This window comes from Meleagris gallopavo, chromosome 1, assembly GCF_905368555.1.
Source record: "Meleagris gallopavo chromosome 1, MGAL_WU_HG_1.1, whole genome shotgun sequence".
NCBI lineage: Eukaryota > Metazoa > Chordata > Aves > Galliformes > Phasianidae > Meleagris > Meleagris gallopavo.
The window spans coordinates 47566154-47635415 of record NC_139404.1 but is presented as its reverse complement, the minus strand read 5'-3'; the positions used below and the strand labels follow the sequence as shown (position 1 = coordinate 47635415).

The 69262-nt window shown below is 44.1% G+C and overlaps 4 protein-coding genes across 14 annotated transcripts; 3 read left to right on the top strand and 1 right to left on the bottom strand.

Annotated features, from left to right (window-relative positions):
* The first annotated feature begins 12731 nt into the window (after positions 1–12731).
* On the top strand, positions 12732–25392 carry GSG1 (germ cell associated 1). Of its 8 annotated transcripts, none has more exons than XM_019614280.3 (9): positions 12732–12996; positions 13083–13198; positions 14821–14972; positions 15107–15170; positions 17923–18241; positions 20835–20882; positions 22950–23102; positions 23441–23552; positions 24165–25392. In XM_019614280.3, exons 2-9 carry the CDS (start codon positions 13157–13159, stop codon positions 24478–24480), a joined length of 1206 nt encoding a protein of 401 aa, XP_019469825.1. In that variant the 5' UTR covers positions 12732–12996; positions 13083–13156; the 3' UTR covers positions 24481–25392. The 8 variants fall into 8 exon arrangements, with proteins under 8 accessions (XP_019469825.1, XP_085080936.1, XP_085080969.1 ...); XM_085224810.1 differs by having other exon boundaries at positions 13083–13219; XM_085224843.1 differs by lacking the exon at positions 14821–14972 and having other exon boundaries at positions 12982–12996.
* On the bottom strand, positions 25331–46631 carry FAM234B (family with sequence similarity 234 member B). Of its 2 annotated transcripts, XM_003202213.5 has the most exons (13): positions 46504–46631; positions 40147–40539; positions 39142–39240; positions 37142–37330; positions 35896–36026; positions 35083–35230; positions 34580–34721; positions 34016–34159; positions 30275–30356; positions 29889–30044; positions 29157–29274; positions 27807–28033; positions 25331–27387 (listed from the first exon to the last, which is right to left on the bottom strand). In XM_003202213.5, exons 1-13 carry the CDS (start codon positions 46538–46540, stop codon positions 27382–27384), a joined length of 1872 nt encoding a protein of 623 aa, XP_003202261.1. In that variant the 5' UTR covers positions 46541–46631; the 3' UTR covers positions 25331–27381. The 2 variants fall into 2 exon arrangements, with proteins under 2 accessions (XP_003202261.1, XP_085080922.1); XM_085224796.1 differs by lacking the exon at positions 46504–46631 and having other exon boundaries at positions 40014–40288.
* Positions 46632–51739: 5108 nt separating this feature from the next.
* LOC146545294 (uncharacterized) lies at positions 51740–59240 on the top strand. Of its 3 annotated transcripts, XM_085224784.1 has the most exons (6): positions 51740–51892; positions 52230–52380; positions 54599–54696; positions 56776–56913; positions 57319–57448; positions 57971–59240. In XM_085224784.1, exons 4-6 carry the CDS (start codon positions 56811–56813, stop codon positions 58191–58193), a joined length of 456 nt encoding a protein of 151 aa, XP_085080910.1. In that variant the 5' UTR covers positions 51740–51892; positions 52230–52380; positions 54599–54696; positions 56776–56810; the 3' UTR covers positions 58194–59240. The 3 variants fall into 3 exon arrangements, with proteins under 3 accessions (XP_085080910.1, XP_085080901.1, XP_085080906.1); XM_085224775.1 differs by lacking the exon at positions 52230–52380 and having other exon boundaries at positions 51759–52192; XM_085224780.1 differs by lacking the exon at positions 52230–52380 and having other exon boundaries at positions 51759–52192; positions 54530–54696.
* Positions 59241–61659: 2419 nt separating this feature from the next.
* HEBP1 (heme binding protein 1) lies at positions 61660–68387 on the top strand. The gene is made up of 4 exons (XM_085224767.1): positions 61660–61891; positions 62440–62578; positions 64437–64617; positions 65850–68387. The coding sequence occupies exons 1-4, from the start codon at positions 61814–61816 to the stop codon at positions 66019–66021; spliced, it is 570 nt and encodes a 189-aa protein (XP_085080893.1). The 5' UTR covers positions 61660–61813; the 3' UTR covers positions 66022–68387.
* Positions 68388–69262: the final 875 nt, after the last annotated feature.

Sequence of the window (69262 nt, the reverse complement as noted above, 5' to 3'; positions counted from 1 at the left end):
GTGGGGAAACAATACACTTTCTGTGAAAATTACCATCTGTTTTTTTTTATGCTCTTTCCATGTCCATTTGCTGATATCAACTGTGGTTTTTTAATGAATAATTCAGAGACTACTGTGTTTAGGACAATACGTGTGTGTCAAACTATTTAAGCTGTGGTTCTGCTTTTCTTTCTCTGCTGCCCAGTTTCTGACTCCACCTTCCCTCCCTGCCCAGCCTACTCAATAGACAATGTTTTTCCATTTAATTTCATGAGACAAACGCGAGGCGTTCTCATCCCTTCCCCCATGCCTGGAGAAGAATAGCCCACATCTGGAGGCCATTCACAGCTGGAAGATCTCTTCTGACATTCCTTGCTTTGAAATCTAACCCATGTAACCTTCTGTCTAAATACTCTGTGCATGGCAGAAAGGGGCTTCGTGAAGGGAATCAGTGAAGCAGCCTGTGACCCCCTACATCCTTCTGCAAGTGTCAGACCTCAAGACTGCAGAAAATTTTCCCCACAGTGCAATTGTTATTTGGTTCAGGACTTCCTAGCTTTATGTTCTCCAAATGCCTGCTTTGAAAGCAGTTTGTAAAGTAACCCAAAGCTCAGAGGACTTTATTTTTCTGCAATGTTAAACATGCACAGCAACTGTTAAATGAACATGTCTGAAGTAATTTGTATGTTCCAAGATCCACAACCAGCTCTCCAGTTGGTGGCCTGTGGGCTGCATTTTGTCTGTAGAGCAGTTTGCCCAGCTTCCAACTGACTTTTCCACAACTGAAAAATAAGACATCAGGTTTTTCACATCACCCTACTCAGTTAGAGTAAATCCCTGTAATATCATCTGCCCCTGTTCACCAGGAGGGTAGATAATTTGTAATTACATTTTAAATGCCTTGGAATGGAGACTTACTTGTTATCTCTGCATGTGCTTAGCCCGTCTATACCTTCATCTTTGACTGCATTACTGAGTGCTTTACAGTGCTAGTAACCACACTCATTGTCATAAACGCCTTTGTCATGACTAAGAGGACAAAGATCAATGAGCTGCTGGCCTAGCGTATAAGGGCTGGCACAGGTATGTCTTTTGAAAAAAAAAAAAAAAAGAAAAGAAGAAGAAGAAGAAGAAGAAGGAGAAGGAGAAGGAAAGGGGTGTCCTGTTTGCTTCCCAATATTATTCTATCTGCTTTTATGCTCTGATAATGTCAGTTGCTCCCTGCATTCATTAACACAGCCCATTCCTGCGGATATTCATTCTTCTGGCTGTGTGACAGCCTCAGCTGATTCACCATACTGGGCCTTTGGGATCCAGATTACATCCAGCTACCTTAACTTCCATCCTCCCTGAGGCTTTGTTGTACTCTCATTGCACACCAGCTTTCCTGGAAGCATCCTTCTCAATGTTGCTTCTTGTGCTGTAGACCTGAGCAGACTAACAAGGCTATACTAATCTGGAAAATGTTCTTCGTTGTCTGGTGAACTTCTAAAATAAGTGAGCCTTAAGAGATACAAACGTAGGTGCATGCACTTGAGAGGTGGAGGAATATATTATAAAAGAGTTATACTGATTTTCCTGTTCTCAACTCTGAGACATTAAACGTATACCTGCACCTCCTTAAAAGTTAATTATTATAGTATATGATCTATGACGTCCTCTTTTACTTCACACTACTACAGGCAGTGTTCAGTTCACACGCCTTAGCTGAGAGGATAGCAATAAAGTGCTGAACAGGAGTGGCTGAAGTCATGGCACATTTCCTATGGATTTGTCTGACTCAATTTTTCAAGGCTGTCCCACATAAGTAATATAACTAATGTAATAGTCTACACGTATCTGGGCCAAACGTAGCCTATTGCTACCTGCATTTGACTCACATGTGACTATTTAGGACTGCAGAGGGAACAAGAGGTTCTAGGGAAAAAGAGGTGCTTTTTATCATGCTATAATTGTTCTTTGCATGTTACAGTCACCAAAACATCTGGAATAGGCATGTATTTGGGAGGATATCTCTGGCTGTGCCTTGAGCTTAAAGTGACTCTTAGGCTAAAAGAATAATTTTGTAGCACTGAGATAAAGTTACTCTGATAGAAGAGGCATACATGGTACTCAGTACTCTTACTGACTCCTTACTCAAACAGTTTGAGGAAAAAAGCAGTACTGTAACTAATTGTTAGTACTGTTACCAGTGCTAGGGCAACTCTCATAAAGTAGGATCCCAACATGGTAGGTGCTGCTCGGGAATGCCAGGCGCTGCTATACTTCAAGGTAAGTGTGGCACTGAAATGCCATAATGAGTACCACCGCAGAGATTTGGGTTCCTGTTTTGGAATGCAAAGCTCAGCCACTGTAGGAAGTCTTTTTCTTTTCATATACTCCTTTGTTTGGGTATTTTGGGAAATATTTCTAAACCTGAAATGTTGACCACTTCACTTTGGCTATTCTATTCCTTGTGACTACATGATTGACTTTGGAAGCAACCAGCCCAATCACACCTGGGTTGCAAGCTCTTGCTGTTGCAAGCAGCTGGAGATGATCACAGCTACTGCCAGAAATTGCAGTGGAATTGTGGTTTCCTATCACTTCTGATAATCTGATTCTTGCTCCTGGCATCACAAGCAGCATGCTTCCTTTTGACAGGAGATTGAAGCAGGGTAGAGCAGGGATGGAACAAGCAGTTTTGAAAAGCTGGGCTTCCACACATCGTGACGAAATTTCATCATGTGAGGATGGAGGCAAGCGGAATACACTACTTAAGGGAGAAGTTAAAAAAAAAAAAATAGTAACTGGAGTAATGGAAAGAGTTTGAGTGAAAGGAAATTTTTAGTTGAATATCAGGAAATCTTTGCTAGCAACTGCCTTTTGTTAGTGTGTGGAATAGCTTCCCAAGGGAAGCCCAGTAATGGAAGCCTAGCCTATCAATTCTGGTTTCCAGAAATGGCCAAGATGCAGAAGAACACACTGCTGGCCAGGAAACAAACTTGCTGTGGCCAGGGCAAAGACTATGGGTGTAACTCTCTACCATATAAAGCCAGTGTGAGTGTTGCTAGTGACCTCAGGGAACACAGACTTCCACACAGGAATCAACCCAGTACTGATTTTTCATCTCTCTTCTGTATCTGAAGGTATTTCTTTTCAATGCACTGGTGATGACAGAGTAACCAGGACATCTGAAACCATGCCCATACACTCAATTCTGTTTCTCATTTCCTTTCACCAACTGTTAAGAAATGGTGCAAGAGTCTCAGAGATGCACAAAACATTGGGAAGAGAGAGACAGAGCTCCTTCCCACCAGCAGAGTAGGGGAGAGCACATCCATCCTGTGCACTGTGCATGAAGCCTTTAAAGCTGTATTTCTTCAATGAGCGGAAGCACTCTGGCCTCTTATCTGACAGGGTCAGGGCTCAGGGAAGGAAGAGATGCCTTTCTGCAGGTTTGTTCTTCACCTGAGCTCTCTGCTCCCCCGGGAATCCTGTCAAGCAGTCCTTACAGCAGACGCAGATTTGCTCCCTCATGCTGATGACTGTCAGTGGAAGCCTCTGTCTGCTGTCAGTTGTGTCCCCAAGGTGACAACCTCCTGATGACTCTTTATAGTCATTTCTGGTGTTCCCCAGCTTTGCTGAGGTGTGTTACTGCTCAGGTGCACAGAGCAGCATGAGGAGGGTGGAGGCAAATTGTTCTGGTTTTAAAAGTAAACAGTTTAAGCAACAGTAACCTCTCCACCCAGGCAATCACAGCGAGCAAACATTCTGCATGTCAAAGGTGTTTCTGGAGATAAGAGCACAATAAGTCTCTTGCTTTCTTGACTTTATCTAATGCTCGGGACTTAATGCCACTTAGCTCCTTGCTGAAGGGAAAGGGTTGTCCCTCTAAGCAGCAGTGCCCCACTAGAGGTTACCTGTCAATTTTCCAAGGCTGACAATGATCTCCCAAGGTTGTAGGCATGGTGCTTTCCAAAGGGCGTGAATTTAACCCCTAAAACTTCACCTTTGGCTTAGAGAACACAGTATATGTTTGTTGGAGGAGGAAAAGGGTGACAGATATAGATGAAAACTCATTCTGATGGCTTGGAAATTCAGCTTAGTAGTTGCAAGCTGCACTTGTGCCTGCAAAGCAGGCTGAGGATTTTATATTTTCTCTCCTTCCCCCTCCTTATTTATTTATTTATTAATTATTCACACAAATACTGCTTGCTGTAGAACATCTCAGTTTCCTCCATTACTCAGCCAAGGGGAGCTCTACAGAAGATGCTCTGCTGAAGCTGCTACTGAAAATTTGACCTTGTGACCTTTCTGCCATCTATTGGCAGGCCACTGACATGTTGTGCTGGTTGCTTAGCAAGGTGGTGACAACTCTGTTGAAGGAGTGACAATTCTGTCATACCAGAGGCCTGGTGAGACTGAAACTAGTAATATTTGCTTTGCAACACTGCAATGCTTGCATCAGTGTATCCCCAAGTCATGAGGACAGATGTAGTAATAGAGTGACACTGCCTACGTGTCCCTCTAACTTCCACTGATGTATGCTCTGCTGTGGCTTTTTGGCTTGGTTCTCCCAGTGTTCCTGCAGATAGAAACCAAGCTGGGAGGAAGTGCTTATCTGTCTGGGGGTAGGAAGGCCCTACAGAGGGATCTGGACAGGTTGAATTGATGGGCTGAGGCCAACGGGATGAATTTCAACAAGACCAAATGCCGGGTCCTGCACTTTTGTCACAACAACCCCAGGCAATGCTACAGGGAGATGGTGGAGTCATCTCTCTGTTTAAGGAAAGGGTAAGTACAGTACTTAGGGACATGGTTTAATGGGCAATATTTGTGGTAGGTGGAAGATTAGACTAGATGACCGTAGACGTCTTTTCCAACCTTTGTGATTCTATCATTCTGTGATACTTGTAAAGATCAGAGGCAAAGTTGTCGAGTGGCATTTCTGTAGATCTGTACAGCTGAGCTGGGAACTGTCCCACATATTTTCATTTGTAGTAATTTGTAACAGTCCAGACCATGACAGGTGAGAGCCAGTGGGCTGTGATATAGAAACTTTCATGTGGATAGCAGTTAGAGATAGATGATTGAAAATACCTCTACTGTACTCATTTATTAGGAGAATTTCAGGTCACTGCTGAAAATATTTGCACATTGCACAAATAATAGCAGAAAAAGGAACAACAGCAAAGTCAACTTACATTGCACAGGAAGAGCTAGGTTTATACTAAAGTACAGCAAGTGGGACGTTTTCCTTCTTGTTTTTTTTTTTTTTTCAGTCCTCTGTCTAACCTGAGCAGCAGTAGTGTGAACATGGTATTCTGCCAACTCTTGTTTCCCTGAGAGTTCAGGGACTAGACTAACGTGTTGTCCTGTAGGACTCCTAACCCTGGAAATGAGGTATGCAAGTGAAGGCAGGAAGACTCTCTCTTGGTTCTGTGCTCAAAAAAGGGAAGGGAAGGTGAAAGGACCAGGAGTATAGACACAGCTAGTGAGACCACACTGCAGTAATGGAAGCCTGCCTTCTGTTTTCCTGCTTGTAGTTCTCAAAGGGTGGTGAAGACTGGAAAGGACTCAAAAATGGTTTATACAAGAGAACTGACTTAATCACAGTCTACAAATACTTCACTTGGGAGAGAGATTTCTAATAGTAAACAATGCTGACAGAAAGGTCTCATTGAAATCTAGGTTACACCTACACTAGTAAATAAATAGATCCAGGGCTAGTTCTCTGAACCTGAGGGCAAGTGGCACAACATCCCTCTGAATTAAAGTCTTTCTCCCCTAAAGTAGGCAGCCCAACCACTGCTGGGAATGGTGCCCCAGTTTGTGGTATCAGACTTTGCCTTGCTGTTTTTAGGAGACTACCAGCTGGCACAAGCCAAAACTTGCCAGGAAGTACACTGGCAGCTTAACTATGCAGAAAATTGTATGCTGGTGCTTGGTCTGAACTGCTCAGTTTACTAATGCAGAAGTCAGCTCAGTGGCTGGCAGAAAAAGGGTGTTCACTCCAATCTGCAAGGCTCATTAGCCAGGGAGACAGTTTAGAGAGGTAAGTTCCTCATCATTTGGGAGTTCTTCAGTGTAGCTTGGATGTCATTCAAGAATTTTCTGCTACAGGGATGTAGCAGAAGCCATGGCCTTTGTCTGAGCAGCAGAGAGCCTGAAGGCAAATGCTGTCACAGGGTCAGCTCAGGCGTCTGCAGCATCCCATAGGTGCATCTGTGTCCCTGAAGGGTGTCATAAGTACAGGGAAAGCCTTTATGAGAAAGTCTTCAGGATCAGAAGAAGGTTTATTGTTCACAGCCATTGCTGGTAGGAGCCCTGAGCTGTGTGGAAAGCACTTGATTAATTCTCTCCACCTTCAAGGTAGGAGATGCACACTGCGCTCCTTGCACTCCCTGCTGCTTTCTTCCATGGGAAGTTTCAGTACCTACACATAGCCTGAAAGCTGAGGGGAGTTCTGGGGGCCTAGAAAAAGAGAGAGAAGATTCTAAGGGGTGGAGGTAAACATCCCGAGCCATGATCATTTTCCAAGAAGAGATGGAATAAGCTGACTGAGATTCAGCGGGACTCATGTCACTTTCTCTGAATGTACATTTTGACTGTGCACTAGTGAACTGAGTGACTGAGTCAGGGCTCCTGGAAACCTGGGAGTGAGGAGGTGGAGAAGGAATAGTTCAGGGATCTTCCCATTACGAAATATAGTGGGGAAGGCCAGCTTGGAGGTGTGGTTCCTCTGACATTCCTGCCTCAGTTTGCCAACATACAGCCCCAAGACATCAGTTGGTGCTGTCTGGGACACATTGTGCCTCATCAGATTTGATCTGTGATCCTCAGATTTTTCTTTCACAACAACAAACAGACTTCAATAGATCTTCCATCCCGAAAGATTTCAAAGCTTCTAGAAGATTCAATTTGTGCTTTTGCTTTCAGCCTTCTGCAGAGGACTTGGGGGTCCTGAAGAACAAAAAGTTGGACATTGCATTGAACAAGCATTGTGCACTTGCAGCCCAGCAAATTGGCAGTATCCTGGGTTGCATCAAAAGAGGGGTGGCCAGCAGAAGAGAGGGGATGGTCCACCTCTACACTGCCTTTGTGAGGCATCACCTGGAGTAATGTGTCCAAGCCTGGGGTTTCCACTACAGGAGGGATGTGGAGCTATTGGAGCAGGTCCAGAGGAGGGCTATGAAGATGATCAAAGGGCTGGAACACTTCTCTGTGAAGAAAGGTTGAGAATTGGGCTTGTTCAGTCTGGAGAAAAGAAGACTCCGGAGAGACCTCATTGCAGCATTCCAGTACTTGAGGGGAATTTATGAATAGGAGGGGGACTGACTTTTTAAATGGTTTGATAGCAATAGAACAAGAAGGAATGACTTCAAACAAGAAGAGGGGAGATTTAGGTTAAATGTTAGGAGAAAATTCTTTAATTAGAGAGTGATGAGTCACAGACACAGAGAGCTGTGGGTGCTCCATTGCTGGAGCTGTTCAAGGGCAGGTTGGATGGATTCCTGGGCAGCCTGATCTGGTGGGCGCCAGCCCTGCCCACAGCAGGGGTTTGGAGCTTGATGATCTTTAAGGTCCCATCCAACCAAACCATGATTTTAAAAGAACTCTCCTCAGTCTTCAGTGCTGAGGTTAAGCCAGCTATAGAAGTGGCTATGAAGGATTGTTGGAAATTGCAGCCATTCTATAGTTTGATTTTCATTTAATAATTCTTAAGTGAATTTTAACCTTTGAAGAGTGGGAAAGAGTGGTTCTGATCTGGAAAAGCTGTGAACCATACATTTAGGCCTGTAATGGACTTGAGTAGATGAAAATACCAGCAAATTCCAGAATTTTATTTATTTATTTATTTATTTATTTATTTATTTATTTATTTTATTGAGAATGTTAGGAAAATGTCTGCCGTTTTCACCATTCTCCTAATCTCTAGTCCTCAGAGCAGCACGTCTGCACAGATAACAGCCCAGTGGGAACAGCATCTTTGAGATGTTTACCCTCCTGTTCACTGCAGCCAGTCTTTCTAGTTTCACAGCCTCTGCAAGGCTGCAGGCTTCTTTTTTGGTGTCATCCAAGAAACACACCCACCTCTCTCTCTCCAGCCTCATCTTCTGCTTCCCTCAGAGATTCTGCAGCTCTCAAGAAGGAATTTCAAGCAATGTCAATCACAAAAACTGTCATAGAAATTAGAGATGGGAAAATTTTGCTAGTTCACCCAATCCATCCCCTCACATTCTTGTCCAGCCCATTTCTGCAAAATTTTTGCCTAGAGAACATTTTCCATTGTGTTATCCAGTCTGCTGGTGTATGATTTAAGCAATGGGCATCCACTGCTTCCCATGTGAGACTGTTCCACAGACGACTACATTTCTCTGTTTGGAAGAGGTTTCTGAAGCTCTTTTTCCATTCTGCCTGACCTAATTTCTCTAAGCTCTTCCCTTAGTAGCACACTACCCAAATGTTCCCCTTCTTTTGTGCTTACCCTGTTCAAGTGTTGGCAAATAATTTGTATTTTGTGACACTCAATACTTAGCTTTAAATCTCAGCAATTATGATCCTGACTACCTGGAAAAAAATAATGGTGAAATTAATGTGTTAATTGGCATACAGAGCATGCAAGACATTGCTAGTAGCATTGCCTCTTTATTATAGTCACTTGACACATTTCACCATAAGGTTTGGCTCTGTTGTTTTTTTTTTTACTTTGCCAAACTTGAAGCCAGCATCTACCATCTCACATCTGTTTTGGCTATATTATTGTGTTCTTTTTGTTTCTAATTTCACTCCAAACCACTTAACTGTTTCTGATGACAAGGGGAAATACTTATTTAAAAAAAAAAAAAAAAGAAAGAAAGAAAACAAAGTTGACGTTTTCATTTAAAAAGAGCCCCTCTTAATACTGTCTTCCTTTAGAAGAAATCACACACCCTTTCTGTTAGGAAAGCATCCTTTTCCATCTTTCACAAAAATCCCCGCCCCATATCTGGCTGAATAACAAGCTGCTGAGTAATTGCAGCTTGAGCCTGCTCAGAATAAGCCCAGGAGAAGGACATTTGTTAATTATTATTATTATTTTTTTTTAACAGCAAGCCTGATGGAAACAACTGCACTTGACAAAGGCCCGGGTTGCTCTACACTTGGGCTGAGGGCTGTGGCTGCCTCGCCCCAGCCTGCCCCGGCCCAGGAGGCAGCAGCCATGCTCACAGTGCAGCAGGGCCTGTCAGGCAGCCCGGGGGGACTCAGGCACCTAGAAATCTAGCTGTGAGGAGGGAAGAGAAATACAGAAGGAAAGAGGGAGACGCCCAAGCTCTTTGTGTGCCATCGCCAAAGTACTTCTCGTTTCTGTTTCCACTGAGTGGGACACTCCCTTCCCCCCAGCTGTGTGGGGAAGCCTGGGTACCTGTGGCTGCAGCAGAGCCCAGACATCCACACCACAGCTGGGGAAGCATATGCAAGCGAGTGCTGGACACCAAGCCCTCCTTCTTCTCAGAGGCCTTTGAATAGCACCATCAGCTGCCTCAGGCCTGCCATGGTGTGGGGCTCGTGCCCCAAACTTGTAGCACCCTTGCCCTGTGTCCAGGCCTGGTTCCCACCGCAGTGCATAGGCAGCATGGGACCATGGAGAGACAGAGAGGGATATGACATCCTCATTAAGTCTGGGAAAAAAGAGATGCCCTCAGGCTTGAATCTTTGATAATTACTACGATGTCCAGTGAGATAAAATGTGGAATTGCAATATTTAGCGCTGTCTATTTCAAAGCAACCTCTGTAACATAACCTCTGCTCAGCTCTCTAAAGAAGGGTGGTTTTATGATTCCCTTTAGACCAGTGTCTCAGACCTCAGCTCCTCCGACTCATGCTCCCTGCCAGCTCTGCTCTGTTGGGGAAGCTGGCCTGAGGAACTCCCTTATGCCTCCTGGCCACCCAGGTGGCCGTGCCTCCTGCCATGCTGCCACCTGATTCATGAATCTTTCCTTTCCCAGTTCTCTCTCCTTTTTTTTTTTCTTTTCTTTCTTTTTTTTTTTTTTTCTCTGAATGCCAAGGAAAGGAGTTTTTAATAGCTGAAGAACAAAAACACCTCCCACACCTTACCTCAAAAAAGCTAACTCTCTGTCTTACTCATTTTGATTTCCAAACCTCTTCTGCTAGCTCGGAGTCTGCTTTTGAAGCTTCAGTTCCTCAATTACTAGCATGTGAGTATAACTTCAGTAAACCATAGAGCTTCAATGACCTCCAGGGGATAATCCGTGTGAGTAAATAATTCAGATGTGCAATGGAATCCTTAAGCATTTAGCAGAGATAGAATAGTTTTCTGATGGATATTTTGAGTAGGTTGAAATGAAGATAAAACAAGGGAATAGAATGATTTAAATCCAGGATGTAGTACAAGGACCTCTCCCAAAGTATTTTATTATGTTGGCCCATGACATCAGAGGTGGATATTGGTGGTGTGACAGTAGAGGTTGAACCTTCCTGCCAATATTCTTTTTTTTTTTTTCTTGTGAGATAGGTGGCAGCAGAGGGGCATTCTGACAAAATGGAATTTGACACGGAAGTGCTTTTGAACCATGTTTGAATTCCTCCATGCAGAAAAAGTTGCACCCATTGACATTCATCAATCTGTTGAATGTTGATGGAGATCAAACAGTGGATATGATCACAGTGAGATGGTAGGTGATTCATTTCAGCAGTGGCAACGCCAATGTGAAGGACAAGCAATATTCCAGATGTCCATGCAGAGCTGTCACATCATGGAAAGAAGAACATCTTGATCAGTTCATCTGTGCAAACTGAATGGTAACTATGTTGAAAAATAGTATTTTGTAGCTGATAATGTGCTCTATCAAATAGCGCTATTGTGTTCTTTGTATCTGTTGTAATTTCCATAGAAATAAATAGGAGACATTACTTTCAGAGCAACCTTACAAAAAACCTCAAGAGTAGGCTTGAAGGTCTTCATGGTGTCTAGGTCATCCTGGTGCAGGTGAATTGACTGGGTATTCTTGGAGGTTTCCTCTAGTTCTCCGTATTCTGATTCACCATACTGCAATAAAGATTTAACAAAGCTGGAAAACATTGTCTTGATATATTTATTTCCATACGTGGAATCCAAGTGCAAAAACTATGGGGTTTTTCCATTTCTATTTCTTTTTTTTTTTTTTTTTTTGTTTGACAATAAGATCACCTGCATATGCAACATACTCTCTGAACACACTAATTTTAGATCTTTTGCTTTTGTCATTATCAATACAGTGTCTCTTTCCCACCAGCTTTATGTTGATTCCAACATCAACAAGAATCAGCTGTGCTGTAGAAGTGTGTCCGTGGGAATGACTGTGAAGGCCCAACTTCATGGTGTAGGAAAACAAGCTATTTTTGAACTATCAGTCTAGCTGTTGCAAAGTGGAATTCAGCACAGCTTAATTTACCCCGTTTCTGGACTGAGGTTTATATCCTGCATTGCATTCCATTTTGCTGAAGCAAAATTGTTAGCAACACCCAACTAAAACAAGCACCAAATGTTTACTCCCCATCACTGCCACTGCTTTGACTGCAGTGTAAACGCACCTCTAATGACTTGGCCAATAAGAGGGGAAAATCATGTGTCAGAGCCAAGCACAGAAACAGGAATTTCAGCTGCCAGCCAGCTCATTAGATCACACTGTGTGCCTCTAATGAAATGCATTGATTTGTGACTCCTACAATAGCATTTTTAGGAAATCATTTCACAGGCTCTTTATTTGTGTCTTGGAACAGACTGATGAGGTGGGAAAACTGAAGCAGACATGCACTGATTACAAATCTAGAACAAAGTTTTAAGAATGAGGCTAACTAACCATTGGAACAACTTTTCTGAGGATGTGATGGGTTTTCCATCATATCCTATTGCATAGTCAATACTACTTAGCTGTATAAAATATGTGCTATAGCTCCAGCAGGAGCTCTGTTTTTATCTAGAAATGATTGAATTCTTTGCTTTCTGTTATACAAAAGATCAGACTGTGGTGTTGTACCAGTCCCTCTTGATGACAAAAAACTATGAACCTGTGACAGCCGTTGAGTCTAGGTGTTTCTGATTCTTTGCAGGAGCAGACTGAGATCCCATAACGGGTAGATTTAAAACTGGCAAAAAAAAAAAAAAAAAGTCATAAAAGGGATTACCAAATTGTAAAGACGTACTCTGCAGAAGTGGACACTGATTCTGACACTGACATAAAGTACTATGATGAAATAGAAAGTTCAGAAAGCCAATGAAACTACAAACTTGCAGCATTTCAAAACATCTGGTAAGATCTCACAGAATGTCTTGACAGTCAAAAAGAAAGAAAGAAGTGAGGCGAGTCCATGCTCATCTTGTGCAGGTTTTAGCATTCTTTGAAGAGCATCCCTCCTTCGGATAGTCTTATATTGCATATCTAGAAATGGAGGCATTTGGAATCTTTAAGTGAATCCTCTGTGTAAATACATTTGATTTTTTTGATTTGCTTTCTATGCGTTTTTGAATGTTTCAAACAATAAAGGTTAAACAGAAAACAACTAACTAAGACTTGCTTGGGGAAAAAAAATGTAAAGTTCTGTTAAAACTAATGGCAAGCTTCTATGTTCATTTTTGTGCTTGTTCCAGTTCAATCTTCATGCCTGTTATACCACAGACGTGCTGTCTAGCAACGTAAGCTGTTCATGTTTAAAAACAGAATTCACCTTTAAATGTGCTTTGACTAAAAAAATGCCTGGTGAGGTCATTCGCAGAGCAAGAGTTAATGCATCATACAAACAGCTAAATAAAGGTTACAATCTGAGTGGAATTATTCGGAGCTCAGGCAGAAATCTGGCATTTGCAGTCTGTCACTGGCTTTAGGAAGTCTGGCTCGCTCGGTGTCACTGCCGCCCAGACACATCCTGCTGGCTGTGTGGCAGTGAGGGAGGGGACAGCAGCGTTGGACGTCTTCCTGCAAAAACAGCACAAACAGGAGCAGGGGGTGAATGGTACACGGAAGTGTCATGTGTGAAGAATGTGAGGAATGCCGGGTGAGTATGAGCGTGCTTTTGTCCAGGTTCCACAGAGTGACTTTATGGGTGTAAATAGCCATTCTTTCTCCTCTCTTTCTCCTCAGGATGGCTGAAGAACTGATGTCTGGAGAGTATATGGTCTCTGGTACACCTGGGATGCAGAGCTGAGTAGAGGGCTATGAAGAGCTGTGTGCCTCTTGGGATCTGCCAGCTAAGTATTGTAATTATTGGGCCCTATCTGGTAAGGGTTTCTTGCCCTTCTTTATCACCAACAACCCTGGGGAGTTAAGAGTGTCACTTTTGGGCAGGATACACCCTAAGTGTGTACGATACAGCTGGGATGAAAATGCACCTCTTCTAAATCCCCAGGCTTTTGTAGATTTGGCAATCTCTACAGAGGTGTTCTGCTGAGATTGTGTCATGTGTTTTGTTCCCTTGTTTTGTTTCTGTAAACCAAATGCTTGGCTGATTGAACAGGAAACCAACTGCTGTGGGTATTCACATCAACGGGCAAACTTGAAACGAGTCACCAGGGACTGGCTACTACTGAGTTCAAAAAGAAAGAGACATCTCAAACCTGTAGCAAAGCCAAACTATGGTGGGAAACACCAGATGCAAAGAGGAGAAAACTGGAAGGCATAGCAGGGGGAGAGACAGATAGAATGATGTTTTCCTGTCTGTAATTCATTAGATTTAGGCAAAGCTGGAATGGAGATTTTAAAAGAAAGAATATTTTGCTAAGGGAATTTTGTCTAATGTCAGGAAACATGCTCTTGTGTTGATGTTCTATGAGCTGTGCACAATAATCTGGGCATGGAAATACTCTGAAAAAGTTAGTAGGTTACTTGACAAAATGCTGAGAAATGTATTAAAAAGAATAACTTTGTGCAGGACAGAAGGGGGAGCAAATGACCAGTTGGGCTTCTGCATCCATTTCACTTCTTTCCCCATTGATTTCAAAAGTCTCTCAGGCTCATACAATTGAAAGACAAGGATCCACTGCCCAACATCCCCAAGGGAAGGAAAGAGAATGTGTTCATACCAATGAGGGGGAAAAGAAGGAGGAAAAAGAAGGGAAAAAAAAAAAAAAAAAAAAAAGCCTGCAAAAACAGAAGGGATAGAAGTCCAAACTTGGATTTTGCTTCTCCCAGGCTCACACAGGAATAGCAGACTCCTGAAAAGAAGACTAGAGAAAGATTGCCATCTTCTGGAAGGATAAATATCTGCCATTATTCAGGATACTAAATCTGGCATATTTTTAAAGCCGTAGCATATATCTGATAAATTTATTTTTAAACCTGAGCCCATGTCCATAAATCTAAATTCAGTCACATTTCATTAATATATATTCCATGATCCTAGCTTTAGGAACTGACATAGCATCCTGGATTTTAATGAGAACTTGTGCTTAAAATTAGAACCTTATGAACGTTAGGGATTATTCGTAGTGAAATTTGATTTATTCTTGGGCTTGAGAACCACTTGGGCTTTTTGTTCTGTTTTGTCTTGTTTAAACTGAGCATTAAGAAGCCAAACTTAAGGTCTTCAGATGCAGAGACAAAACAATGAAAAAATACTACTGCTCTTCTTTTCAGCATCAGCTCCTTCAGCAAATTAAGAACATCTGTGTCAAACAGAGCCTTGCTTTTAATCAAAAAGCCCCAGACAGCTTGTGAAGCACGGAAACATTCAGCATTGCCTTCAGTTAGCCCATCTTAGTGATGATTATCTATATTAGAGGAGCTTAAGCAGTGGCTGGGATGAAAATAACTGTGCAGCCATCAACTGTAATGCTGAAGGCATGGAGGGTCAGCACTCTGTAACAGCACTGCCTCTATGCAGGCTCCTGAACCCCTGGGCTGTGCAGTCCCCAGAGCTATTGGTACACCTGCGTCTCATGATGGAAGCACAGCGTGGGAGAAGCACCTCTCTCACACCCTTATTCCACGTGGAGCTGCTCTGAGCCCTCTAGCGACTGCTCCTTCTCATGAGAGGTGATGCCACTGTTGCTGTTCTGTTGCTAAACAAGCTGTAACTAAGCCCTCAAGTATCATAGGGCCTCTAAGCTTTCAAGGCAGGAGCTCAGAGGGGACTTTGGGTGAGTGTGAATCTTTCTGTTTCTTTCTAGCTTTCCAAATTCATCTGATGTGAAGCTGCTGGGAGCTGGAATTCCTGGTGAACTTCATGCCTTGGTAAAGCTGCAAATACGAGGGACACCACCCTTTGAGTACTGCACTTGTTAGACTCACCACTGTTTCGCAGGGCCTGTCTGTCACTCAGCACTTGTTCTGCTAAGGGACTCCTTTTTTTCATTACAACTCCCATTGCCTGTGGGGAGAGCTGGAGCAAGATGTATTTAGAGTCTGAAATGCACAGTACTCAGAGCAAATTCAGTCACATACGCTATCCTAGCCCCACTTTTTATTTCTCCCCTTTCTGTGATTGGAATCTGGCCAGGAAGACATCCCAAAGATGGGAACTTTGGGTCCTTGTCATCTGCTGAGGTTGTGTGCACAGGAGGGGACTAATTGATGCCCAGAATGTTGGTAGTTCCTAAGCTAAGATCATTGTCCCCTGCAGCACCAATCAGAGAGCTGCCATCTCATTCCATTCAAGTTTCCAAACAGCCACTGCCCAGAGATAGCTTGGAATCCTTCTGTGCTTCACAGAAACTTTTTACTCTGTGAATGCTGCACTTAATCCCAGTCCGCAGCACCAAGCATTTCCCATATAATCTCCCAGAACAGCTGTGCTGTGATTGCATTGTAGATTACAAAATGACCATTTCCCACAAACCAGCTGCTGGCTGGAGGGATAGCGTTTAATAATCATGGGGAGGGAGTGGGCAAGGGAAGAGAGGAGGAGACGAAGGAGAAAGGAGGGTTGAAGCAGTTTGGTTTCTTGGGAAATTTAGAGACAAGTAAAACCGAAGACAAATTGTGAGTTCTATTTCTGTATTACTCCTCCAAATTAACAGGACTTCAAGGACTTGCTAGTAAGGTAAATGCAAATTTCTTTCCTTTTGGGGGTTATCTAGGTACTGTGGTCAGTTACTGTCAGTGTATGGCTTTTATGGAGGGAAACGTTTCTGAAAATGTTCTCATGAAGATGTTGTTCAGATCTGCTTCTTATCTCCTACAGTCTTGGCATCACTGGTTGAGTTCCTGCTTCTGAATTGCTTCATTTATCTTTTTTTTTTTTTCCTTGTCACTGGTTCTGAAATAATATGGCCTTTGACCAACTGTAACAAATCAGCTGGAGAGAATTTTTGTCCTACTACTGAGAATTTAAATTAGGAAAAAAAATGTTTAGGTGTTTTGTTTATTTGTTTGTTGTTTTGGCTTGTTTTTTTTTTTTTTGGTCAACATTGTGAGTGGAAAGATTATTTTCAATAAAAGTGTGAACAAACTGAAACCTGGTGAAGGAAAGTATAACCAAGAATGAGTGAACAACTGACAAACCACTCTGAAGGTTGGTGGTATCCAATATGCCTCCAGATCATTGAATTCTTTAGTTACCATGCCACTATGATGGTTCCATCTCTGGGGTTTCAATTGCTGAAATAAGTGCTCTGAAGGAAGCAAAAGAAGCCAGAACATAAGACGGTACAGGAATTTTTCATGAACTGAGTATTTTCTTGCCTTTGATGAAGATGTTCTGGATCAGGCACTGTTTTCTAAGTGATGAGATGCTAATCAAATCTTCTAAGCAGTGTTTCAGCAGCATTTCTGTTGGCCACATTTCTGAGCTTGCTGGTTAGCAGAAAAAAGTGCTGCTAACTAACTGCATCGCTTTCATCTGTATTCCTGTAAGACTGTCACAAACAACGTGATTGTTTATTTCTAATTTTTCATAGTATTGTCCACAATATGCTGGGCCTTTCACACACGTTCAGCGTTGAGTGAGTCAACAGAAGTTGTGTGAAGAGGCCAGCAGCAGGCAATGTCTGTACAAACCAAATCTATTTGTGGTCAAATATATTTTGAGAGTCATAAATAGGAAAGGGTGGGAGTATCTGGATGAAGTTGTGCCAAACATAGGGTGTGCCATGTGGGAAGAGGCATGCGTTGATTACATGAAAGTTGATATGTGGGTAGATGACATCTAATCAATCTGTGGAGTGATAAGATGGGTACTCAGAAGTCAGTGCAGGGTTTTGCAGGAACCTTAAAATCTTAAGCTTCTCTCTGAGAGAGAAAGACCACAGGACCCTGGTACACAAACTGTCTTCAGAATTACTTATTGTGATGAGCTAAAACTGAGAATAATATTTGTGACACCATTCATTCTTAAAAAAACAAAAAACAAAAAAACAGCCTTTTGGCACTCTGTATGAGAGCACAGACACTGTTATCCAACCATTCTACGAAATTTATGATGTGCAGAGCAGTGCTTGCTCAAGTGGGAGGTGCTGCTCTGAGTTTGAACTCAAGCTGCTGGGTGTGGGTAGCTGGGTGTCCTCCTGGGGCAGGCCACTGTTTTGAGTGTGATCTGAGAACATTTCCCTGTCTTTCCCCTCTCTGAAATCAGTATCCTATCTGCCTCCTTAGGTAAAGGAATTAACGGTGCTTGAAGAAGCGTTTTGGGGTACGTGGCAGAAAGAATTCTCATTTAGCTGAACAAAGTATTCGTCATGTTTCATGTAGTGGAAACACTTGGCATTTGGGGGAAATTGGTTCACTTAGTGCATTTAGTCCCAGTAGTTCCACAGGGTCGCCCTCTCTTCCCCAGTACACATCTCCAGCGTTTTTTGAAATGGTTGAAACTGAGCTATTTCTCCACTGCTCTGGCTTTTAGGAAAAGGGTCCTTCTTCGCTGGAATGTTGTGAGGAGCACAGACTGCTTCTCCTATGCATATCCCTTCCCCATGTGCTCCCCCTGGAAAAACTAGGGTTTATGACACTAGATGGCTGGTCTGACAGTCCCTCTGTTTCTGTGTTGTAGATGGAGCTGCTGAAGATGCTGCCGTGGCGCCGTGCTTTCCTGGCAGTTATCCTGAACCTGCTGGCACTCAGCCTCTCCACCACCGCCTTGCTCAGCAGCTACTGGTGCACCGGGACCCAGAAAGTGCCCAAGCCTTTGTGTGGGAAGAGCAAAGACTCTAAGTGCATCGGTGTCCCCATTACGCCTGATGCAGCTGCTAGCAATGCTTCAGCCCAGGAGGAGGTGCATTACAGCTGGGAGACCGGGGATGACCGCTTTTCCTTCAGATACTTCCACACGGGGATGTGGCTTTCCTGTGAAGAGAGCATGGAAGGGCCAGGTAGCGTCTTGCCCAGATGGCCACAACTTTTCCCCTTGCTTTTACTCCACAGGAGTTCAGAATTGAAAGGTGGAGGCTGACAGCACTTAAGAGAACAGCCTTCTTCGTTTTCCTTGATGGCACCAACCCTGTGCACTGTCTTTGTACTTCTGTCCTTCACAGAGATGTTTACAGATGGTAGCAAGGCAGAATGCCTGTCTCTGGCATACCCTTCTGTCTGGAATGGGGGCTGTGGAGTGCAGGTGATGGTGACGGTGACTTTGTGGTTGTACCATTCATCCTGATGGGCACTGGAGTGGCCCTCCTTTTCCTTCCCCTGAACTCCATTCCTACACATAGTTCACTTCATGCTCTACAGGGCACATCTGTGTATATCCCCTGCTAAATTGAAACAGGAGGATTTTAATTCGGTGTTGTCAACTTGTAGTTAACAACTGTGAGGATTACATTTGTTGACATTCTCCTTAAATCACCAAACTGAGGAGATGTATGAAATGAATAGGGATTGGGCTTTTATCAAACAAACAAAAAGCAATAAGGAGAGAAAGAGAAGTCTTGCATTACTGATGCAGAGAAAAGCTTGAGATTATGACCAGAGAGAAATCAAAGGTAGGAGGCAAATTGACTTGAGATTAGAGACACAGCATTTTAATTTTTAGTAATTTCTGTGATATTGTGACAGGTCTGACTTGTGATTTTTGACTATAAACTGGCACTCCAAACTGTGGAGAGCCAGAGGCTGGTCATGCAGCCTGTATTAGATCCCATGTCTTTTTTCACTCTGAATTTGCTCTTGCCCAGTCCTGCTGCAGTCCTTCTGCAGGAATTGGTGCCACATCAGTACAGGTGGATGCTTCGCAGTGCACAAATGCACTTTACAGCCTGGCACATATTGGGGATCAGAACTGACCCAGAAGATGGCCATCAGAGAGATGCATAACTAAAGATGCAATGATGAAGTCACTTTCCACTGAGCCACTGCCCTGCTCTTCAGGTCTACCCAACACAAATAGAATCATAGAGCTGTTTGAGTTGGAAGGAATCCTTAAAGGTCATCTTGTCTATCTCCCCTTCTCTAACTGACTGACCATTCTAGTACAGCATTGCTCATTTTCTTATCTGTTGCTTTAAGACTGTGAAAATCAATTAAATGAATGAATACATGCATAGATGCGTACATACATAAAGGTGAACAAAAGACAGAAGAGAGGTGGAAGCAGGAACATGCTTGAAAATCTCATGTCCTAATGAGGGGATTGCTTCATTATGAGCTTTTACATATATACTGTGGAAAGAGATGTGTTTATTTGGGGCTGATTTGGTCTGGAGTGTGTTTCCATGGTGCTTGTGGGAGTGGGAATACGTAATTTGACAGCTTTCTCTGAAAGAATTGTTTGGCCACCAGGCAGTCCTGGAATAACCCTGATGCCTGAAGGAATGCTGAGAGCGTGTTACATCTGGATTGCACCAGAGCATGGGGTAGTCATAGTCAGCCTCAGTCCCCTGCTTCCTATAAAGTGAGTACTATCTACCCACTGCTGAGGGTCTCTGAAGCAAGCGCAGAGAGAACAACAACTTAAAAAAAACAAAAACAAAAACAAGACTTTGATCAGCAACAGGAGTTTGAATTGAACTGAGCTGGAGAAAGGATTTCATTATTCAGGCTAATCTCAGGATCAGCTTTAGATGAACCATTACTGAATAACCTCATTAAAGTTCTAGGTGAAGTAGCAAGCGGCAAGTTAATGAAGACAGCAGATGGCACTAAACTGGGTAGCATCCTGAGAGCCACAGATGATAGAAGTAATACAGGGGATTGGGAGAGATTAGAACTGGGGATAGAAATTAAGAAAATGAGATTCTTACATGAAAAACTGCAGGCTTGTATTCTTGGGAGAAAATACCGTGCCAAATAGAGGACAGGACCCTCAAATGCAGTGGTGCAGTACACAGCTAAGAAAGACTTAAAGATAATAATGGTGGACCCTTCATTAATAGTTTGTATCTGGCCTCTATAAAAAGCCAAAGCAAAAACAAACATTTGTCTAAATAGTATGCCTAAACTGGGACGACAGAAGACTTACTTTCTGTGTGATTCTTTGTCTCAGAAGAGGATCTCATATCTCTAACATGAAATATATGGGAAGAGAATTTTTTTGCTTTCTTCTTGGGAAATCAATTCTGCAAACTGATTTGCCTGAGGTGAGTGGGAATACATGTCTTCAGAAGAGGTGGGTCTGTGGTCTGTTGTAAGCTACATTTCAATTGCCCTGAGCAACAGCCCTCAGAGACTGGTAATAAAGTGGTGAAGAAGTAGCAGCAGATTTATATATTCACCAAAGACTGACAACATTTAAAAATTGCTGATTTTTTTTCTAGACGGGCCACCCCTAGTTTTACCCAGAGATTGCCTTCTCCTACCATGCCCCATGAGAGTATGGAAGGATGGTCAGAAAGAGATCAAAAGTGAGAAGATCTGGCAGGTAGATACAAATGACCGTGGCCGTGCAATGAAGAGAGAGGGAGGGAGAAGTATTCTTTTACCTTATCCTACACTGTTTTACAAGCTGATATCCTTGTTTTTGTGTTTCAGAGGAGAAATGCCGTAGCTTTATTGAGCTTTCTCCACCTGCAGAGAGAGGTAAGAGCAAATCCCCATATCTCACCGTAACTACCCAGTGCACCACCTTGGGACAAGGGACCTGCAACGTTTCTCCTGCGTGAGGACAGTGAGGTGGGTCCCCAAATACTCAGGCCTTGTGGATGCTAAAAATAGAAAGATTTCCTCCCAGATGTTTGCCCAAACTACTATCATCTGTGAGGTCAGCAACAGAATCTCCAAGCCTCCTCCCACATGAAGTGGGGTTCATCTCTTTTAGTAAGTAATCAAGTTCAAGCTTGTCAACTCATGTAGTCAACAGGGAGGGGACAGACATCACCCAAGGGCATTCCTTCCCTTGCGCTGGATGTTCACTCAGTACTGCAGTTTTGGATGCCTCTGGGAGCCCAGTCACTTCCTAAGTAATCAGGACATCCAAAAGGCACACTTTGAGTGAAATTCTGCCTCATCAAATATCAAATCTGGGCAGGAGAGCTGACTGTTCCTATCACTGTCACATGGTTCAAATTATCCTGGGGATAATGTCAGTACACCTGGATGGGCTGGAACACACACTGGGCAACTACAGCAGCCAGAAAGGAAATGAGTCTTTTAGTGGAGCTCACCTTCTTTCTCTGTCTTGCTTCCTCTATCCTATGGCTAAGAATGATGACCTGTTTTTATAAAACCTTATGCATTCATAGATGAAGGGTACAGTACCAGTGTTGCACTGTGCACATTAACCTCTCATGCTTATTCTTTCTAAAAGAGCATTTACACAAATCAAATGACGCTGATGTTACAAGATCATTTTGAAATCACATGGATCTCCATTTTGTCATAAATAAATGACTTCCCCGCAAAAGGAATTGCTCTTGCATTTTCCACAATATGCTCCTTTCACTGGAAGCAGTAATTCCTTTTTTTTTTTTTTTTTTTTTTTTTTTTGCTTCCTCACCTTCTCGTGCTCCATTCTCTGCCAGGGCTTCTGGCTCTATTGGTTCCAATGTCTTCCCCAAGACTGAGAAAATAGACTCATGCAACCAGAATACATCTTTGTAAATATGTCTATCCCTCCTCACACTCCTCCTACAGCTTCTTGATTAATTTCAACCCAAATCTGAAAGAAAGCCTCTGTTCTATAAGACACTGAGGTCTTCAAGATTAATTGGAGTATCAGTATGAGCATGGCACTCACAGTATCACAGCTCTATCACCTGCTTTCACGCCTTCCTACACACAGTACCACTGTAAGATGACATAGGCCTCCAGAGCAGCCACCAGCATGGGCAGTGAGACCAGTCTGCTTTCACAGGAAAAGCAATACAGAGCCTTCTGAGCACTGCTGGTGCCTGTGGCCTCCAGGACACTCTTGGCAATCTGACCTCTGAAATAACAGTCTGTGATCTTGCTGCAGCAAGCAAACCAGCTCCTCTGTGCAGGGAATGCAACTCATTAATTCCTGCTGAAGAGCTGGGTGACTCAATGGGAATAACGATGTTTGAGGAGAGGAGCTGAGTTAAGAGGGTTTCCTTCGCATTCCTTTTCTCCAGTGGAATGACTCCTCTAGGGCCATTAGCAATTGCTAACAGTAGTGCTCCCAGTGCTGCTTCATTTGTCAGATTAATATTTCTTCTTTAGTGAATCGTGTGCTCTTCCAGAGCCCAGCATTACTGAATGTCTTTTCTCATTCTCCTCTATCCCTGCCACACAATGAGCTGGGCTGAGAGCTGTGGTATGACTCAAGTCCCACTGATAAGCCCTGCATGAATGTGCCCGCTCTCCATGCAAGCAGCAGAGTGAGTGGTGAATATAACTGCTCAAGCAAGATATCCCCCATGGCTTTACCTTGCTGTTTATGAATATCAGTGGCTTATATAAGGCAGCTGTTTTAGGTCCTCTCAGCTTTTGCAGTGTTGGATCAGCCAAGCTATCTTCCATGACACTCTGTCCCCCTCAGCATCCTTGCTGATAGGTTGGGGGCTGGTTGTTTTCCCCACCTCTCTTCTCTCCAACAGACTTCCTTTCAGGATTAGGTTGGGAAGGAGGAGTATTCTCCCTTGAAGAAACCATTTGGTACTGATGTGAGGGGTTTCTGATTCCTGGCAGGAATCCTGTGGCTGTCACTGGGGTCAGAGATGCTGTACATCAGCCTCTTGCTCATCAGTTTCATCCTCCTGATGGTGGAAATGCTGCACACCGGCAATCCTGTCTGTGGACTGAAGCTCAATGCCTTTGCTGCTGTCTCCTCAGTGCTGTCAGGTAAGTGTGTTACTGTGGAACCTGGCAGCAAGACAGGCACATGTGGGCAGAAATAAAAATATACTGACAGCCTTTCTCATTCACTCACCTCTGTTGATGAGAATCAGAATGAAAGGAGCAGTAAAAAGCCCCTAAAAAGTGTCTAAAAAGAAACAGAGTTAATGGGAATTGCAAGGAGACAATGGTGCAGGAGCAACCCTGGGAAGGTGGTATAGCAGCTGCTGGCCCTGCACAGCAACAGGAAAGCCTCCTCTTCCACACAAGGCTGAAGCATGCAGCTCTGGCTCCTGCCATATCTTCCTTGTTTTTTTTTTTTTTTTTTTTGTCTTCTTTACTAGGTCTCCTTGGGATGGTGGCACACATGATGTACAGCCAAGTCTTCCAAGCCACAGTTAATCTGGGGCCAGAGGACTGGAGGCCGCACACATGGGACTATGGCTGGGCTTTCTAGTACGTGAGCTTTGCAACCCATCACTTCCCTGGGCTGTGGGTCTTCAGACGTGCTATATCTTGTCTAAACTCTCCTCCCTCCTTGACCCTTTGTGTTTCCAAAGACATGGTTCTACTGTTCAATCTCCTCATCCCCTGCTTTAACAAATAGTTGCCGAGTTACTTAAGTGAGTAGGTACCAAGAACTGGTAAAACAATGGAGACACACCTAAGCAAGAGCCTTCTGACCCGCTGACTAATCAGACTTGCCTCTATGCTTGTTTGCCCTATTTAGTCTCAGTTCTTCCGTGTGCAGGGGCTACTGCCACACCTGTGATGTTGCTCTCAAAAATGCCTTGCATTTCTGCAGTTTAAATAAAATTGCTTGTTGGTTTGACATCTTCACTGAGCAAAGTCCAAAAGATCTGTACCTGTAGCATTGAGACTAGACACGTGGCTCAGGATTTCTTTCTCCAAAGAATGAAGAAGCTAACCCCAGCTGATACATAATAGCTGACTTGAAAAACATTTTGGTGAAGTTATTTGAGCTTATTAGTCTGACATCTCTCATCTTTCTGTAGTTCATGTTCAGCAGCTTCTACCTGCAGTGTTGTTCTTGTTTCTCTCCTGCAGCATGGCCTGGACCTCCTTCACCTGTTGCATGGCTTCTGCTGTCACCACTCTCAACACCTACACCAAGACAGTGCTGGAGTTCAAACGCAACCACATCAAGGGCTATGATATGAGCTTCAAGGATCAGCCTCAGCACCACCAGTACTTCATACAGCAGCAAATAAGCAGCTACTATGAGTCTCGAGACAAGCCCCTCCATTCAGTGTCCGAGGGAGTTGATTTCTACTCTGAGCTGCAGAAGAAAGTGCTGCAGCGGGAACCAGAGCTGGACCTGGATGAGGTCTTGGGACAGACAATTGGAGAAGACCAGTGTTAGGGATGAATGCACAGGGGCTGAACAGTGGGGTTTGGGAAGCAAAAAGCTCTGAACCAAACACTAACACTACTGTTAGCAAGTTCTTGGGGGTGCTCTTCCTTTCTCTAATGTTCAGGTGGTGAGAATAAGAAAAGTCAGGCATTGGAACAGGGCAACAGCAGTGCCAATAGGAGGCAAGACAGGTCCTCTCTGATCACAGCCTGAAAGGTGTCTTCAGCTGGGAACGACGAAACTGAGGGTAAATGTCATTGGTGCCATCTGTATCCAAGCATTGTCAGACAGAACTGAGGCAGGTGCCCTAATCCCAACAGCACTGCACTAAGTTAAAAATAGACTCAGCCCAACCCAGCTGGCAAATTGCATTACTGGGCCTCTTTGGGTGGAGTCACATTGCCATTCCAGCAACCTCTTTGGTTCAGTGCTAAGATGTAGGTCATAGGTGCTCATACTGAGTTGCTGCAGTCCTCCCTGAAGACCCTATTTATTCTTCATTTGTAGGCCCAGTCTCCTGTCCTACAGATTAAAAGTGCTGCTGGAGTAGAAATGGGAGGTTGCTTTCAAATATCTCCTCTCCAATCTCTTATCTGTAAAGGTTCCTATATGCACCTTCCTTGCTTTGCCCCCTCCAGCTCCCATTCTGAGATACTTTCCTGTCTGACACTTTCTTTTGTGCTTCTCTATATCCTTTAAGAATCCTAGGCTGAACTTCTGCTTTTTTGTTTCTCTTCAGTTGTCCCTTTTCCCTTTATGTAAAAATACCACCAACCACCCAAATACCACCACCATCCCCAAATCAAGCAAACCCATCATCCCTCAAAGGTGAAATGGTGATTCACATGACACACACTGATGCTGTACACAGTATTTATTTGCTCCACTGCAGTTCACAGTTCAAATACATTTTCTCAACAATATACAGACAGACTCTTTATTCACAGTGGGGGCGTGTGTGCGGGTGGGGTAAATTCACATTACGGAGGAGCTAATTCACTGCACTCAAATATTAGTTCTCTCAGGAAGAACCTCAGGAGAATAACTATTTCAGGTAATGAATGCCTCACCTTTCCCAGCAAGGTGGTGGCTACAGGCAGAAAGGTGCACTCCTGTTTAATCTTCATATATTACTGGTCCTCACACTTTCAGTTATACAGCTGTATTAACTAACATAATATTATAAATACTAATCCGTCTGGAGGAAAATCCCAGGCCTAGAGCTGTTGCTACAGTTGTGCTAATATATACAAAGCTATTTACACAAAAATACCATTAAACATATACAAACTGTTCTCAGGTCTGATATTAGGAGAGAAGGGTCCAAAGGCCAGCTTTGGGGCTTGCAGCTAATCCTGAAGAGCTACACTGAAAGCTGTCCTGGAAGCTTTATGTGGAGATGCAGGGAGGAAGAAGAAAGGGTGATGTAGCAAGACGAGGTGTCAAGAACCCAGGAGAGCAAACCCACGTGTTCATCCTTGATGTAAGCATCAAAATGCTGCCATCACCTTGCTACTCAGAGGGAAATGCAGCAAAACAGGAAGAGTACATGTTAGCAGGAGGACAGAAGAGACATCTGCAATTCTCACCTCAGCCTGGCTTTGCATAATGTCAAAGGTCAGATCTGGGAAAACAGGTAACATGTTGCTGCCCTGCATTGTGAGGAGTTGCCAGGGCAGCAAAGTTGTTGGTTTATATATAGTTACTTTATTGCAGGCAACTTCATGTAGATGCTCCGCAACTACAACACAGGAGTCTCACAGCATGCTCACAGGCACAATTCAAGGAACTAAATGTACCGAGAGCAAATAAATGTGCCTTGGGGGCAGTCTATTCCTTCTGGAACTGCTGGGCTGGCAGGGCAATGGTCAAGTTAAGACCAGAACAGGGTTACATGCACAGAAGAGCTTTCCATCTCTACCTCTTGTCTGAGACTCTAAACTCCCAAGCAGTTGTGTGAGAATAAGCTTCTCTGTAAGTGTATCTATAGTCCAGTGATCTTTACAGTGCCAGTAGGGACCTGCTGAGAGCCTCTCCCAAGGGGGCTGCAATGCTTTTCAAAGGGGAACTCAGTCCAACAAAGTGCAACATGATGCTACAATGACACTTCAGGTTTATACAGAGCTTAAGGATGGATGAATAAGAGGTAGAAATGAGATGTGAATCTTTTGCTTCTATGTAGGTCAACCACAAGAACCTGTCTTGAACTTGGATCTGGGAAAAGAAACAAGTGCAAATGCTGAAAAATGTTCTTGCAGCCATCTTTCCATCAGGTAATTCAGCCAGAGAGCCAGTTTGTTTGTGAGTTTGGCAACAAGATGGAGAAAAGGGCTGAGAGAATAAGAAAGGCTGTACAAGACTTGCCCTGCAGAAGCCAGACAAAGGCTACTTTCCAAAAATATGAAGATTAAAGCAGATGGTGTTCTTTACCCACATAATTTGCCTGTAAGTTATCATAGACCACCATAAGCTTTGAGCTTGTTTGTCTGCCTGGGAATACTGTTTGGACATAAAAAGGAGTGTCCTAAATCTGTTCATAAATTAAACGTATAAAAAATATACATATATTTTATAAATTGATACATATATATAACTCGTGTGTGTGTGCGTGTGTGTGTGTTTGTGTGTGTGCGCGCACAAGCTCTAAATTCACATTTCCATGTTACCTGGAAGGAAGCATGCAAGAACAGCATATGGATGGGGAGATGCTGAACAAGGTTCATCTGATACAGGACAGATCTGCCAAGGACAAACCAGCTTCCAGCAATATTCCCCAGATAGCTGAAGAAAGGGGAAGTGCTTTTAGTTCCCACTCCCTCTACACAGCAGTTTTCCTGAAGGTCCCCTGAGCAGCTTCCTCTATTCCCCATGCAGGTCATAGGTCCTGTCAAAATATCAGGAACCACTAGGCTAGAGCTGGAAAAGGAAAGGGAAACAAAAAACAAAGCCAGAATCCATTATCATTCAGTCCAGTACAGAAAAGTGTTAATTTACTGATCAGCAACACTAGACACCACTAGGTAGAGGGTGCATGGGGGACCTCTGTTTGGCCATGTCAGAAAAAGTGACCACTGCCCTACCTCTCCATTCTGTCTGTGAGTCTCCCAGTCCTTAATGGTTGTCACCCCTGGTTCTTTCTAAAATCTCCTTCTTCTCAAACTGCTAAAGTATAGCTGGGCCTTACACTGTGTCCAGTCTACACCCAAAGGGACGGCCTGTCATCTTGCAGTCAATTTGAATCCCACCTCATGGAGAGCACCTAACTGTATCAGTACAGAAGCAATCATATATCCTGAACAATCTGCATCTGATCACAGATTCCTGCACAATCTCACCTTGTGAGGGAAGTCAACAAATTTCAGTCGAGCAAGAAATCGCCTCACTTCTCCACGGCTGATTTTGGGAGTGGTGGTGTCCTTTAGCCACACCATTCGACCCTGTGTCATCATGGCCCATTTCAAGCCCAACTTGCTGACTGAGAGAAATCCTGGCTGTTTTTCAGAGGTTGCAGTTGTTGTCACAGTGATGTGAAATGCATCCTTCTGGAGATCATTAATTCCAACTGATTCATCAGAAAAGAGAGAGAAAATATTGGTGAGGAATAATAACTATGTTTCACCCAAAAGAAATCTTACAGTCTTCACTCATTCCAAACAGTCACTGGTCTGAGGATGTATTCAATTTGATTTTTCAATAGCATGAGCCTTAGTTCGTTAGGGAAAACAATTTTAAATAAAAATCTTTCCATAGAAATACACTGAAAAGTAGATCAACGATGTCAATTTTTGGTTCCAAGGTGCCTTTTTTTGTGTTTGACATACGAGATGTACATATTTAATTAATGCAGTTCACTTGAATAGAACATTCCTTTCCACTCCTGCTGGCATAAACTGTTACCTCTACAGAACGGTAAATTGTTAAAGTAGGAGCAAATCAGTTTACTCCAGTTACCACAGAATGATCTGTACAGACCTCAGAAATCCCAGCTTCTAACAAATCCTTCTAAGAACAATATTCTATTTGTTCTTGACTGAGCTGTTTTTTGATACAAATCTGATTAGACATATCACTACATAGCAGCTTCTCCCTGCTTCCTGGCCTACTGGAATCAGTGCTATATGCACTGACCTTTTATCCTGCATCCTGCCATGCTCAACAAGTTGGATGTTGGTTGAACTGTTTTAGAAAAAGAAAGGAAATACAACAGGGACTGTGAGATCTTGTAAATGTTAAATCTAGATCCACTTTCCCTTGGAAACATGCAGTGAAACATTTTGGATTCTCCCTTTCAAAAAGAAAGAGGAAAGAGCAGTACATCTGCTATCTCGAAGGGCAGAAGAGGACAGCCAGCAAAGACAGAAGTGTATCTGAGGTGATGTGCTCCACAGAAAGCAAGGGAATGTATCTGGTATTAAACATGCATGAATTCAAACTCAGACTTTTCCATGTTTAAACGTTCAGGAATCTTGCTGGGCCTTTCAGTTGTAAAGTAGGGATTGGATAGGACCTTTCTTCAGGTGAAAGAGCAATCTGATTTCCCACTGCTGGTCTGTGTGAGTGGTGGATCTCAAATACTACCTATTAGTATATGTGGTATACCACGTTTACCACTTTGTTTCTCACAGCTACATCTTCATTCCTCCATTTCTTTTAGGCTAGGTAGTCTCTCCACCATTTGAACTCACCTGCTGAAGCAATGACTTTGTCTGTTGCATTGGTGAGGTCCAAAAGGACTGTAGGGAAAACAGGATGGAGAAGATAAAGGTGGTGCAGACCCGGGCGCTCAGATCTGGGACCAGGATGCTGATGGAATGAAAAGTGAACAAAAATGTTACAGATGACTACCAAAAGGCAGCCTAGCTTTGCCAAAGAAAAAAAAACTGTTTACTGATATTGTGCTACCTTTGCTTGGTACTGAGAATCAAAAACTTAATGGTTTCAGAGCTGAAAGAGTGCAAAACTTTTTTTCTCAAACAAAATTTGCTCCCCAGCCTCTGTTTGGTAAAGTTCAGATTTTGCTCTATGAAAGCTGGCTTGATTGGCCAAGCTACAGTCTGGAAGTTTGGGACTCCATGCTGACTTGTGTGTTGGTATGCTGAAAAGAATCTCTCAGGGTGTGGGAACAAAGTTGCAGGCAGAAAATCTCAGTGTTGCTGAGAAAGCAAATTATTTTCATAATACAGAAAATTTTGGTTTCGTGGAAGGGAGCTCTCAGTCTATGAAGTTTCTTGGTGAAAAAATCATACATATGCTCCTGTGTACAGGCTTGAAGAAGTCCATCCAAGTCGAAGCAAGAGGGAAAGATGTCCCTAGCAGTCTCAAATAGCAGGCTTAGAGTTCAATTACATCAGGAATAAAAGACAGAGATTATATGTACCTCACAGAAAACTCAAAGTGAAGAAAGGGTGGCTGCTCACCAAACTCTGTAGCACAGGCTGTGCTTCGTCAGCCCAGAAGAGAAAAACAGATTTCTTGTCCAAAGTCATGACTGATAGTGCATCAAGTTGTTGTTTCTGCCATGGGAGTTCCTGCTTCCAAACAAGGAGGCCAGATTTGCCATCTACCACCACCACCTCAAGATAGAGAAAGAGACGTAGCATTAACGGGTGTTCAGGTGCAGGCGTAAAGAGAGTCTCCTTACTCTGACACAGCCTGTGTTATTTTCTGTCAGGCCTGTGGCCACATAGAGACCAGTGTCAGCCGCAGAAATAGGAATTGATGAAAGTAGAGAATCACTGCCCCTTTCAACCCAGCTCCTTCACTTTTACGTTGCCACTGCCCTCTCTGCTGCCTCTTGTTTTACCTTTTTCTTCCCATTTCCGGTCTGTGCTTGCAGCATGAAGTCCAGGGTTTGATCAGCACTGAAGTACCCCAGCACTGGCTGGCTGCAAATTTGAACAAAAAAACCACTCAGCTCTATGACAGAAAAAGAGGAATTGCTTTCATCCTCCATTCTACCTCTTCCCAAGGCAGTAATTGCCCAAATATTTCATCCATTGAGAGTTATTCTTACTGGCAGAAACCATTTTTTGGTGGATAAGAAAAGTGAAAAATGATCAAACAGCCCATAGCATTTACTGGCCATTTTTCAGAGTTGACTAGAGGGAAGGGGAGGTGGTGCAATGCCTGCTGGGCTGTGTAGGTATTTGTTTATCACCCTATGGCATGGCTGTATTATTCTTTCCCTAGCATGAGAATCTGTTCAGTTTTGCTACAGTCATAAAAAATTACCCAAACCTTTCAAAATTCATCAAGAGATTTGACTTCCTGCTCAAAGCAGTTTTCAAAAAAGTTCCTTTTTATCCTCTCCCTTCTGGGCAACTTAACACTATTACTTTAATAACTGTTATTATAACTGCTTTCTAACCATCTTACTTGCTTTTGGCTTTCTGAGTCTCTTACCTGCTTTTGGCTTTCTGAGTCTAACCTCTGTCTTCCCTAAATTCAGCACAGCTGGGCCTACGAAGCATACATGATTTCTTTGAATTCACAGTTTCATAGGGCAAGGCTAGATGACCAGAGCATGCCCTTCCTCCTTTTGTTTATGATACACTGTTGTATTTTATCCAGTTAACCAAGTACCAGAGTTTGGCAAGATGTGCCCAGCCATGAGACTGCTATGGAAATACAAAGACAAGATAAACTCATCACTTCTTGTGACAGTCAGTTCTAATGATTAATCTCATTGTCAGAAACATGGCTGCATTTTCATTTTCTGGGACATGAGCAGCTTCTGCTCCAAAGCACTTTTCTTGCTATAGCAAGATTAAAATCCCTGTTAGCTCCTGTTACTTACATGCACACATGAACTCATCTCTCAGGCTTCATCATCTAAGCACACTAACTTAAATCTTCCATGCTGAAGTATTTTTCCAGCTCTTTTCTCCAGATTTTCCAGCCTCCACTTTAAAATGTGCAGACCAGAATGGCTTTTTAAGAGTAATGCCACAGCACAGCAGTGACTTGATTATCTGTACTTGTATAGAGGGCTACTTGTAAGGAGGGCTACGAAGATGATAAAAAGCCTACAGGGCAAGATATATGAAGAGCAGCTGAGGTCCCCTGGTTGGCTCAGCACAGAGCAGAGGAGCTGAAGGGAGGCCTGATGGCGGCTGCAGCTCCTCACAGGGAGCGGAGGGGCAGCGCTGAGCTCTGCTCTGTGTGACAGCGACAGGGCCCGAGGGAACGGCATGGAGCTGTGCCAGGGAAGAGGCAGCTGGGGGTCAAGGACAGGGTCTGCACCACAGGGCGGTGGGCATGGAACGGGCTGTTCAGTGTAGTGATCATGGCCCCGCGGTACTGGAGTTCAAGAAAGATCTAGATAACAATCTCAGACATATGGTCTGATATTTGGGTGGTGTTCTGTGGAGCCAGGAGTTGGACTTGATGTTCCTTGGGTATCCCTTTCAACTCAGAAAGTTCTACAATTCTATTATTCTATTATTAACATAATACACTTTTAAATACCTTTGGCAATCACAGCTAATAATTTACAGGCAGTCTCAAGACACGTTCCTATAACTTAAAAAATCTCCTGTACCAAAAAGAAGCAGTATGCTATTCTGTTCTAAGGGCATTCACTTAAACTCTCTCCTGATGTGGCACTTCTCATACTTCTGGTGGGCTACAGTCAGTGGCAGATTCCACACATTGAATGCAGGCAGACATATGTATTTTAGATGCTACCAATCAACTGAAAAATCCCCTGGGCACTTTCTTGTATGAACCAGAAGGCTAGTAATTATTCCTGCCTAACACTAATCCCCACAGCAACCAGCAATTAATCCTCTCTTATCTGAAACATCCATTTACAATGCAATTTTCAAATGCTTACACAATTTCATGGTCTCTGAACTTCACTCTTGTTTTATAACTACTGGTTGTCCTTCACGGTCTTCCATGGATCTTGTCAAAATCTATCCAGAAATGCAGCACACTTGCAGAAGCCAGGCTGTTATCTGAGAATGCACCCAAAGGCACAGACTTAGTCTGCTTGGCTAGAGCAAGACAGAGGTTGGAGCAGGGTTACTGAGGGAAAGGGGAGGTCTCAACTGGGTCAGTATACTCTGTCTGATGGTGACCTGGGTTTAAGCTTGTTTGGTGACACCTCAGAACTCGGACCGGAGGACTTCCAAAGATGCCTTCCAATCCCAATTATTCTGTGACTCAGTGAACAAAAGCATCTTTCAACACTTCTTGATTTGAATCCCTACAAATTTTCCAATTAGTTGGTTCATTTAGAAGTTTTTATATATTATTGATTTTATAGCATCTGTGAACTGACTCTGTTTAGTCAGCATACACTTACCCTTCAAACTTGACCCATATCCAGAAATCTGAAGACTCTGGAACAAAAACTCTTTTAACTCACTACCTTTCCCCATACTGAGATCAACTTGCCATAACTCATTCCTAAAGCCACTGCTTATGTCACCCACCAGCCTTCAAGACTGGGCATAGTGTAAGAGTATCAAATCTAGATGATCTTTTTTTCTCAATGAAGATTCTATGCCTTCCTCCTATAGAAGCTGTTGGCGGGTAACACGGAGGTGAGAGCTGCTTTCTTTCCTCTAGATAGCAGAGCTAGCAATCTGTTTCCCACATAATTTCCTTCAACTGTGCCCAGCTGCCCTTTGCAAACATTTAGCACTCAAAAAGCTGAAATTGCCAGTTATTATCAACCCATTAGGTCTAGCAAATTGCTCAACTTTTATGTGTGAAGTCAGAGGATGAGAAATATTATTTTAAGGTTTACATTTAGTATAGATGGCAAACCGCCATCAGAGTGCTGATTTTCAGCTTTCAAGGAAGATTAAGATCAACGCGGCATATTCAGACACCTCTAACACTTAGCACCACTAATGCACCTGCTCCTCTCCACTGAGCTGGCAACTGGCAGCTGTGGACAGCAGACGGGCTGAATCACACACCAGAAGTCCCCTAAGCTCCAGTGCCACAGTAGTCAAGACATTTATGTTGGATATCTGTATCAAGCCGTTTATTAGAACAAAGAAGGGGACAGACTTTTAGCAGAGTCTGTTGCAATGGGACAAGGGGAAACGGTTTCAAACTGAAAGAGGGGAGATTTAGACTGGATATGAGGAAAAAAAGGTTTTTTTTACAATAAGGATACTGAAGCACTGGCACAGGTTGCCCAGAGAGATGCTCCATCCCTGGAGACATCCAAGGTCAGGCTGGAGGGGCTCTGAGTATCCTGATCTATCTGTAGGTGTCCCTTTTCATTGCAGGGAAGTTGGATTAATGACTTTTAAAGGTCTCTTCCAACTCAAACAATTCCATGATTCTACGATTTATCATCACTCACACATTCTAAAGGTTTAAAGGTTTTGAGCCTTCTGCTCTTTGTTCCACTTGCCCTCCTTGTTTGTGCATCAATGTACACATATGCCTCCAGCTCATAGGTTTCCTTGCAGACATGGAGAATTCTTCTTGATTGCTTTCTAAGGAACACATGCACTTAAAGGTGAAAAGTAGGAAATAGTATAGAAATAAAAAAGAAAGGAAAATGTTCCCAGTAGATAACCTGCTGATGTTCTGAATTTCCAAGGTCCAGCGGGGCTCGAGGTCCTGTCCCTGCAGTAGAATCAAGCCTTCTTTGGTGGTGATGAGCAGGTTGCTGCAGTTTGTGTCAGGTGCCTTTATCGTCTGCAGGAAGTCAACACCCCCACTGGGACAAATGGAAAGCAGAGAGAAGATTCCTAGGCTTTACTTAAGCATCTCAGCATTACCTGCCTGTCCACCCAACAATCTAAGATTTGAACTCTTTTTGAACAGGTTCATCTTTTCTTCAGTGACTGAGGTTAATTTCACATTGTTATTTCTTAGTTAACTGGCCTAAGTTCAGATCTATGCTCTTCTGAATGTCTTGAATTACTATAAAAAGCATGGGCTGCAGGGTTTCATATTTGTTCCCTTTTATTCCTATCAAGACTGATCCTGACCACAATTTGTCAGTACTGGTTACAATACTCCACAGTATTGTTAACAACCAGAAATGGAAAGGACAGAACTGTGTCTAGGAGTGCAAGAAGGTATACATCTTTCCTTCCCCTTCCAGCAGAACCAAGATTACAAGTTTGTCTCCTACCTGTAAATGTCAATGAGCTCTGACAGGTTTACAGATCTGCGCTTTTCCCATTCTGGCTCCTCCTGATGCAGCATCATAGGAAAGCTGTCCCGGTTTCTGGCTTGGGTAAAGATATCCCTCAGGGCAACTGCTTGAACATTACCTGCCAGAAAGAGTAAAGATGAAGAGTCCTGACTGCAAAGGTTAATTTCATAGTAACAAAGAGGGTCCTTTGGACTGCTGTTGTTACGGCAGAACGCAAAGGAAAGCCCAGAGTTGCACCTTCCTTGGCATGATGCACCATTGGCAAACTTGGCTTTGAGAAACTTAGAGGTATTCCAGGCTAGCAGACATTGATACTCTTCCACTGCATAGCAGTAAGACTCCTTTCCATGCCCTCTGCTCCCAGATTTTACAGTGCAAGACATAATAGAGACATCCCAGGAATACTCTAAGCCAATTTAGGTAAAAATAATGTTCTTTTTCAGAAAGGTGAAGTACTTGTGAGTCAAGGTGCATCTTACCAAAACCAAACAGGATGTAGATGGCTCCCCGGCTGGTGATATGGACTTGAGGGCCAATTACTTTCCCTTCTCCAATGATGTTGTACTTCACAGGCCCGCCCAAAGCAACCCCAGTCTTTCCTGACACCAAGACGAAAAACACATCAGGCTGCAAAGACAGAGATGTAGAGATTTCTGGCAGTGCTTTCACACATTTGTGCTCTCAGAATCTTGCCTGGTACCACAGCATGAAGCTCTGTTGCTTTCTCCCCACAGCAAGGTCTAGCTAGTGGTCTCTCTGCTCAGCTTGGCTTCCTGGGATTCTTACATTCATGCTTTTCTCTTGTCTGCAAAAGTATCAAAGATGGAAGGGACTTCAAAAAACTGAACTCCTCTAAGAATAGTAATGCTAGAATTCCGGGGAGGGATGAGCATGGAGGAAATCTGCACTTGATCACACAACTATTTATTACCTAAGGTCAGCTGAGTGCTCTTTTCTCCAGTGGTCTATCTCAACATGGTTTTCTATACAGCTGCTAAACAGTCACTTCAAATCAGGCATTCACTGAGCAGAAACAATTCTCAAATCTCAGCCAGGGATAAATAATAACCCTTTTGTTCATTTCCAGCTGATAAGAAATGCAGGTAGTGCCATTATTGCTTGATCTCACTGTTCTGACCCACTGAAAGAAACAAGGTGCTTTTCAAGCAAATCTAAGGGAACAAAAATTAGGGGCTCCTGCATCTCCTGTTATAACCTTCCTACATTGAGGTCCTCAATCTTCCTCTAGATAGTCAAGATCCTTTCTAATCTTGAGCACAGACATGCTGTACCTGTGTTTCTTTGAGGGCCAGAACAACAATATCCCTAATACCATCTCCATCTACATCTGGAAGAGTTGCAGCTGGTGCAGCCAAGATCCCATCTGAAAGGTGAATGGAGTTCAGTGTCCAGATGGTTTTGCCTATGGAAAGAAAAGGATGAAAGAGACCTTGGGGAACCAGAGGACATTCCCAAATAGTTCTACAAAACCCTCTTGAAGGAGAGAGCAGAAGAGCTTGTTTTCCTTATTCCCTGAGAAAACAAAAAACAAGCATACAGGGTCAAGCTTCAGTGGGAAGCAAAGCGCACTTCTTTAGACTGGCTTTGAGTTGTGTCTTTGTTCTGTTGTGCTTCCTTCTCTGCATCTCTCTAAACAGATCTGAGCCCAAAAATCTTCCTGAAATAACAGGGCATATTTGAGGTTCACTCTTGGAAGGAGAACCTAAATAGGAATGCTGCTCTGCAGAACAGCAGTTGCTTTCCACAGTCAGCAGTACAGACTGTAGGTGGATGCCAGGAAGGAGAACAGATGGCTAGTTCTAATATTCAAAGTGCAAATCTGTGTCTCCATTAAATTCCCAGCAGCAAATAGCCACTCCGGTATAGCATGCTCGCTCCTCCTCAGGGTGAATGCATGTTAGCAGACGTGATGTCAAACTGTTCAGCAGTCCAGTGTGGACCCAGCTGGAAACTCAGTAAAACCTGTTTTGCAGATTAGCTGATAAACACTCAAAAAAAAACCCCAACAAAATGAAATGTGATGCTTTTACTTCTCCATAATTCTTTTGCCAGCACAGCGATTAAAAATGCAGCATTCATTCATATCTAATTGATTCCCTTATGGGCCTAATTTATTTGAAAGCTTGTCTAGCTGTAGCATACATCTTTACATAACTTCTCTGAGACTGGTGTTCAGCTTCTCAGTGCCATTAGTTAGGTGCAGAGCTGTACTAACAGCTACATGTTGATGAAAACACATCTTGTATATCTTTTGTGCCATGGAGACATGATAGGACAAGATAAATATTTTGAGTAGTTCTGAAATGGTAGGATAGAGATACTACCAGAGAGCATCAAAGGTTTGAATGCTCTTTTACCTTTTATAACTTGAAAAACGTCAGTGTTCTGACCCTTCCCTGTGTGTCACTAATAACAGCCACTACAAAGAGCCAGCACTGAATCATTCATGCTTACTAGCCCTTCAAAGAAAATGAAAATGCAGCAGCATCTTTCTAACAAGCTAGCACTTGACTCTACCTGTGGAGGCACTAAGAAGGCTGAGGAATTTAGCTGTTCCTGTCACAAGGCAAACGGGCTCTGCTGGTGACCCCAGTGACAGCCCTTTGCACTGCACACTCCGAGTCTCTTCTGGAAGCTGGATGGACCATAAAGTGCTGCCATTCATACCAGAAAGGGCTACCACAGTCACAGAGGGCGTAGAGACACCTGGAAGAGACAGGAGGAAGAGAGTAAAATGCCTTGCCATCAAAGGCTATGTCTACACTGTCTTTGGTACTTGTGCTTGAATTCCAGTTCTAGCTCCTGGAGCTGAGTGGCTCAAGCCAGCTCTATCCACACTGCTTTAAAGCAAAGGTTCAAATCCCACTCTATGGTTTAGTGTTTCTGCCAGCAGAACCTACTGGTGACCTTCAGACAAGTTAAGCTATGAGCCAACAGCACAATCAAAGTTGGTGGCTGGACATGAGCTAACTTCAAGAAACATGGTCAGGTGGGCACAGAGGAACCAAGCTCCTTCTGGGGACAACCTGCTTAGTTGTGCTGAATCATTCTGTTGTTAAACCAGACTGATCTTTCTCATGCCCTCTGCCTCAGGCCAATGGATACCACTGAGGAGATGCCTTAGGTAATTCCCAAGGCAGCTGCTGCCTCACGTGGAAGGCCTGGGCTGTCTTGGCAGCAGCAGGTGATTGGCAATCTGAGAGTTTCTTCTGTTGTATTTTAAATCAGTTTTTGTCACTGTTGTTGTGAGAAATAGATTGAATGCAACAAATTGGTGTAATTCAGGGTCTTTTTCTAATTCACCAGTTAGCACAAAATAATAGTGAGAAAAGGTGCCCCATGCTGTATCAATAGACTGTTGGCTCTGATTTCAAATACCAGCAACTTTTAGCTCAGCCTGCCCTTATATAGAATTGTAATCTCTACCTTTCATACCATAAGTTAGGATATGAACTTCCACACATTTCAAGATAACAACAGTTCCTGTTGGCTCCTGTTTTAATGGCAACACTCTGCATGACTTGACTACATGGAGGTTCTGAGCCCATTCTCTAAATCAAACTTAATCACTTGTCAAACTGAAAATCATATGGCTTATGCTAAAGAGTTGTCTCAACATAAATTTTTTTTGTTGGGTTGGCAGTGATCAAGAACTAATTCTTCAGTGCAGCTCACAGCTGTAGTGTGTACAATCTGGATAAACAGCTAACAATGTCACAGCTTAGTCCATCGTGTTCATACCCCAAGAATATCTCTATCAGACATCATGTGAAGACTTTGAGCACAAGCTTTAGGAGAGCTGATGTCCAGCTACCTGGGTATAGGACTGAGATGTGCTTACACCTGCTTTCCTGTCTGCTTTATGTCTCCTAGCACAGCTTCAGCCCAGGATGCAGCTAGGTATGGCTAGTTCCATTTGGAGCATGCTAAAAACTGCACATCCGTGATGAAAGAGAAAATAAGTACAATGGCAAAATACAGAACAGAAAGACAACCTCCACAAACTGAATACAGTTCTCACATCAACAGTCTCTCATGTATTTCTTAAAAACTTGGTCTGCACAATTTTCTCTCTGTTTATAGGTTTATTTCTACAGGACTTCTACCTCCTTGCCTTTACAATGGTAGAACAACTGAGTCTTTTAGTGAAGGGCTTTGAGAAGCAGCTTTTGAGAAGTGAAAAAAATAACGGACACCTTATTTTTACCTGCTATTTGTAGTGAAGTGCTTTCTGTCACTTTATCTCTGCCTGCAGATCAGGGACAGAGAGATGGACAAATACAGGACAGAGAGATGGACTCACCCCAAGGTGTGGTATAGGGACAGAGGTGACTGCAAACCAGTATTGAAGCATAAACAGCATAATAAAGCACAGACAGAACAATAGCCACTTCAGTGGGGAAAAAAAAAACAAAAAACCACAGTGGATTTACAGTGACAGCAACTTTTCCCAACCATTGTATGAATATCCAAAGGTCTGTATTGACAAGTACAGGAAAGAGAGTAGAAGAACTTACCCATGACACTGGCGTTCATCAGGGCTGTGAAGACGATGAGGATGTCAGGGAGCCCATCACCATTCACATCACAAAGCTCCAATGGGGATAACACACCACCTACAACAGTCGCAGAGAACCACGCTGTTGACAAAGCAGCCACGCAGCCAGCTCTCTGCATTGTGAGTAGAAGGCTGGCACAAAAAAAACAATTGTGGAGTCTGCTAAGGAATGATCAATCCCAGGCAGCTCCCATCATGGCTAGATCTTTTATTGCATGGAAAGGCAGAAATGTAGCATCTGGATCAGAGAAAAGAAAGGGAAAAATAGAGGAGCTAAAGGGAAAAAACAGATGTCTGCTTCCCAATTCACTTTCAGAGGTGATGTGGGAGTCACATATCTTATGACAGGCTTAGATTTGGAAGCTGGGGCAGAAAGCAAGGAGGGAGAGACATATCTAGACCTGGCAGAAATTATTTCACAATACTGCAGAGGTCAGAATGGGAGATACTTTAGAAATGTTACCAGTGGCCTGTACAGGATGACAAGATTCCAAATGTTGATTTACAGATTCAAGCAGGACAAGACAATAGAAATGAGGTTAGTTGAGCCAGTCAGGAGACATAAAGACCTCTATCCCTCTCTTCCCAAACTCCCACACACTTCAGCGTGGAGGATCTGGTGAAACCCAGGGTCTAGATAGGGAGGCACTGTGTTTTAAAGTGGGCATTTCCATCTGAAACAGAGCACGCCTTCTGGACAAAAAGGCAGGATGGGAGAAGAATCAAAATGCTTTTTGGTGTTGACAGAAACAAGATTTTGTGATCTACTGCTGTCAGATTTCACAGGCCTCAGGTTGAAGAGAGAACAGGACAGAGCCTCCTGTCTTTTACCTCGGAGCATTTGCAGTGGTGAGGAAGGGTCTCTGTTCTGAGCTGGCTCTCCCAGATAGGTCTCTCCCGCCGATGCCCAGCCTGGGAGCTGCCACCTCCCCCACGCCAGATGCTGTTCCTGGGGCTTTCTCACCTGCTCCCTGACCTAGGTTGTGGTTCCAGGTGTTATGCAAGTCCCTAGGGGGACAGGGAATTAGAAACGCGCACACCAACACAAGAATCATCGAGATCACCACGGTGAGCAAAAAGACTGCTGTGCGCAGGTATGGCATGAGGGATGGAGCAGCCTTCTGTTCCAAGCCCCCAGCTGCCTCTGCAGGATAACCCTCGGGTGCGCATTCTGACGTGTGCTGCTTTGTCATCCCAACTTCCACATCGGAGTCGGGATCCTGCACTTCCTCGGGGGGGCTCTTCCCATTCTTGACACCCCCATTTTTCTGTATGTTGAGTACGAGGTCATCTTCACTTTCATCACTATCGGCCTGAGTGAGAGGATCGTACTCTCCAAGATCCGGGCTTTTCTTTCCTGTGAAAAGAGATGGAGAGAGACAACAAAGCATTCACTCCTTGCTTTTTCAGGACCTAAGTGGAGAAAAGGCTGCAGTGCGCCACAAGTTCCAAGTGACAGCTGTGAGAAAAGACTGTCCAGTTTATTTTATTATTGTATGTATATATTATATATTATATTGTATATATTATATGTATATGTATGTATATTTTCCTGATCTGTAGTGAGCCACACTGACAACAAGGCATGCTTAGCCCTCTCGAGTGCCTAAGGTGCAATACTCTCCTGACTTGAGGCTGGACTCCTTTAGCACTTGCCAAACTCTAATCCCAACACTACCTCTCTTCTCTTGTAGGCTGGGTCCTTCAAGGGGGCCCTTCTGAAACTCACTTTTCCCCTGTTCCCCCTGTGTGGACCTCTTGGGTGCTGTATTTGCTGTCCTGCTTCATGAGGGATAGAAGGAAGGGTCATAGCAGGGATAGAGCAGCAGGCAAGTTATCAATGGATATCGACTCCTTGATGAGGGCAAAGTGAGTGATTTCACTCTTCTGGACCAGCATATATTCTGGTGTCTGAAGAGATGAGAGATGCTCTCACAACTTTCTCTGCGTGGTTCAGCACTGTAAGAAGGAGCACTCCAGCTCCTACAGTATGAAACCAGTGCTCCCCCTCTGTTCCTGTTCCCACCCACCACAGCTGACAGCTTGTACCTGGCCTTGCTGAGAGATAACACAGCACTGATGTCTGATACAGGTGGTGGTACGAGAAAGTACCTTAGCTCTAGGCGTCTTTCCAGCTCACACCCCAGTGACATGGATGCGTGACACACAGATGATTCTCCCCCTAGCCCAAGCCAGCCACATGGTGCATGACGAGGGATGGTGCACAGCCTGGTCTTATATCATGGCATAAGGCCAGGGCCATCTGTTTGCAGGGGTAGGAGAGATCAGGCAGTCTCACTGCCCTGAGCTACGAGGGGAGGAGCACGTCTCAGGGAGCTGCCTCGAACCACCAGCCTGGGCATGGAGCCATGGCTACTGCTCTGATGTTTATAAGGTTTCAGTCTATTTCTCTCTCTCCTATTCCAAGTTGGGATTTTGTTGTCCCAGATATCTGTCTCATTTCCCTTTGCCTAAAGCTGACCTAAAAGAGGAGCTAATTTGTGTCTGAAGACGCTTGAAGTTATACATGCAAGGCATAAATAACTAGCAAAGATACACAAGTAGTAACCATTCTTAGACACTAAGATGCTGGGAAAGTTTTACTGAACAGAAATTAAAGGGCTCCCTTGGTTATTCTTACTGCTTAAGATAATATGGCTTGGAGTAAGATTATACCTCAAGGACTGTGTTTGTTTTAGGACTCTCAGTGCAAGAAAGACATGGAGGCCTTGGAATGCATCCAGAGAAGGGCAACAAAGCTGTGAAGGGTCTGGAGCACAAATCTTATGGGGTGTGAATGACAGAACTGGGATTGTTCAGTCTGGAGAAGAGGGGGCACAGGGAAGACTTTGCCACTCTCTACACAACCTGAAAGGAGGTTGTGGTGAAGTGAGGCTCAGCCTCTTCTCCCAAGTAACAGCGATAGGACAAGAGGTGATGGCCTTAAGTTGCACCAGAAGAGGTACAGGTTAGATATTAGGAAAAAATGCTTCTCCAAAAGAGTGCTGCTGCCCTGGCACAGGCTGCCCAGGGAGGTGGTGGAGTCACCATCCCTGGAGGTGTTCCAGAACCATGTGGATGTGGCACTGAGGATGTGATCAGTGGGCATGGTGGGTATGGGCTGATGGATGGACTAGATGATCTTTGGAGTCTTTTCCAACCTCAATGATTCTGTTTTTTTCTGTAAAAGGCAAACTCACAGTTCCACATGTACTGTAACACCTACTTAGTGCAACACACCAGCATCTATTTTGCAGCATGTGGATCTCATTTCTTTCTCATTTGTTGCCCCACAAAAGGACCGTCACTTCTCCTTCCTGTACTACTTACAAATGATGGTCAGTGTCTACTTTAGCATCAAAGAAAAACTGTCAGTGTCAGCAAAGGTCAAATGGAGCAGCCAAAGCAACTTGGCCACAGTGAACAGAAGGAAATAAAGGTACCCAACCAGATCCCAAAGTCTAAATTGGACTCTTTCTTTCTGAACTATGTGCTTCCACACAGGACTCATGCCGAAACAATCCGGTGCACATACTCCAGAAAGTTGCTCCTTGTGAAGGTAGAGCACCCAGACAAAGATACTGCATTCCTATGGCACAGTATATTCCTGTAAGACACTGTATCAAAGGTGGATATTTCTGACATTAACCATACTGCTCCCAGTTTTGGAAACAGGTGTGCTCCGAGTACAATAGCCCAACAGCATGCTTACACTTCAGACAGACTATGATTTGTTTTGTTATTTTAATTCTAAACAATCAACCCACACGACTGAACTCTGCTGTTCATTTCTAGGGCAACTAGAAGTATTGACTTTTAGGAATGAGCTTTATTTGGTACAGTTTTGCTCTGGATCTTTAGGGAACAGAAAGAACCTTGAAACTACGGCTTACCTACTCCTTGAGCTGGCTGTAACTGAGATGCAGCGAATGTCAACAATCATGTCAACCACCACTGACATTCTGTAGTAGGAACATCATCTCCACTAAGAACCAGATAAGAATTCCAATCCATTTGTTAGAGGCTAGAAAGCAGCTGTGACACGAGTAAAGATTAACTGGTACTCACACAAGGCAAAGTTAGCTAAGGCATAAAATTTCCAGCTGATTTTTATGAAGCATCTTAAGGAAAGACACTGCCTTTAAAACCAGATCCTGGAGTGCTCACTCAGACTGTGGGAAAGTCAATTGCATATCGAACTTCAGAGAAATCAAATGCTTATTTCCCACTGCCAAAAAATCCCCTATCAAATGAACTGCAGGTGCTTTGGAAACACATCTGGAGACCTGGTGTAGACAGGCTCAACTCAGCCCCCTGAGGCTGCTCTGAGGTGCAGTGGCGGAGTCACACATGATTCACCTGGCTGGAGGGAGAGCAGAAGGAATGTGACTCTTCACCTGAGTTTCAGGTCACACTTGCTATGAGACGTGAACAGCAGTAAAGGCTGTGTAAAAACAACAACTCAGACCATTCAGAGAATTAAGATTTACTGAGAAATGCTCCTGAAGTCAAATTCTTTCCTTTGTGGTCAAGTCCAAAGCTCAGGCAGGGGGAAGGCAGTTTGTCCAACAAGAGATAGCTAAAGCTACCTCTGTTCTAAATGATCAGCCGTCAGAAAATCCAACATTCCCATGCAGTCTTCAGATCTCCAGTGTGGAAGTTAAAATGCTAAGAGAGGGACTCTTCATCAAAATCTCATCCTATCTCCTAAAATAACAATCAGTGCATAACCTTCATGATCCAGTGCTAAAGAAAACAGACCCTGGGTCATTCTGTGGCCTTCGGCATGTAACAGACTTACATAACTCACATCCTGTTATCTGCCTTTTGCATAAGGTCTCTAAGTGCATACAAACCTTGCACTCTACTGGCACAGCATCACGGCATTCACATTAACCATCACTTTCTCTACTGCTCTGTGTTTTCTTCTGCAGTTGTAGAAAATAAAAAGCTTCTCTTCTGACCTGACACAACTTGTTCTATTCCTCTTTTTCCACAACACTAAGGATAAAACAGAAGTTCCTAGTCAGTGGCCTGTGGCTACCAACAGAGGAACTGTTGCTTGTGGTCAGTGGATAAGTTACCAGTCATGACACTGGGTTATTATTATTATTTTTTCAATCATTGAGAATAAATAAATAAATAAATAAATAAATAAAAAGGAAGATTTGCAAAGATCAAAGAGAGAGAAAATGCCCCAGTGTTAACTTTCAAGGGAAGTAGGCCTCCAAAATGGACTCTGACTTTGAAAATACTCTGTGTGTTTGCTGGATAGCACTTTTTGCACTGGCAGTTCTTGGGACTCCTGCAGCAGTAGACTGGGATATCCCAGAGAAGAAAAGGTCAATTGTGCTACAACTTGGAAAGGAGGCACCTGTGAGGTGAGATGTGTTGGAATCAAGTCCTGCTTATAATGAAATATTCATTACTAGTGCCTTGAAAGATATTAAATTGCCATCTTTCTTTCTTTTTGACTTTCTGGAAACGCGACTATTTGCACTCACTTTGGAGTGAAAAGAGCAAATCTTGGACTTTACATAAGTGCAATTTCAGTGCATTATTTCAGTGATGACATACTGATTCCAGACTCCTTTGTACTCACTCCAGGCTTCTGTTTGTTCTTCTGTGTTTCAGTGGTTGGCAGGCACCCATCATTGGGTACTGCAGACATATCTCTAAGTCCATGAGGAGAACAAGTTGCCACATATTGATGTAATTAACTTAATGAGATGCTGCAGGAAAAACAGCTGTAGCAATAGGCTTTCTGCTTTCTCACTGCTGTTGAAAGCTGCATTTTTCAGGAGTTCACCATGCAAACAGGGTGTGATACATGCAATTTCACCTGAAGACTTACACAATAACTGTTTTCTCAACTGCAGTTGCAAGTTTCTCAAACCAGTCTTCTCAATGGTACATCTCAAACAGCTCACGCTACTGATGAAGATCTCAAGAGAGATTATGTCCACATTGTTTTATGGTTCCCCTGTGGACACACACACATCCACTCGTTTGCATTTTCCTATAGAAACTTCACGCACCATGTAGTCCTTCCCACTGAGATCATGGAAGCATAGAATCATTAAAGTTGGAAAATACCCCCAAGATCACCAAGATCAACCATCAGCTCATCCCCACCATGACCACTACGTCCCTCAGTGCCACATCCACATGGTTCTGGAACACCTCCAGGGATGGTAGTTTCACCACTTCTGTGGGCAACCTATACCACTGCTGCACCACTCCTTCAGAGAAGAATTTTTTCTTAATATCCAACCTGAACCTCCCCAGGTGCAACTTAAGGCCATCACCTCTTGTCCTATCGCTGTTACCTGGGAGAGTGAGTGAGCCTCACCTCACTACAACCTCCTTTCAGGTTGTGTATGGGGTAATGAGATTTCCCCTGTGCCCTGTCTTCTCCAGCCTGAAAAACCCCAGTTCCCTCAGCTGGTCCCCATCAGACTCGTGCTCCAGACTCATCACAGCTTTGTTGCCCTTCTCTGGATGCACTCCAGGGCCTCCATGTCTTTCTTGTAGCAAGGGGCCCAGAACTAAACACCTCTCAAGGTGTGACCTCATGATCAGCTTCCTGCTCCTGCTGTCTGCACTATTCCTGATCTAATCCAGGATGCTGATGGCCTTCTTGGCCACCTGGGCACACAGCTGGCACAGATTCAGCCAGCTGTCAGCTAACACCCCGAGATGTTAGAGATGAGCAGTTACTCAGTGCCCCGGCTGTCCCAGAGGCAGGAGGTGCTCAGGAGGCACCGGCTGAATGCCACCAGGTGCATTGGCACTGTCCCCAGCCCCATGCCATTCCATCCAACAGCAACCAGCAAACTCAAGTTCTGGTTTCGCAACGTTTTTTTTCTTCAGAGCCTTTTAATACCCCAGCTGAAAAGAATGGTTGGACTGCTGCTCACTGCCTTATCTTGGAAAGATCTGGTTCCTGACACAGCAGTCCCTTATTGTTGAATATCCTTTCATCTCGCATAAGATCTTTGGCTGGGAACCACGAAGACGTGCTAAGCGGCCTTTAAACACGTACCCAGATGATTATACTGACACGTACGTTCCAGACTGCTTTTTTGGGGTGAAAAACAGCGATAACATCCAGCACTCACCCCAACCCTCCCCTTCCCAGGCGCTGCTCGTCCCCACGTCCCCGCGGCCGCATCCCCATAGCAACGCACCCACTGCCCGGCAACGGAACCCCCGCGAGCCGCGAAGCCGTCAGAGCCAGGCCCCGTCGCGGAGCGGCCGCCTCAACCCGTTGCGGCCCGGCGCTGCGCTTCCTCCCCACCGCGGGAGCAAAACCCCTTACCCGGCAGCTTCAGCGCCCGGGACAGCACCGTAGCCATGCTGGAATGGAGCGGTGCGCATGCGCGCCAGCTCTCCCTCTCCGCGCCTCGCCCGCGGCATGCTGGGAAATGGAGTTCGCCAGGCGCCAGCGGGCGACCCGCGCTCCCGGCGCAACCGAGTGCCGACCTCGTCTGCAGCGCACAGGCCGCACGCTCCCACCGAAACCGGAGCTCCTCAGGCTCAGCCGCCATTCCTTCCCCACATGTTCCTTTACAAGGGCGGGAATGATGGGAGGCCTGGTTCAGCCTGTGAGCTGTGATCAAGCACTGCCCAGGTTTGCACGTCTTGTACAGCACGCCCAGCACAGACAGATACAGCAGTACGCTTGTAGGCCTATGATTCACGCAGAAAGAGACACTGCTCTACTTATTTTTGGTATAAATATGTGCCTTCATTTATGAGAACTTGCAAGAAATCTTGATTTGGTTTTATTCTGCAGTTTATAACTACAGTACAAAAGCCTACCAGGGTGTTTTCCAATGCTCTTTTCCATCTTACCACAATCTCCCTTTCCCGCAATGGGGAAGTTGAGCAAGGAGAGTTTTGTGGTTTCCCCAAAGCCACAGAGCCCCACCTTCCTGATTCCCAGCCCCATGCACGTCCGACACCAGAGAGAAGAGTCTGAGTAGCTAGTACTGCATCTACTGCTGCAGTTCTCTTCCCAATCCCTCAAATGACGTCCTTGCCCTTTTCCTCTGTAACTCTTCAAACGTTCATAGCAAGCAGGGAGCGGAAGAGAGACACCAAGTGGCCTAACTGTTGAAGGGAATTGGTTGATTTTTTTTCAGATTGGAACTGGAAAGAGAGAAACAGCTCCCAATCCAAAATCTTTTAGTACCACTAGGAGTGTTTCCATTGATCAGGCCTCGGATCAGGACTTTCCTCAGAAGCTGCACATGAAGGAGCCATCAGAGTTATTCTTTTTCCTTTCTTTCTAGGTCATTCTGAGTACAAAGTCCTGTTCCTTATTGCCATTTTTCCTCCTCCACTTTTTGATTTAGGAGCAGTGGTGATCCCGTAACTATGTCAATATTTACAAGAGAGATCCTGGATGCTTTTCAAGTCTCACTTAGCAAATCTTGTGATACAGAGGGACAAGAGCTATCCTGCAGGGTTCTTTCTAAGAAAAAGCTTCTGGCATTAATTAGACCTGGGAGCAAGGACGGAGTGGAAAACAGCCAGAACTGTGAACTGGAAAATCTGATGTCCTCATTTGTGGTCTTCTAACACCAGGCACACACACATATACTACAAGAGACTGTGGTTTATGCTCACGTGTTTATGGGACAGCATAACCCACTTTTAAATGCATGCATCCCCACAAAAATGGCTCTTCTCCAATTCCTGAGATCTCCGTGAGGCTAAAGGATAGCAAGGGCAAGTGATCTATGGTGAAAACGGATGCTTTTGAGGTTATGTATGGCTGAGCAAAGTGTTCAAAAGTTTAATAATATGCAAAGCATGAAAAATGAAGTTTTGCTTATTTACATTGCAAATGGAAGCTGATTTGCATTTAAATTGGACCTGTCAAGTGTACTAATATCAATCAAATAGCTGTGAAAATAAAACTGAAGTTACAAATAAATCATTCATTTGTGTGAATGCTGCTTTTACATGAATTGTTATTTACTTTTTTTTTTGAATCAATTTGAAGATGTAAGATGTTGAAAAAATGAAATACTGGGACCCTGGGTTGCAATGTGGTTGTTTAGAAAAGTGTTACAAGCCAAAGAGCATGGAAACACATACTCTGAAGCCCCTCATCTGTGTTATGCTTGTGCAAGTCTTAACTTCAGCTTCAGCCACTGGACCAGCCTACAGTGAGCATCCCACAAGTGAGGAATACTGACCTTTTTGTGCAGTGATTTCCCTTGTACAGCTGCAGCTCACTTTGTGAAGGGTGGGACAAATAAATGGTGGAAGAGGTTTGAGTTGGGTTGCAGCACTGCCTTGTTTCTCGCCAACCTTTTGCCAGAAATTTCAGCCTTCTCCAGCCTGCCTGCACATAAACATAGAACCATAGAATCATTAAGGTTGGAAAAAACCTCCAAGATCACCAAGACCAACCGATCCCCACCATGCCCTCTACCTGTGTCCCTCAGTGCCACATCCACATCCACCACCTCCCTGGGCAGCCTGTTCCAATGAAGCACCACCATTCTTTCTGAGAAGAAATTGTTCCTAACATCCAACCTGAACCTCCCCTGGTTCAACTTGATGGCACTATCTCTTACCCTAAAATGCTAAAAATGCCGAATTCTACATGTAGGATGGGACAGCCCTGGATATATTTACAGATATTTAGGCTCTCCTCTCAAACGTAGTGTTTGAGTATGAGTGGCTGTATAGAGCTCCCTGATTCTGAAAGGGCCCACTAAAACTGCTGTTGAAAATGCTCCAACTAAAGCAGGTCACTCTGGGAGAGCTGCATGATGAAATGATTGTGCATGCAATTTCGCTGTAAGACTTGAGGGGTATACACCTCCCAGTGAGCTGTTAAGGCTCTGCTGTCATGTCTGCACCTGGCTGCAGGAAGACAGTGTTTGAAGCCACAGCGTCACAAACTGCAAGGCCAGGTTGTTCTGGTTCACAACATGGAATCTGGCACAGTTACATGATCAGACTAGGTTCACAGTGGTTCTGTGTTTGCACAGTTCTGGTTCATTAGCTGGCCTTGGCGATAATTACTGTTTCTCTCTGTCAAGCTGCCTTATGTGCAGGCTGCCAGATGCTGGCCTGTACATCCCTGCTGATCCTGCCTTCTGCTTCCAAGATGAGCTGCCTTAAGCATGGCTCCTCAAAGGTAACCATTTTTTTCCCTCTTTGCAGCTGGTAGCTGCACATCATGCACACTGAAAAGTGGTAAAGTTACTGGCAGTTTGTAGCAAAGTCAGCCTTTCTGCTGCTCTGCTGGGCCTCTCTCTTTCCCACAGAAGAGTGTGGAGGTTGCTGGGGCTCACAGCAGAAGAACCATAAGTGGTTGGTGAACTTCAGAGCAGGGAAACTGATGTTCAAGGAGTCTATGCTGATCTCACCTCTGGTCTGGTGACCCCACAGAACATGCGTGCAGGTTCTCATGTGAGGAAAAGTGTGGTTGTCGGCAGCCCCATGTGCCAACCTGTATCTTTGCACTTCTGTGTGTGCTAATACTCTTGCCTGCTTTTCTTGTCCTGCCCTTCTCCTTTGTATTGTTGACTATGGCTATGTGGGCAGACCCAGGAACACTGTCCTTGTTACTCCAGAGCCTGGCTGAGTCTCTCCAAGACAGAGAACTCACATGTGAGCAGATACTGCAACAAATAGGAAATGTCTGTTCAAACAACAAATTAAAATGTAATCAAGCACTAAGAGCTAACAGGAAGAAACAATAAGAGTAAGTCAAAACAGCAAAAGTGATACCATTCCTAGCAGGTACAAAGCACTCTATGTTTTCTGCTACCTATAGCAAGAGCATTTCAGGGAAGTTTTAGCAGTGCACAGTTTTTGATGAGCTCAGGCAGTCAAACCTGGGAAGGGAAGGGAAGGAGGAAGGGAAGGGAAGGAAGGGAAGGGAAGGGAAGGGAAGGGAAGGAAGGAGGAGAGGGAGGGAAGGGAAGGGAAGGGAAGGGAAGGGAGAAAGGAGGAAGGAGGGGAGGGGAGGGGAGGGAGGGGAGGGGAGGGGAGGGGAGGGGAGGGGAGGGGAGGGGAGGGGAGGGGAAGGGAAAAGGAAACGGTGAGTTTCTCGTTGTTTGATTGTACTAATGAAATTCCTGATCTCTGCCTAGCTCAGTACAGAAGTGGCAAATGGGTGCTGGTGTCCCTGTCTGAGCTGGCCAGTTCTCCTCATTCACACTTCTGGAAATGTGGATGGTAGCAAGCAGGAGGGAGAGAAGGAAAGTACTGCAGCCCCCTCATGTTCTTTACCCCCAGTAATCCCAAGAACTGCACAAAGACAGTCTGCTGCCAGCACAAGTCTGGGATGTTGAGCACAACCCTTCACCAGCACAGTCTGGACTTGGGGTGCCTCAGAGTGCCCTGCTGTGTTCATCTGGATATCCCAGCAGGCTCATTCAGGGCTCGTCTGTGTCCTATTGTCCCCGCATGATGAGACTGCATTTGCCCAGTGTTAAACAGGGAACAGCTGGAGACAGATGATTGGGTTATTTGCTTGTTGCCTGGACGTTTTGTTTGCTTGCTTGAAGCCTGACAAAACAACCTTCCAGTTCTTCCGGAGGCTGGTTTGTGTTAAGCCTGTGTATTGTGTGCTGCTTTTGAAAACTGGCGTTTTATAACTCTGCAACTGAGTGTCATACTGCTTCAGCATGGCTCTGTAATAGGGCAGTGTTCTCGGAAATTTCCCTGCCATGAAGCCAGTGGGACTGAGGCAGGCAAGAGCAGCCTGAATTGTTAGTGTCCAGTGTCAGAGAAATAGGTAGCCCTCGTGGTGGACCTCTTCCATGAGTTGGGCTGGCAAAGCACTGGCTGATGTTTATAGATATACTCAGGAGGAGCCCACTCAGTTTCCCTGCCCATTACCTCCTCACCTTGGGTGAACCAGCACTGCCCTGCTGCAACCTCAATGCTGAGTCCATTCCAGCTGGGGATCTGGCTCTTACTGTAACTTGCACACAGACTCTTGCTCCGTTATTTCTGGACTTGGGTTTTTATTCTGAATGGCTGGACAATCCTTTGCCCTGTGGAAAAGGACCTTTTTTTTTTCACTACTTAGCACAGACATTTTGGCCACAGACAGCAGAGTTTTAAATCAGAATAGCCTGGTCAGGAAGCAGAGAGGGTGTTGTTGCCAACTGATACTGGATAAGTAATATAAGGAAGAATGCAGATTTGGCCACTGCACTTGCAAGCAGTGCCGTAGGTCTAGTCATGAGCCTAGATGTACAGGAACTGTGTTGCTCAGGGCCACAGCGGCTGCACATCCTCAAATCACTGAAAAATGTCAATGTGACACAGAAGAGATCAGATCTGAGGCCTCACCTCCTGCTTCCTAAAAATCATCCTTTTAATACCTTGCATTTCTTTGGAAATCACTTTGTCTAGTGCTGACCAGACCTGAGCCTGTTAGCCTTGGCAGGCACACACCCGGAGGAGGAGGAGCAGGGAAAAAAATAATAACCCTGCTGTCGATTCATCCCTCCTTGTTTATTCCACCAGAAATAGATTTGGCAGTGCACATTGGGAGTGAATAATCAGCAGGGAATTAATTGGCATGCTTGCTAAGAGGCAGGAACAACATGGTGAACTAATTCGTGGCTGGATGGCTGGAGGGTTCAAGCAGCCAGAGAAGAAGCGCATAGTGGAAAGTGTGACTAGGAGAAGGCAGATAGCTGTGCTGGAAGGGCTGAGCACTGCCTGTAAGAACCAGCAGCAAAGAGAGATAGGGGTATCCTCATGGGCAGGGCTGCTTTCAAAGGGGCTCCATGCTCCTTCCCTTCCCACGAGGCTACCATGCGTGGTGGGATGGCCAGCCTGAAGGAGTGGGAGGGAGGGGCAGGAGAGGTGCAGCTGGAGCAGGCTGTGGGAATGCAAAGAACAGGGAAATGACGAGTACGTCACTCAGTGCAAGCTGAAATGCAGAGGGGGTGGTAAGAAGAGGAGCAAGCAGGCAGAGGTTTGGAAATCTCATTCCGGAAGGACTGTCCTCAAGACTGCAGGTAATGCCTGTATGCCCTTCTCTGCCTTCTTTTCCAGGAGTGCTTGCTTTCTTCCTGAGGAGGATATGACCCCATGCGCCTAGAAAAGAGCTTGTTGGGTTGAAGGACTCAGGAGAGGAGAGAATGTGTGCAGAGTGGTGTAGACCTGGAGGCTGGAGGATTGCTACCTACATTTCCAGAGAACAGAGGTGGGAGAAAGAATGAGCAGATCCTTTGAGGCAGACAGACAGACAGACAGACAGACATGGAGAGTGCCAGAATTGTATTTGCCTATCCAGGGAGAGAGAGGAAATTTCTTAGGAGGGAGCTCTTAGTGAAGATGGAGATGAGGCACATCCTGAAAAGGCAGGTACACTTGGAGAAGAGGCAGAAAATGTATATTATCTCCTCAAAATGTACTTGACCGATGTCATGATATACAACAGATGTGTATTCTGCACCTGGATTTGGGTGCTCTGATCTCATGGAACATTCAGGTAGAAAATGAGCAGTGTAACTCTTAACTATATGCAAAAGCACTACTGTTACTCTGGTGTTTTGTCAAACTTGAAAACATAAAGGTATTGTTATGGCTGAGTAACCCAAAGAGGCATCTGAATGTGTACCAACGTACAGCATTTAACTCACATGCATCTAAACCGAGGGATTCTTCATAAGGGCTTTTGTAACAGGTGATATTCCAGATGTATCAGAGCAGCTGGGTTAACATTGTTGGCTCTGATTTTTAAATTGCTTTTGGCATTTTTCTTGAAGTTTCCACCATTACATAATACCGCAGCCATATGCTAATGTTGATATTACCCCATTCTTTTGCTTGGAGAGCTAACAAATGCCATCCGCTTTATAGGGAGGACTTGCGCCTGCTTTATTTTGAACTTACAGACTTGGCAGCTCTCTCCTCTACAAAGCTCAAAGTCTTTTCAGAATCTTAGCTTGGGAGCTCTAGCAGAACTGGTATTAACTGAGATACTGTGTGCAGCTACTAAATGTTTTTTTTTATGTGTAACTGTTTCGTTTATAGCGCCGGAAACTTCTTTGATTTTATACATAAAACAGAAAATTTCAGTGCTGTGTGTGTAAGTAACATGACCTTAAAATATCCTTAAAGTATTCTATATGGAAATAAAGACAGAAAAATTCTAGTAGCCTCCAAAACATCCTTATTCTATCTCAAGATTCTTTACAAAATTGAGAGTCTTACACTTACTTTGTTGTTTAAATGTCCATTACTATTATTGGGGATAGAAGTTATATTTTATGCATTTATGACTTACCTGAGAACAAGCTCCCTGATTCACTTAGAAATATATTTTATTTCTCTGCAAATACCCCCAAATCCAGTATCACTCTTCAGCTTTAGTTTGAAAGGAGCTTGAAAGGAACTTGGGAAAATTATGAGAGTAGAACAGGTCTCAAATGGAAACCACAAAGCTAATTCACTGGCAGCCCAATATTACAGCAAAAAATCCTTCATTTTATGTATCACCACAGTGACTGCTAGCTCTAATCAACAGCCCTCACCTCAAAGCAAGCATGTGCTTATCTAACACAATGGATGCTCACATATGGCATCAGGACAGCGTATGTTCAGAGCATCTAGAAGTGCAGGCAAAGGTTTCAATCCTCCTTGCTGCACAAGGGCAGGCGAGCTCTGAGCCACTCTGCAACATCTCACATGTCTGAGGCAGGGATAGCATGTATTCCAAAAGGAAGCCGTGTTTGGCAACAGGAGAGCATAACCTGGATGATTCCCCAGCATCCTAGCAGCCAGCAGAGCCCATGGGCAGTAGGGAACTCAAGCCATTGCCTGCTTTCCCCTCTGTGCCGAAACCTGGGGTGGCTACCAATGAAATCTCAGTGCTCTGTCATTGTTCTCTGCTGTGTGCTTACTGGAAATGGAGTATAGCAGTCAGAGACAGAAGGGGTGAGTGACACTGGGGCACAGGGATGGGTGCTCAGATTCTGGCAGTACTCCTTTGGTCTGGGACAGGGATTCAGGCTTGGATCCTGGCTGTGCTGTGCTCAGGGTATTTGGCTTGTGAAGTTTTTCTATCATGTTGGAGTGAGGCACTGAGAGATGAAAAGAAAAAAATATTGTGTGATAATGTGATGAATGTGTCTGTCTTCATTGCTTTCACATGAAGACAGTGAATCACCGCGCTTACCCCGCTCCAAGGACAGAATATGATGTAATTTTCTGTCAGAAAACATGCCATATTACTGTAATTAGTAGTAGCAGTAACAAGGCTACTACCTCATTGTTATTCTCTAGACTTAGAAAAGAGCTTTCATCCAAAAATATGTGAGTGTTTGTGAATCTGCTTTCTACCCTGACAGTATTTTCCAGTGCAACGCTGTGACAGTTTTGAAGACATACTTAGGCTTGGCATCTGGTTCCTATTACAGATGACCCTGCAGACTTTTTCTGCTAGAAACCTTCCTAGCAAATATTCAATTGCCTTCTACAGTTCCACCTAAGAGAGAGAAGACAGCTTGATTTTTGTGTAAGTATCTGAGATATGGAAATTTGTTTCAAAATGCTTACAACCTGATGTTTATCCTGATATCAAATTACAGCAGGCACTCAGAAACGTGGTAACAAAGCTACAAATAAACTGGTCCCTGAGGGGCTCTGCAAACAGAGCATGTCGGTCTTGTGATCCATTTGGATGCTTGATGCTTTGAAAAGTTTGAGGTCAAGTCGGCTGGACTTTCAGTACTAGATACAGGTGGAACTCATCACAATCCTGCTTTTATTAAATACAAAATGATCAAAGTATTCCAGCCCTAGGGCATTGAAACAGATGGTATGTGGAAAGGGTAAGGAGTGGCCAGTCTCTTCAGGATGTCTTAAAATGAGCTGGAAGGCCACACTGTCTCCTTGTTGTTGGCAGCATTTTAAAATCGTTTGCAATTAAAGACATTGTTGTCTAATGAATCCTTTCCCATCAGGGAAGATTAAAAAGGGATGTGCAGCGCATAGTCATCAAAAGAAAAAGGAAGGAAAAAAAAAAGTCCGAAGGCTTGAGTATTTATCTGGAAGACTGGAGAGGCAGAGGTTGAGGTGTCAGTGCAGATAGTTTCAAAAACGTCCATAGAGACTGTTTCTTTATGTGCCTCAAAGACATCATCAAACTTTCTTAGAGATCTGCATTCTGCCAGCTCACTCTGGGTCAGCTGGGGGAGGAAGAAAAGGTGTGTGTATGTGTGAGATAGGAAGAAGGCAATTTATTTTTTTTTCCTTTAAATGAACACCACAATTAGAAGAAGAATACTGAATGCAAAGTATATCCTGACAGGTGGAAAGTAATATTTTTAGAATAGCAAGACATTTTCCATCAGTATGTCTATATTCATACTACTGTATTTGAATATGTGGAAAAATAAATGCAGTTTCAATTAAGATACACAAGTGATTAAATGTAAGAACAGCGCAAAGTAAAAGGATTTATTTATGTTCTGCTTTATTTGGTACAGCTCCCAATAGGTTTTGAGGTGGCTGAATTCTTCCCAGATGGTTAGAAAATGAGGGTTATCTGATGGTAAAAAAGCAATTTGATGTCCTCATATTTTGCAGCAAGGTCTTAGGCTTTTGATGCATGTATACAAACAGGGGAATAATTTGAGTTTTCTGAATGTGCCTGCTTCTCACACAAGCTTTCCATCACTGTGACTACAGATGACTGAAATCATCACTAAAACTCATGAAGTTGGCAATGCACATTTTCTGTTTGCTGTGTGCAATATGTATATAACTGATATTTCCAGCCAGTTTCTACCAGAACAGCTGACTGTGACATAAAAAAAAAAAAAAAAAATGGATATCGAATTCAACACTGAAGGCTTGCATACTCAAGACAGAGTAACAAATTAGCAGGACAAGAAGCTGCGGAAAGACTAACCTATTCCCTTGCATTCAGAGATAGTACATGTCCAGGAGGGCCTATAGGCTAGAGTTGACTTCCATGTGCTTTGGAATGATGGTGAACTTGAAAGATAAGGAACAGACCCCCCCAGGTCTACCAGAGCAAAGGAGAGACAGCATGTGGCTTTGTTTTTTTAGGTGTTTGTTTGGTTGTATTTTGTCTCTGAGACCCCATCACAGGGCATCGTCTCAGTTATGCTACTGGGTTGTGAACAAGGTCATAGAGAACAACTCCCTATTCTTGCCCGTATTAAATCCTTGATGAATTGCTTTGCTAGTTTGTGCCTTGCTTTCTCTAACTGTAAAGCGGGGATGTAACTATTTCTGCGTCTCTTAGTGCCTCCCATCGACATTCACATAACATTTATAGCAAGTAAGTGCTAGGTGCTATCCTAGCATAGCTACATACCAAGTGAAGCTACTTTCCTGGCTGCTGCCCACTGAGGAAGCGTCTCCAATAGCTTGAAAAAAAGTAAGGTGCTTTGTGCCCTTGAAAAAAAGTCCCTCGCTTCTGTAGACGCCATGCTGAGCAGCTTGAAAAATATTTCAAAGCAATACATTACCAGAGAGAAATTTGGTGTTCAGGTCGCAAATGGGAGACAGAGACAGAGAGGAAAGAGAGAAATAAAGCAGCTAGCAAGATTTTCTGTCTCCACAGAGCAGGGGAAAGTCAAGGTCCTACGAACCACCATCATGGTGACTCTTCCTCTCTTCCTCTTCTTCATCCTCTTGCCCTGCAGTAAATCACAGGAGGACTTTCTGGACCACAGTCTGAAATGGGACTACAGAGAAGGCGGTAAGAGGTGGTGGTGGGTCAACATGGGAGGTATTTGCTAACTCAGGGCTGAAGATTTGCATATATTGTCCTTGGAGTGGGACACATACTGCTCATTCATGAGTGTTCTTTCTTGATTCCTGGGTAGCTACTGAGATTTTTGGAGAAAAATGATTTTAGAAATAGTCCGCTGGAGCATCCAGTGACAGCAGAAAACTCTGGCAACAGAAGGCAGAGAAATATGTTGTGAGGGAGAGTTTTTTAATGCTTTTTAATTTAGATCCTCCATATGTTTAATATTTGGCATTTCACTGCAACTCACTGTTGAGGTGAAGGGGAGGGGAATTAAACTTAGATTATTGGCTCATATTTTCTTGTTCTGTCAAACTTATTTTCCTCTTTTCCATGGCCATGCTGCTAACCTAGCTGACAAAGTCAACATAGGAGGCATTAACAGCATTACTCAAACACTTGAGAAATGGGGAAACAGCATCTTCTGGCAAATGAAACACATCCTGCTAAACAACCCAGAGTCTTTGCTGCCGGAGATCTCCAGGTAATTCCCTTCATCTGGAAGCAAGATTTTGACTTCCCCTGGCTGTCCTGCCTCAACCAGGATTAATCTTCCTTAACTTTCAAGTTGTTCAGGTGTAGAGAGATGAATCCCACTGTTGGTATTTGTTATGCTGGCAGCTCTGGGCACCCTAGTAAACTGACTAACCTGATCACACTTTATTGGGAAATATTCTCAATTGCAATGACAGTAAGAACTACTCTGAATAACATTTACTCTGCCCTCAGCTCCTCAATCCTGTGAGAACAGGCTGGAAAAATGAATTGTGTTACAGATCAACTAATGGACTTGGCCATTGTGCAGGGAGAAGAAGTTGGTCTGTTAATGGACCAGCACTATGGTTTTGGAAGTGCTGAAGTTTTGGAAGCATCTTTTAACTAATTGCTTGCAGCTCTTTCAGCATGAAGGGCCCTCCCTTCTTCAAGAAACACAAGGCCTGGCAATTTATTTTGCACGTTCAAGAATAGTCCTCAGAGTTACTCTTCTGTATTACTTTCTCTGCAGTCTCCGCCCTGTTTCTGCGGCTGTGGAGAATCTTGTGAGGGAAGTCCAGGCAATACGGAAAAGGCTAGAAGAACTGAATGAAAGGCTCAATGTCATCAACAAAGCTGTCCTTCCCATCCGAATTAACGCTCTGCAGAGCCAGAGGCGTGGAAATACTCAGCTGCGGAGACTCCCAACGCATAGGAGAAGGTTGCCTGCGCACAGGAGACTTCAGAGGAATTAGCTCTCTACCAGCAAAAAAAAGGAAAACCTTTATTTTTTGCACCTGCTTAAACCTTTCTCAATGGGACACTGCTAAACAAAATAAACTAAAGCACATACAAGATGATTTTACTGAGGAGACAAGAACTTCTGCATGTTGTTGTTTTATTTCAAGCCTAGGTCAGTAGGTCAAATCCTACTCTGGTTCTCAGTGATGGTTGTTTTGTGTCCTATGCAAAATAAGTTGAGAAACTTGGTCTACTTGAGTGTGAATACCTTTAGGTTATGCTGTCATTCCTTCTTCTTACCAGGGTAAGCTCTTTTTTAAAAAGTTCAGCTGAATTTCTCTGTCCTATTTTCACAGCACTCTGTCAGAAACAGCTGGGGAATTCAATCTTCAAAAGTGCTGAATGCCGGATGAATGCAGGAAGATAGATTAGGGCTTTGTACTTCCAGCTGGGTAAGGAGGGGGAGAGAAAGTTATGTTTTAAAATATAGCCTTAACCTATTCTCCACCAATGCAAAGAATGCCCCATTCACATGTTCAGAGAGTGGGTAGAGTTGGATAACCTTGGACTATGTGTATGGTTTCAAGAGTGATGATATGTCAGATTCTTGGGACCAAAGCTACCTACCTTCTTCAGTGAGCTTTCTTTTGGCTCCCTGCAGATGGGCACCAAAAACATTATGCAATAGATATGCCCATAACTTCCAACACTGTGAACGGCAACACAGTGACTTCTGCCAAGACCCTTTGAAAACAGGCGATGTTTCTACAAAACAATTTTGGTACCTAGTGTTATAAGCAGATGTCAACAAAGATTTTCCAAAATAGCTTAGGAAACAGCTTAGTCCCAGAAATCACCTGTAATTCAATTGGTGTCTTGCTGGTAACACAGCTGATGTTTTATTCACAGAGTATCCTTTCCATATTCAAACATCAACCTCCATATCCTTCAGCACAATTAAGATCTGTAGAAAAAAAAAAGAACTACATACTCCCAAAGCTTAGATATACATAGTATACTTTGCTTTCAGCTTGTCTTTGCTTTCCTGGTAAGAAACAGTAACACCCCCCCCCCCCACACACAAAAAAAAAACCCAAAACAAACAAACAAACAAACAAACAAAAAAAAAAACGATGCAAAAATCAAGTTATGAACTGAACAGAGGAAAGAGTGGGCTTACTCTTCAGATCTCTAAAGGTAAATCTAATACAGAGATTTCCATCCAGCACTATAGCTAATGGCATGCCTGCAATCTGTTGAAACGTAGGTATAAAGACCAGAGAGAAAAATAAACCATTTTTTAAACACTTTATGAGAATAAAAATAAGGAATGGATTATGTCTAAATGGTTGTGGGGTAATCTGGTCAGACAGTTGTTTTTCAGACACATTCGTTATAAACAGTTAGTACGCAGACTAGGTTTTTAAGTTCTTCCAATACCTGAGCATATGGAAAGTAGATCAGTGACACTTCAATACCATCAAGAGGGAAAGTGGAGCATCTAGTTTTATGTGACATCCTTCAAGATGGACTAAAAGTAACACAGGAAGATTGTGGCTGGGATCTAGGAGTTGAGTAGGGAGTGGGGGAGAGGGATGAGATGCATGAAACAGTCTGGTAAATATTTCCCATGTACAAATTCTCCAGTTGTTGTAAACTTAATTGGACTGCCACAGCTTCCCGAATATGATGGATAGCGGCTTAGCAACTTCATCTTCCAGTTCCCTCAGAAGCCATGGATATATCTCATCAGTTGTTCAATTGCAGCTTCCTTAGGTGATCTTGAACCTGATCTTCTCATATAGTGGTGGTTGTTCATTCTCCAAGTCCATACCTTTGCCTTCTGTGTCTTGGGCAGCATGGCTAGAGCATTTGTTGGTGAAGACTGAGGAAAAAAGTTACTAAGTAACTCAGCCTTCTCCATGTCTGAAGTAATGAGGTCTCCCATTTCCTTCCAAAAAGGGACCACATTTTCCCTAATCTTCCTTTTGTCACCAACATACCTACAGAAGCTTTTCATTTTGTCTTAGATGTCCCTGCCCAGATCTAATTCTATGAGGGTTTTAGCTTTCCTAATCTGATCCCTCATTGCTTGGATAATTTCTTAGCATTCCTCCCAGGCTACCTGTTGTTGCTTCCACTCCCTGCAGGTCTCTTTTTTGTGTTTGAGTTTGGCCAGGAGCATTTTGTTCATCTATGTAGGCCTCCTGGTGTTTTTCTCCGACTTCCTCTTTGTTGAGGCGCATTGCTTCTGAACTTGGAAGAGGTGATTCTTGAATATCAACCAGTTTCCTTGCGACCCTCTTCACTTCAGGGATTTGTCCCACAGTCCTCTAGCAAGCAGATAGATCCCAAAGAGGCCAAAGTCTGTTCTCTTAAAGTCCAGTGCACTGAGCTTGCTATACATCATCCTAGCAATGATCCTCCTATGGATCCTGAACTCCACCATTTCACGATGACTGCAGTCAAAGCTTTCATCATAATTTCTGCAGGCAAAGCTTTCATGTTAATTTCTAAGGAAATGCAGAGTACTTTGATTTCAGAACATATTTACCCAATAACAGGGAATAAGAGGAGAGAAAGACCTCATCGACCTCTTCCTCATTGTTCTGCATTCGGAGCCACGAGGCAGCACTGCAGCATCAGCTGTATATTTCCCTCCAGGGGCTGCTTTGTGCACTTTCCTCAAGGCTGAATACTACCCACCTTGGCCCATGTGGAGAAAGAACACAACACAAATGTCAGCTTTCATTATCTATTTGTATTTCAGACATGAGCATCTCATCAGGCAATCAGAAATTGTATGAAGTTATATAAAATCCATCCAGGACTATTTGAAACAGCAAGACAGGATTTCTGGCCCAGGGATGGCTGGAGCTGCAAGGCCAGACTCGATCACTGCATGCTTTTACTTTCTACCTACATGTTCACCTATAGATTCTGCCACAGGCAAAGGATTGGGCAAGGGACACATCTGGTCTGAACCAGCCCACTGTTCCTGCACAGATAGGTGCACACTGGTATTTTTGTCAAAACTCCCCATCTAAAGAGAGAAATTCACTTTTTTCCCCCCAAAAACAAACAACCAGAAATGAGTTGCAACATGCATAATGGATTACAGATTTTGAACTTCTTGCATAATGGTGAATGAACCAAATTATACAAATGGTAAATAAATGACCAGATCTGTGGCCTTGTCATTACGGATAGCAGCTCCTGTCACTCACTGTGTGACAGCCCAGTCAAGCTGGATCAGATGGTCACATCCAGCCTCTCAAACTGCTTTGTCTGCTCACAAATCTCTAGAGGGAAATGCCTTAATGTCACATTTACCGTTTTATTTTTCGCTCTTTAAGGATACATGCTAAGCATTACACACTTCTGTCAGTGCCTCCCTTTTCTTATACTTCCGTTTCCCAACTTCCTCCTCTCCCCCAGACGAGCACCCGCGCCCGCACGGCTGCACACACCGCTCGGCCCCCCCCACCTCTCCACCCTCTGGGTCACCGCCGTGGCCCGCGGGCGCTCCCTAGCGGTCGTGACGCGCGCTGCGGGTGGCGGAGCGCCCGCGGACCCTCCCACTTCGCCCGGGGTGTGACGGGCCGGGTCGGGCCGCGCCGGGCCAGACGGCAACATGCTGGGCATGATCAAGAACTCCCTGCTGAGCACGGTGGAGACGTGGCCCTACCGGGTGCTGAGCAGGGGGGAGAAGGTAGGCGGCGGGGCGGGCAGGCGCTGGGGCACAGCTCGGGCTGCCGGGTGCGGAGCTGGGTGGTGTTCGGTGTTCTGTGGCGGCTGAGCGGCCCGGGACGGGATGTGGGGCACTGCGGGCTCTTAAGGGTGGGAACAGCTTCTTCTTTTTCCCCTTCTCGTCCTTCGCCGTCACAGAAGCACAGAATCACTAAGGTTGGAAAAGACCACTAGGATCACGGAGTCCAACCACCAGCCCACCCCCACCGTGCCCACTGACCATGTCCTCAGTGCCACCTCCACACGGTTCTGGAACACCTCCAGGGATGGTGACTCCACCACCTCCCTGGGCAGCCTGTGCCACTGCAGCACCACTCTTTCTGAACTTTTTCCTAATATCCAACCTGAAATTCCCCTGGCGCAACTTGAGGCCATTACCTCTCATCTTATCACTGTTACCTGGAAGAAGAGGCCGACCCCCATCTCACCAAATCCTCCTTTCAGCTCATTATAGGGAGCAGTAGTGTCTCACCTGCACCTCCTCCAGACTAAACATCCTAATTCTCTCAGGAGCAGCTCAGCTACGAGGAGAGGGAGTGCGAAGGCGGGCAGTTTGCTGTGGTGGAGGTGACGGGGAAGCCCTTTGATGAAGCCTCGAAGGAAGCAGCACTGAAGCTCCTCAAGTATGTTGGAGGAAGCAATGACAAAGGTGAGATGCTCGCTGGGCAGCTGTAGTAGCTGCTCAATGGGAGCCCTGTTGATAGAGCTGGTGTCACTGCAGCCCATGTGGCCCCATCACTAGAGATCTAGGGTGAGCATGATCTCTCATTGAGAGCAATCAACTTAACTACAGGATAAGGTCCAGCCAGGTCATGCTGTGAGTCTACTCCTCTCTCTTTCCATTCTGAGGATAACATTGCAAAGATTGCTTTTTTAAATAGGTCTGTATTACTTTGCCGCTGGGGTAATCATAGAATCACAAGGTTGGAAAGGACCTACAAGATCATCTAGTCCAATCTTCCCATTACCATTGCTACCACAAACTACTGAACCATATCTCGTAGCTCCTCATCCAGCCTCTTGAACACTGCCAGGGACGGCGACTCCACCACCTCTCTGGGCAGCCATTCCAGTGCCTGACCACTCTCCCAGAGAACAAGTTTTTCCTCATGTCTAATCTAAACCTCCTCTGGCACAACTTGTGGCCATTTCCTCCAGTCCTGTTTGTTGCCTGGGAGAAGAGGCCAAACCCCTCCTCATCACAGCCTCCCTTGGAGGGAGTTGTAGAGTGCAGTGAGGTCTGCAAGGACAGGCACACACGTGCTCGTCACAGCCTGCTGGCTGTATGGTGGTAGCTAATGAAATCCAGGGTAACTAGAGTGCTTCGGTTCTGTGATCACACCTAGAAAGCCTGCCCTTGTAGGCAACTAGATAACTTTTATGACCTTGAGTTTGTATTGTATACTCTGGTGATTTTTATTCATGAAAGGGTAATGAACAGTGAGCTTGCTTTTTAATAGTGCTTTGCAGTGTTTTATAATGGCACTTCCAGGTGATTGCCTCTAATTCTCAGCTTACTAAAGTATGTGCATCGGTAATCATCCGGAACAGGATGATAAGACCACAGAGAAGATCTAAAGCATATACTCTGACTTTCATACCTTTCTCAAGCATGTGGTAGGAGTTATATAGTCTGTATGGGAATAGGAGCTGAGTGGGAAAGGAATGGGCGTTTACAGCCCTACAGTTTCAGAAAGATAATGATCACTGTTGCTGTAGAGAAAACCATGCTACCTTCCATAACATGGTGTGGAGAAAGGTATGGTATCAGAGTGTACAAATAAAAGAGAAGGATGTCTTGGTCTTGGCCATTTCAGTGCCTAATCCTGAAGGTTGTAGGTTCACTACTGCTGAAAGAAAAAGAGGGAAGAAAAATGTTCTTGAGTGCCATGTACGTCTTAGAAACAGACAAGATGTGTGCTGTTGCTACAGTACAGACTGGAGGAAAACATGGACAGTGCTCCTGAAAGCCAGACTGTCTCTGAGTTTTGGGGCACTGGAACTTGTTGGATCTCTGGAAGCGTTTGGAAGGGTTTAGGAGAAAGTTTCTGTCGCCCAGTATTGACTGTAGCCTAACCATTAAGTACAGGTGATAATGTTGTAAATACTCATATATTTAAATACTTCAGTTACAAATATGCCACTGCACCAGAACTGTAGGCCTTGTTGTATTTGAGGTGGTTTGTCAGAAAAGAGCATCTCGGTGTCGTGAGCTGTATGGTGAGAACCACAAAACTGGGACCATTAATGAGGAGCCACCCAGAGGTTACTGGGGACCCTTAGCTCCCAGGATCCCTGTATAGAAAGCAAAAGAGAGAGATTTGGTGCAAGGAAAAGCCTAAAAGCTCTTCTGCCTACCTCAAAGGACCCCACTCTCTCAGCTGGATTGTGCGAAGGGATCATGATGAGGAGCCTTCTAAACCAAAATTAGCTTTTCTGAGCCCTGTTAATGCTTTGAGTTCCCAAGAACCTAGGCTTCTGTAGTAATTTCTCTGCCTGTCTTTCAGGCGCTGGAATGGGCATGACTGCTCCTGTCTCCATCACTGCTTTTCCTGCTGAAGATGGCTCCTTACAGCAGAAAGTGAAGGTCTATCTGCGAATCCCGAACCAATTTCAAGCCAGTCCTCCCTGTCCTAGTGATGAAAGCATTAAGATTGAAGAGAGACAAGGGATGACCATTTATTCCACGTAAGAAATCCGGAGATTTCCAGGCTTTCCGAAGTGCTGAGGTTTTTAGGGGGCTGTGAGGGGCAGTGTTGATTTTACTGGTGACTTCCGGGACAAGGGGTACATGTGGTAGGAGGTAGAGGGATCATTCTAGACTGGAAAGGCACATGCTTTATGTCATTTCTTGTCATGATTAATGCTGCACAGATTTGGAATATGAATTTTTTTATCATTGAGAAAATAAGTGTTAGCCCTGAAAGGCTTTTTTGTTTCACTAGAGGAGGTGAAGAGCTGGGGAGGGTGAGTATGAAGGGGCTGAGTCATTTATAATCTCTGAAAACCATCGTTTTCCCCATTTTCTGGGATCACGATGATTCTTAGTCATCAAGCATGTCCCTTAGTGTGATTCCCACCAGATTATAGGAGTCAGCTGAAGCCTAAATGCTGGAGTCCATCATGGGTACAAGCAGCCATTGCATTGCTTCAGATCACTTTAAGAATGTCTTTGGCTGTTGGCCAGCTTAAGCTGAACTTGAGTTAGCATCACAGTAGCAAGAAGCTCTTTATCACGGGATGTACCCCTGACTCTTCAGCTTTTTTGGCTGACTGAACTGTCAGAGACTGCTGGCTCCTCCTGTGCCTGTGACTGCAGCTGGCCTTTGCTGCAGATGTGGGCTGCTAATGCTGTAACGGGCTATTTTGTCTCAAACCTTGGCCCAAAGGCAGGACCACAAGGTGTAGGCTGATGTGGAAACAGTTTCTGTTGGTGGGAGATTAGCATAAAACAGTTGGGTTCCAGGCCATCGCATGCTAATATCTCTATGCCCCGACTCCCTTTTTCCTTTGTCCCTCAATCTTGCTTCCAGGAGGTTGTTATTCACACCCCAGTGAATGTGTTTGTTGACAGCGTTTGTGAAAGATCATGGACTGTGCTGACTTAGAGATAACTTTGTGCTCTGAAAAACTGTTCCTCTGATATGACACTCATTCAAAGGACAGGCCCGTTCTAGTGACTGATACACATGGATCTGTATGGGATCTGTCAACTCTGCTCAGGCTGTGTAACCTTTGAGACTATTGATCTGTGGCAGATAAAGTGTGCTGGTTCCCAAAGAATTGTGCCTGCACCAGTGCATTCTGACAGGACCTGGATCAAAATGAGTTTCTAAATACATTGTATCTATACACTGTTCTCTTTATTTCCATGCTCTTCCAGACTGCTTAGCTCTTCTCCACTTCTGGTTTCTTCACAGGCAGTTTGGTGGCTATGCCAAAGAGGTGGACTATGTGAACTACGCTGCCAAATTGAAGACTGCTCTGGGAAGTGAAGCTGCATACCGCAAGGATTTCTACTTCTGCAATGGTTACGACCCCCCTATGAAGCCTTATGGGAGACGCAATGAGGTCTGGTTTGTAAAAGAGTGACCTCTGGATCCCAGTGATGCTGCCTTGCACTGACAGGTTCCCCATACTCTGTCTATCTTCTCTTCAAAATGAACTAACAGTTTGGCAGAGGCAGAAAGCCATTATCCTCTCCTTTCACACCCATGCCTTGGTCTTTTATGGACTAACCATTTTAGAAGAAAGAGCACTGCACACACTCCTGATGATCCTGCTCCTTCATTGCAGACCAAGTTCTCAATCACAGACTCTCATGATCTCACAGTGTCTTGTTTTTATCTTCCTCATGCTCCCAAAGTTCAATGCTGAGGCAGCTGAAGTAATCAATTACTAGAACTAGTTCCTGACAGGAGTCACGTCCAAGTGCTGGCAGGCTATTAGTCTTACCTGAGGCAGGCAGGGAAGTATGATGAGAGTGCATACAGGTTTTTTTTATCATCTTGAGCTTGCTGCAGCAGTAAGATGCTGCAAGCATCTGTGCAATTGGAAAAACAATGTAAAAGGACGTGAGGGACATCAGCGTTGCTACCAAAACAATGCAGTGAAAATAAGCATCCTTTATGTTTTCTTGTAGTGTGCAGGAAAGCAACATTTTTGTCATCTGACTGGAAAAAGGTATTTGGAGGAAGATTTCTGTTTGCTGCTGTCCCTTCTGTTTGAAGTAGGGCATTCTAGATTGTGTTGTGTTCTGATCTCAAGTAGCTGGACAGTGTGATGAGTAAGACCCCAAGACCATTTCATCACCTTTCTATTACTTGTGTGTAATACTGCTCTAAAACTAGCCTACACAAGGACCAAAGTTGAAATGCACGTGGTATTCTAATTGAATTAGAAAAATGCAGACTGTGAAAAAGCAGGTGCCTATTACTTGTCATCTGAGGGTGCATTTGATGAATGATGAGCATCTAGTGGGATGTCTGCAAGTGCAGCTCTCTCTTCTTAAATGAAGTGAGTTTCAAAAGGGCTACTCTGAGCAGCTGTCTTTAAAGGAGGAAAGCCTGGTTGTTCTTGAAAACATGGGTTTACATCAGATACTCAGCAGCCTTTCTGAAACTTCAGATAGAATATCAAGGATGGGTCTTGTATTAGGACACTGTCAGTCTTTCCTTGGGAAGCGTCAAATCAGCATTTTAGCTGTCAGCTCTGCCAGGGAGACAGCAGGATGCCTGTAATGGTGACATGCGCTGTGCCACTATGGATATTTGTACAATTCCTTGCTCTGGTAAAAAGTGCACCCCTCTGATGCTAAAGTGCCTCAGGGTTCAGGTGCTCTCCAAAAGACATTTTCCTGCTGGAGCTGAACAAAATTGTTCAGATGGTGTCCTGGGTTCTGGCCAGTTGAGCTGTGTGACCTGTGCCTTCTTTTTGAGAACAAATCGTATCAGTAATAGGAGAAAAGCTGAAGTTCTGATGTTTGCTTTTTTTATTATTTTCTCTTTTGCTGAGCCATGTAAGAATTTCACTGTGGACCTCACAAGAGAGTTTCAGTTCCCTGTATGCAACAGCAGCTGGGCAGGACTTGTAAAAGTAGATGAGTACTTAGTTTTCAAAAAATAAAAGCAAGGGAAAAACTGTTTGCCATGGTTAATTATTACAGCACAGGAGAAAAGAAATCAAAAGGAAATCAAGGGAAACAAAGGGAGTTCAGGAAGCGTGGTAAGTTGTGAAGGACTTTTTTAAGAAGCAAAGGCCTTTCTGACTTGTTCTTATCACAAACAATTTTTATCTGCATGGGTGTGGAATGGAGGGATGTAGTTCTGCCCTGTTCATGCGTTCCTGAATTGATTTTGAAAGTCACATATAGACTATCTATGGATATAGTCATTTCTGGCTACTGATGATACAAATATATTGCAATGATCATAGTCCTGAAATTTCTCAAAATTCATGCTGTGAAGTCTCAGATATTGGAAAGATCAGTAATAAACCTGATATGCACAGAGATGCACATCTCAGCAGTGTGTTACAGAGGAAACTTTTTTTTTTTTTTTTTTTTTCATAACATGCACACACTTTCTGAACAAAAAGTAAGGACATCTGACCCAACAGCTGCCAGCTTTGGAAGCTCTGCTTCTGCAGCTCTGCTGCTGCCCTTTAGCATTGAGCAGACAGGGTAAAGTTTCATAAACAGTGTTATTGGTACCAAAAGTTTATGCAAACTAAACTGCCTTTTCTATACAAGTTAAGATGCCTGTATTCTGTGCACGTTCTCTAGAATTTTAACTAAATAAATACAGTAATGTGAGTTACAGTTTTTGCTGATCATTGACTTTGTGAGCTTAGTGGGAGCTGTTGATTTGGAAGACTTCAAATTGCCAGTTTGGGATATTAATCACCTCACATCTATAAGAAGTCATAGTGCTTTCTCCAATAAATTGCTATTTTTGGTATCCTGGTGTGGCCTTGCATTATCTGACTGTGTGAGATGGAAGCTGATTTTCTGTGGCTTTCAGCCACTGGAAAACTCTTACTGATTTTTTTGTGTTAATTTGGAAACCTGGGGGTCTTACATGAGGAACGCTCTGTGTTCACTTGTGTGTTCCTAGGGCTGGGATTCAGGCAGATATTCATGATTGTGATTTTCAACACGCCCTTCTGTCCAGAATCTTAGAACTGTAGAATCCTAGAATGGCCTGGGTTGAAAAGGACCACAACGATCATCTAGTTTCAACCCTCCTGCCGTGGGCAGGGTTGCCAATCACTAGACCAGGCTGCCCAGAGCCACGTCCAGCCATATCTAGAATCATTTTATATGCTGTTACACAAAGGTCCGTGTATCTTCCAGTGATGGGCAGTAGAGGAAACTTGAGACAGAATACAGGATCAATGCAACTCTGTGCTGATACTTCTTCTAAATACTCCCCCAGTCTCTAGTACAATGTGGCTCAGTGATTTTTGCTACTGTGGGTGTTTTAGACCTAGATAAACTTCATCCCATGCATGTGTCCATTTAATTTTGTGTAAGCTTATTATACTCATCCTTTGACAAGAGTTTCTTGCGTGCGGAAGTGCAGAAATACTCTTTGGCCAAGCAGGTTGACACAGTGGGCAGCAGGGCTCTTGTGTATGGCTCTGTCACTAGGTGAGTGTTTGTTCGGACAGCCAGATGTTCCACTGCCATCAGAGGCACTCTGACAAACTCATTTTGCTGGGGCCAGCAGCTTAACCGAGTCAGAGGTGCTCTCTGGATTTTTGACCCAAGATTGGCATGGATGCAAAAAGACAGAGCAGGGGAAATTGGAAGGAAGCACTGATGCTTCTGTGC

What these genes read in the sequence shown, in the direction of transcription:
- GSG1 (XM_085224810.1), top strand. Translation starts at nt 13,157, where the DNA reads ATGAAGAGCTGTGTGCCTCTTGGGATCTGCCAGCTAAGTATTGTAATT. An exon ending in ACTGCTCCTTCTCATGAGAG is followed by an intron (nt 14,973 to 15,106) that starts GTGATGCCACTG and finishes GTTTCTTTCTAG; the next exon opens with CTTTCCAAATTCATCTGATG. An exon ending in TTCTCCACCTGCAGAGAGAG is followed by an intron (nt 20,883 to 22,949) that starts GTAAGAGCAAAT and finishes GATTCCTGGCAG; the next exon opens with GAATCCTGTGGCTGTCACTG.
- FAM234B (XM_003202213.5), bottom strand. Translation starts at nt 46,540, where the DNA reads ATGGCTACGGTGCTGTCCCGGGCGCTGAAGCTGCCGG. An exon ending in GAAATTCAGAACATCAGCAG is followed by an intron (nt 30,357 to 34,015) that starts GTTATCTACTGG and finishes TCAAATTTGCAG; the next exon opens with CCAGCCAGTGCTGGGGTACT. An exon ending in CAAAGTCATTGCTTCAGCAG is followed by an intron (nt 28,034 to 29,156) that starts GTGAGTTCAAAT and finishes CTGATGAATCAG; the next exon opens with TTGGAATTAATGATCTCCAG.
- LOC146545294 (XM_085224784.1), top strand. Translation starts at nt 56,811, where the DNA reads ATGGTGACTCTTCCTCTCTTCCTCTTCTTCATCCTCTTGCCCTGCAGT. An exon ending in ATGGGACTACAGAGAAGGCG is followed by an intron (nt 56,914 to 57,318) that starts GTAAGAGGTGGT and finishes CTGCTAACCTAG; the next exon opens with CTGACAAAGTCAACATAGGA. An exon ending in TTGCTGCCGGAGATCTCCAG is followed by an intron (nt 57,449 to 57,970) that starts GTAATTCCCTTC and finishes CTTTCTCTGCAG; the next exon opens with TCTCCGCCCTGTTTCTGCGG.
- HEBP1 (XM_085224767.1), top strand. Translation starts at nt 61,814, where the DNA reads ATGCTGGGCATGATCAAGAACTCCCTGCTGAGCACGGTGGAGACGTGG. An exon ending in TGGAGGAAGCAATGACAAAG is followed by an intron (nt 62,579 to 64,436) that starts GTGAGATGCTCG and finishes CCTGTCTTTCAG; the next exon opens with GCGCTGGAATGGGCATGACT. An exon ending in GGGATGACCATTTATTCCAC is followed by an intron (nt 64,618 to 65,849) that starts GTAAGAAATCCG and finishes GTTTCTTCACAG; the next exon opens with GCAGTTTGGTGGCTATGCCA.